The 72,089-nt window shown below is 42.8% G+C and overlaps 1 protein-coding gene across 1 annotated transcript; it reads right to left on the bottom strand.

Annotated features, from left to right (window-relative positions):
- Nucleotides 1-19,855: 19,855 nt before the first annotated feature.
- Nucleotides 19,856-20,785, bottom strand: LOC134934128 (olfactory receptor 1500-like). The gene has a single exon (XM_063929630.1). It carries the CDS (start codon nucleotides 20,783-20,785, stop codon nucleotides 19,856-19,858), a length of 930 nt encoding a protein of 309 aa, XP_063785700.1.
- Nucleotides 20,786-72,089: the final 51,304 nt, after the last annotated feature.

Consider the following 72,089-nt stretch of genomic DNA (forward strand, 5'->3'; position numbering starts at 1 on the left):
CCAAGAAAACACGGTAATGTACCATTTCATATCCTGATACAACATCAGTCGCACACAGAATATAGGCACACAGAGTCTGCTTGTGTATACTATTGCATCGTTTTGTGAATAAGAAGATTTTTAATGGAAAAAGTTACAGACAAAGGCACTCAGCACTGCAGAGTCACATCACAGCACTTTTTTGTGTGCTGTACCTTACTGCACTCACATAAACATAAACAGTGTGACAAAGCAGTGTGAGTTGTCATTTGCAAAAATAGTAAGACGTTTTTTTTAAAAAGTGTAAAAATGTAAAAAATTGTTGTTGTTTTTGTTAAACTGTGCTGTACCCCACTGGACTTTGTTCAAATAAATATAAGCAGCGTGACTCCATGCAGTGTGAGTTGTTATTTGCAAAAAAGTAAATATAAATTCACATAACATAAGCAAGTTAAAAGAGAGACACAGCGCTTCCTTGAGGAAAGAATATACTACACAATAGAAGTGAAGATGAATTTATATATTTATTTATACAGTACTAGTTTGCATAAAAACACACATATAGGTATATAAAAACATAAATTAGATTGTGTATCATAAATTGATTGCACACATGTGGCAAAAAGGTTATAAAAAATTGTAAAAATATATGTAGAGCATGAAAAAGTGGCAAAAAAGTATAGTCACCCCTTGGTTAGGATTCCACATCCACAGTATAGTGATAAATTGAGAGTGTTATGTTCCTTATTTTGACCTTGATAGATGGTTTCCAATAAGGAGCTGTCAGTGAAGGGACTATACTTTTTTGCCACTTTTTCATGTTCTACATATATTTTTACAATTTTTAATAACCCCTTTGCCATATCTGTGCAATCAAATTATGATACACAATCTAATTTATGTTTTTATATATGTGTCTTTTTACGCAAACTAGTAAAATAAATATATAAAGTCATCTTCACTTCTATGGTGTAGTATATGCTTTCCTCAAGGAAGTGCTGTGTCTTTCTTTTAAGTTGTATCTATGTATTTATTGGACTGACTATCCTTATTATTTACACAGCTGCTTGGCGAACTGAGCCTTATATAGTGCGGGCCATCTAGAAATAATTGTTTATTTCCTTTTTACATAATATAAGCAATGTGACTCTGCATGCTGTATCTCACTAAATTCACATAAATAAAAGTAATGTGACTCTGCAGGCCACAACCCACTTCAGTCATATAATTATAATCAATAAATATGAGTCAATCATGATCAGTTGATAGAAGAGCAGGATCAGCAATGCTGCCAGCCATGATAAGTAGTACTGCAACATCTAGTCCAACAAACAAGGTGGTCCATGGGGCAAAAAGTTTAGGAAAGAGCACCTGAAATCAAAATCTTTGACATTATTAAAAAAGTGTGGAGATGTCACATTAGTAACCAAAAAATCAGTGCCCAAAAAAGAACAGTAAAGGCTGAAAAACAAACTGTGTTCACATCTAGGCACCTCTTCAATATTATGTAATTTGCAGCAAGTTTAATAAATGTATTTTACAAAAATGATAATAATTTGTTGTTATCAACATTCTCATCATCAACCCCCTCATTAGTGATCAGGGGTAGTCCTTCCAAAAAATTGGATTGTGTGGGCCCAAACAAACTAAGCACTTCAGCCACAAAAGTGGCAGTTCCTGTCACTGAAAAGCTTGGTTTACTAAACTGTTCAAGTACTACATAAAAGTGGGAGAGAAGGACTTTAGACAATTCCATCTTTCACCACTTTTCTTTTCACAATGGGCTGTATTTTTTTGGGTGGGGGGGCATTGGGGACGTTCTTTGCAAAAAAAAACATATTTTGATAGACAACACAGAGTGTTCAAGTTCTGGCTCTCCACTAGAGATGTGCGGTGGGCACTTTTAGTGTTTAGTGTTTTGGTTTTGGTTCTAATTCCCTGCTCATGTTTCGGTTTTGGATTAGTTTTTGCCAAAACCACCCTTTCGTGTTTTGGTTTTGGATCTGGATGATTTTTGAAAAAAACATAATAACAGCTAAAATCACACAATTCGGGGGTAATTTTTCTCCTACGGTATTATTAACCTCAAAAACATCCATTTTCACTCATTTCCAGTCTATTCTGAACACTTCACAATATTGTTTTTAGGCCAAAAGGTTGCACCGAGGTGGTTGTATGACTAAGCTAAGCGACACAAGTGTGCTTCACAAACACCTGGCCCATATAGTAGTGGCAAAGCAGTTGCAGACAGGATGGCACTTAAAAATACTAGGCCTCAAACAGCACATGATGTAAAGAAGAAAAAGAGGTGCAAGATAGAATTGTCCTTGGGAACTCCCACCCACCCTTAAGTTGTATAAACAAGACATACACACTTTAACAAACCAATCATTTCAGTGACAGGGTCTGCCACATGACTGTGGCTGAAATTACTATTTTGTTTGGGCCCCCACCAAAAAAGAAGCAATCAATATCTCCTTGCACAAACTGGCTATACAGAGGCAAGATGTCGACCTCATCCTTATCCTTCGATTCCCCACCCCTTTCACTGTGTACATCCTCATCTTCACAGAGTATTAATTTGTCCCCACTGGAATCCACCATCACAGGTACCTGTGTACTTTCTGGTGGCAATTGCTGGTCAAGGTCTTCACGGAGGAATTTATAATTCATTTTGATGAAAATTTTCTTCTCCACATTTTGTGGAAGTAACCTCCTATGCTGGTCGCTGGCAAGGTTACCGGCTGCACTAAACACTCTTTCGGAGTACACACTGGAGGGGGGGCAACTTAGGCAAAATAAAGCCAGTTTGTGCAAGGGCATCCAAATTGCCTATTTTTCCTGCCAGTATATGTACGGACTGTCTGACATGCCTACTTGGATGCTGTCACTCATCTAATCCTCCACCATTCTTTCAATGGTGACAGAATCATATGCAGTGACAGTAGATGACATGTCAGTAATCGTTGGCAGGTCCTTCCAGTCCAGACCAGATGTCAGCTCTCGCTCCTGACTGCCCTGCATTACTGCCAGCAAGTTGGCTAGGACATCTTATCCTTTTCCTTGCAGCCCTAGTAGTGGGAGAAAATGAAGGAGCAACTGTTGACGTGTCACGTTCCACTTGAGTTGACAATTTTCTCACCAGCAGGTCTTTAAACCTCTGCAGACTTGTGTCTGCCAGAAAGAGAGATACAACGTAGGCTTTAAACCTAGGATCGAACACGGTGCCCAAAATGTAGTGCTCTGATTTCAACAGATTGACCACCCTTGAATCCTGTCAAAGTAAATGAAGGGCTCCATCCACAAGTCCCACATACTTTGCGGAATCGCTCTGTCTTAGCTCATCCTTCAATTTCTCCAGCTGCTTCTGCAAAATCCTGATGAGGGGAATGACCTGACTAAAGCTGGAAGTGTTTGAACTGACTTCACGTGTGGCAAGTTTGAAGGGTTGGAGAGCCTTGCACAAGACGGAAATCAATCTCCACTGCACTTGAGTCAGGTGCATTCCCCCTCCTTTGCCTATGTTGTAGGTGGATATATAGGATTGAATGGCCTTTTGCTGCTCCTCCTTCCTCTGAAGCATATAGAATTTTCAATTTCACCTCGTTACCACCTCTTGCTTCAGGTGATGGCAAGACAGGTCCAGGAGTGTTTGATGGTGCTCCAGTCTTTGGCACACGGTGGCTGAATGCCGAAAGTGGCACGCAATTTTTCAGGCCACGGACAGCATCTCCTGCATGCCCCTCTCATTTTAAAAAAAATTCTGCACCACCAAAATAATTGTATGTGCAAAACAGGGGACGTGCTGGAATTTGCCCAGATGTAATGCACGCACAATATTGGTGGTGTTGTCCAATATCACAAAATCCCAGGAAAGTCTAATTGGGGTAAGCCAGTGTGCAATTATGTCCCTCAGTTTCCCTAAGAGGTTGTCAGCGTGTGCCTCTTACATAAAGCAGTGATACATAGTGTAGCCTGCCTAGGAATGAATACAAAAACAAAGAAGTAGTACACAAGCGCCTCTAGATAAACAAGCAATAACACCCTCAAGAAGATTTCCCCCTAGATTAACACACTATATCCGGACATAAAGTCTCCAATATTCGGCAATATTTCTGTTCCTCCACAATAAGGTTTGCTCCTCAAACTGACCTCCACCCAGTGTGGGATACACATCAAAAGGTATCTTTAGTTGTTCTTCCAGATTACTTCCCAATATGTCAACTGTCCCTTGTAATTGACACTCCCCTCTGGTCCATTCCCTATGTTCCTTGAACAGTTTCTTTATCACCACCCCGGTCTCATCCGGATTCCTAGTAATGATCTCAATAAATATTGCAGTGGGTGCAGTAACTCAAAGGTGTGGGAAGGAATTTTGCAAGCAAAAACTCTCACATCAAAGTGATGTTTATATTCCATAATTTAAAAAATTATATGCAGATGACGGGTACGGCGATGGGTACCAGGCTGGCACCCAGTTATGTGAATTTGTTCATGGTGTATTGGGAGGGACAACAAGGGTTCCAGCCTGGTATCCTGGAATCGTTACATAGATGATATACTGTTCATCTGGAGTGGTGACCGCACTTCACTTGATGTTTTCTGTAAATATCTGAATAACAATCAGTCTAATATTAAGTTGACTTTTAATGTCAGCGAGGTAGAGGTCAATTTTCTGGATCTCAGAATATATATCGAGAATAATAAAATTAAAACCAGTAATTACATCAAAATAACCGACTGTAACTCATTCATCGACTATACCAGTAACCACCATAGGAACTGGCTGAGGAGTATTCCAATTAGCCAGTTCCAAAGAATAAGGAGAAATTGTACAGATGTAGCGATGTATTGGGAACAAGCGGTAAAATTGGAAGCACAGTTTAAAGAAAAAGGTTATGAAGGGGAAATAGTTCAAGCAGCAGTGGTAAACAGTGGTCGGAATAATCGAATAGATATGCTCAAAGAGGGACCAGATAAGGAAAAAACAAACATGATCGATGACGTTGGGTCCACAGAACTGAATCCGACACAGGAAATAAAAATTAAAATGGGTGATGAAATAGCCAAACACCCAGCAATAGATAACCAGGTGCTATAACGTAGAGGGTTACATATGGCCAGGTATCGATCATAAGATATGACTGTGAGGTGGTGACATTCTGAACACCCTGTAGAATAATAAATATAAGCCTGTGTTATACACCCTGTGATGGAGAGGGTGGCTCCTTCTAACCATATGACACGTAGCATATTAGGCATAATAACAGTCAGGTACACAATTTCATTGAGTGAAAATTGCAGGAGGAAGAAGTCCATGGGAGAATGGAGTTGTGGTCTGGTTGACACCAGGACGATGATCATAGAATTTAGTATGAGCGTCATAATGTAAACAGTCAGTATCAGTAGAAATAAAATGATGGCTTTGGAACCCTTAATTTGTGGAAATCCCAAAAGTAAAAATTCTTCAACCACTGTGTAGTTAACATTACTCATTGTGATTTTTTTTAAATAAACAGTTAAGTTACCATGAATTTATTTTACAATATATACTGTATGCTGCGCTATATAAGAAACTGTTGAGAAAATCCTTTACTGTTGAATCCAAGTGTATCAGGCTTGCTTGCATCTGTGTGGATGGAAAGTAAACAGTCATAAACATTGCATGATCATTGTATACATAATGTAAATCTCCCCTATATATCTGCAACGGATTGGGGCAATTCACGATCCCCCAATGCATGGGTTGTGAAATAGGGAAAAATCAAAATGGCAATCCCGACTAATTTGGTGATAAGTAAATGTGAGATTTTTAACATGCAGAATTTCCCTGATTCCCTGAAGGATCAATAATCATTGGTGGCCACGATCCGCATTTTTGGTGCATAAGCTAAAAGGATCAGATTGGGAACATGGCCATTTGATGTATAGGGTACTTAAGGAGCAGCATCTTCAAACCAGAATTGCATTAGAATTTACAAGGAATCTTTAGAAAAATCATTGGAAAACTCCATCCTCCTTTCTCTTCAGCATTACCCTGATGAATTAAAAATATAGCTTTGTTTTATTTTTTTTGTCCAAAAACAGTGCTTGTTTCCTTCTTCTTTATGTAGACTTTTTGTTAGATCTCTATACTTTTCCTTATATTGTCCAGATTACATATACAAATGATATTACGCTAGTGCAGGCGGCTCAGAATTATGGGGGGCATTCCGAGTTGATCGCTAGCTGAAAATGTTTGCTGTGCAGCGATGATGCAAAAAAACGGCACTTCTGCGCATGCGTATGCGGCGCAATGCACACGCGCAACGTACTTTCAAACGACTATGCAGTTTAACACAAGGTCTAGCAAAGCTTTTCAGTTGCACTACTGACCGCAGAGTGATTGACAGGAAGTGGGCATTTCTGGGTGTCAACTGACCATTTTCAGGGAGTGTTCAGAAAAAGGCAGGCGTGCCAGGAAAAACGCAGGCATGGCTGGGTGAATGCAAGGCATGTTTGTGACGTCGAAACAGGAACTGAACAGTCTGAAGTGATCGCAAGCGCTGAGTAGGTCTGAAGCTACTCTGAAACTGCACAATGTTTTTTTGTAGCCGCTTTGCGATCCTTGTGTTCGCACTTTTGATAAGCTAAAATACACTCCCAGTGGGTGGCGGCATAGCACTTGCACGGCTGCTAAAAACACCTAGCGAGCGAACAACTTGACCCCCAATATTTGCACTGCTCAGTGGTAATGTTGCGCATGACTTTCTAAAAAGATGCTGAGAATGCTATGTTACACCGGCCATACATGTTCATGAGCTAGTAATAATCAATAAGATCCTTTCCATCATATAAATAAGTGCTACTATGAATCTTCACAAAGAACATGAGAATAACAAACAATTCAACATAAAAATCATATACTACATTCTAATATTGAGTGATTTTCAAAACAGTTCATGCAAAATGGTGACAGTAACCGATACGTAGTTTAAGTAAATTTTGTCCTTATTTAGAGGTGGTCTGAGTTCACTGCTGCATCTTCTGTCTATCCAAGATGCAGCATTGGATCAACATTGTGACATCTCGCTGATCATCAGATACAGTATCTTAACAACCCTAAGGTCGCGTAGTATGCCCACCAAAACTGGCTGCCGGAGCCAGTCAGTCTGCTTCCAAGGACACAGCTGCTAGCTTCAGCATGCCCTAAAAACACCTCTGACATGCCACCATTTTTGTAGCAAGAAAAAAGGGATGGTCAGTGCACAGGTATAGCAGATATCTTGAAAATGGATTTTAATCTTATAACTGGTAAGTATATAATGAATTTGCTGATTAAATAATGTATCTGACCTTTAATGTGTGAACGTAGGGATATCTCCTATTGTTCCGGTGGTCTCCCCTAGAGTCAAGGGTAACTATGTTATGGCAAGAGAAAGTAGACAGACAGTAGTGCAGAAAGGGAAATGATAGATTAAATATACCTTATGCTCAAATGCAATGGCTGCGCAGTAGAGAAACCCCTGTGTGCACACAGTGGGTCTCCTGATCCAACACGTGTTTCACCCAGCAGGCTTGCTCAAGGTGTCCTTGAACAAGCCTACTGGGTGAAACACGTGTTGGATCAGGACAGCCACTGTGTGCACACAGGAATTTCTGTCCTGTACAGCCATTGCATTTGAGTATAGGGTGTGCTGTATTTCATCTACAGTATCATCTCCCTTTCTTCACTACTCACTGTTGCACAGATAGTGAGAAAGTGTCTCATCAAGGGAATTATTACACCATAGCTTTCAGATAACTGGCTTTAAAATCTACAAGGATTGTATTTAGAGGCTAATGTGGGTCATTCAATGCAGTCTGGCACATGCCTTAAATAGTTAATCTATTATATAAGAAAGGAAACTATATATATAAGAAAGGAAAGTTTATCCTTATACTACAGTACGTTACTGTGTCTCAGCCTGATAGACACATAGCATGTTATTTATGCAATTGCAAGACATTCTATATATACATATGCTCCTTAAACCTTTCTTACAGACCACCTGTACTTTCTGTACTGTCATTGGCTTCCATTGTCTGGATCCAACAGCAGATACAGGAAATCTAACACAGGCATTGATCCCAAAAACTCTCATTGATTATTTACTGCCGACGGGCACATAATTAAAAGCAGATTTTTGACCCTATTACATGCAAGTTCTTTTCTAATCTCTTTTATACTTTACTCCTGGCAACAAACATTTATTCAAGATTAAGGGATGATATACATGCACTAGATAATCGCTATACTTTATGCCCAGTACTCAGATGAATATTATTGATGGTGGTGAGGTGATTGTCATCCAGTCTGGTTTCATGCATTATTCTTGATATATGAGAAATGTGTGATATGAGTAAAACATATTATTCTTCATATATGTCGCATATTATACAGAAGTTGATACTGCTCTGGGTGGACAACACAGACAGGTAGTGCTGTTACTACTGTGTTACATACCTCTTCCAGTATACCTGTTGGTTCATGACACAGTGGTTAAGATCTGCCTTTAATTTATATTGCATATGAAAAAGACTGTTTTTTTAAAAGTGATTCTGGCAATCTCATAATTTATGTATTTGTTGAATACAAACCAGTTTTTTAGAGCAAAGACAATACTGCTGAAATTAGTAGCTATATTTTGCTTATGATCTATACAATAATAGTTGCACATGCTGTATCGTATTTGATTTCACAGGGATTAACATGTAACCTCTTGCCCTAATATCTTCTAAACCATCTATTTGCTCATTTCCCCATACTAGCCCACGTACTCATAAGCGATGTATATGTTTGTTTGATATCTATGGTGACACGTGTTGACAGACAGACTGTCCCAGTAATACATTTTGAATTTATGTTTATGTTTTTTTAGATAGACTCACAATAAAAGTTATGTTTTAACTATAATCATTTCTATAAACTTTCTCTTGCCATAACATACACCTCCATTTTTACATACACATCCCTTTACCACCTCCAAACACCTGCAGTCTGTCAATATGGCTGTGGCGGACCCCGTACTGTGACAGGACTGCTGACTTAAGCAGTCATCTAAAGGTGAAAAAATGGTGAGATAAATTTGATGAATTTGTAATGAAAACAGTGGATGACAATGTTATTATTATTATTATTATTATTATTATTATTTTTTTGTAGGGGCTTCATATCAGGTCTTGGTCCTACAAAAAGGTTATTCTGAACATTTGTAGATAATATATATAAATAGACTGAACTAATTCTGTAACACCAGACTCATTAAAAATAAGTTTGAAGTAAGAAATGAATGTGGCCAGGAAGACCAACTAAGACCCCTTTTATATCACTGGGCCACCGTTGAGTGGTCTGTTGAATGTCAATAACAGTTCGATGGTTATTCAACTACTGTGTGACTATATAATGTTGAAAGCATTTTCCTTACCATGAAAAATAAATGGATACATTTTAACTTGAGACACAGGAACAATCCTATAGTCATTTATGGGTGTTGTTGAGATTTTTTTTTTAAAGGATCAGATCTTCACAGGTAGCCATACATCTGGTCTCATTGATGTAGAGTCTTTATTATCATCCAGGCATTTACTTTGCATTCGAGCTCCACAAATGTCTGTCACACGCCAGAGGCGGCATTCACCGCGCTTACCCCTGCGTGCCTGCTGGTCTGTGTTGCAGGCTCAGCCTTCAGGGGTCCACAGGCTCCGGCGTCTGGCTGGAGTGCCACCATGACACCCGGCATCACATGTGCGGGGAGCAGGTGACATCATCAGACTGTTCCGCCTATCCAGCGGAGGCGGGAGATTCAAAGTCAGACGCCGGGCAGAGCCTCGGCGCTTGAGTATCGTCTTTTCCCCTGAAGTGGATACCAGTGCTCTTGTTCCCGGCGAGTCTCTCTGCAGTTGTTTTTCAGTGTCTCCGGCATTTCCAGGAGCCAGTTGCTGCATCTTTTCCAGCGTTCCCAGTGGCTGGTGTGTTCCTCTGCGGTCCAGTCACCAGTGCTTCTTGGAGTCAGCGTGGGCTGCGGGCTAAACACCGCTCTCAAGTTCTTCAAGTCATCAGTGTCTTTAAACACCGCTGTCAAGTTCTTCAAGTCATCAGTGTCTTTAAACACCGCTCTCAAGTTCTACAAGTCATCAGTGTCTATAAACACCGCTCTCAAGTTCTACAAATCATCAGTGTCTTTAAACACCGTTCACAAGTTCTTCAAATCATCGTTGTCTTCAAAAACATCGCTCACACGTTCTTCAGTCACCAGTATCTTTTAACATCGCTCACAAGCTCTCCAATCATCAGCATCTTTAAAACATCGTTATCAGTGTCTTTCACCATCGCTCACAAGTACTTCATTTATTAGCATCTTGAACATTGCTTACAAGTTCTTCTATAGGCCTGGACATTCCCCCATAAGTTGACATTGTGTTGCTCCCTTCCTGCAATAAAGTTCTTCAATATTTTCACCAAGCCTTACTATCAGAGTCCTGTATGAGGAAGACCTATATCAGGCCATCCCTGTTCCGACCCAACTGTGGTTCCTCTTCCCTACCATCGGAAGAACCCCCGAGTTAACAACACCCCCAACCTAGGTCAGTGACAATGTCATTTTAAACAGTTATAAATATTCAGTAGATTCCAGCTGCGGCAGAAGATTTATGGATATTAAGGGTAAATCTTGTGTGCTAATGCATAAGAGACTATTATTTCTAAATGTAAATGGTTCACAGCATTATCCGGGCTTTTTATATTTTACTGTTTGCCATGGGATTTACATGTTGTGTCACATAAGTGAGACGTTCAGGGACAATTATTTGCTTTCCGCACTGAGAAGGAAGAATTTATTGTTTGTGTCTGTTCATTATATTTAATCTCTTTATTCATCTAAATCTCCATAACTTGCAGTAACCTTTTTTTCTCTGTTTATATTATATTTTTGAGATTTGCAGCCAGAACAGACTATTGCACTGTTACTGTGTTGCCGTTGGCGACATATTTCTGATGATACCTTCAGAATGGTGGCGCCAATTACAGGAGAAAGCAAAATCTAATTTATCAAAAAAACTCTACTGTAGAACCTTTGTTGAAAGGCATCGATCCACATTGCATTGTCATAGCAAGATTACATCCATGATCACAACATTTGGTAGGCCAATGATTGGCTACTCAATTTGGTGATAACATTTCATCTTCTTATGATCTACACAGCAATCTTCTGAATAGAGATCCACTAGATAGCGGATAAAGTGGGAAATCATAATGATCAGAAAGACCAAATGTGAATCCTTTGAAAGTCATGGATAACTTTTGGGAAGTCACTCTTTGGGTTATTCAACAACAGCACGCCTATAAAATATTTCTAACATTTTCCTTACCAGATAAAATAGTTTTTGGATGAAGTTTGACTTAGACTAATAACACCGATCAACACTAATTTTATTACCAATCATATTAGAGTCATTTTGGAGTAAATTTGTGGTGATGATTCCACATATGACACCAATTTTGCTAGATTAGCTCTATTTTTTGAGATACACAAATGAGAAAAATGAAAGGCAATAAAAACCACTCACATCCCAATTGTTACCTGACAGTGGGCAATCATTTATATACAGATGAGGAATACTCTAGAATGATTGTCTAATTAACACCTACTGTAGAATACAGTATACACATGTCTCACCGTCTAGAAGGGTGGTATTCAGTATGCTGGCTGTTGGGATCTGTTGCCAGTGCATACCGATACCTATTCTCCCTCTTGGGGGTTCACGACCCCCCTGGAGGGAGAATAAATAGCATGGTGCGCATATTGACCACCATGCCAGCAGCATGGCGAGCATAGCGAGCCCGCAAGGGGCTAATTTGCACTCACCCCGCTGTTGGCATGCTGGCGGTCAGGATATAGGCGCTGGGAATCAGACCGCCAAAAAAATATACTACACCCATCTAGAATGTTGTTGTAGATTTCCATATGCAAGCGGTATGACTAAGGAACCTGTAAATTGAGGGGATCCATTACCTCAAGAACTAGAGACAATTTGAAAAAAATAAATTCAATTTTGAATTCTGCAACCGCAATATACTTTAAGAGGGTAATTCAGACCTGATCGTTCACTAGCGGTTTTTACAGCGCTGCGTTCAGGTCACAACTGCGCATGCATATGCACCTCAATGCGCAGGTGCGTCGCACAGGTACAAAGCGGATCGTTGCTGTGCGATGGATTTTATGAAGAATCCGTTCGCACAGTTGATCGCAAGGAGATTGACAAGAAGAGGGCATTTGTGGGTGTCAACTGACCATTTTCAGGAAGTGGTTGGAAAAATGCAGGCGTGTCCATGCGTTTCAGGGCGGGTGTCTGACATCAATTCCGACCCAAACAGTCTGAAGTGATCGCAGCGGCTGAGCAAGTGCTGGGCAACTCAGAAACTGCACAAAGTTTCTTTGTACCGCTCAGCTACATATGCGTTCGCACACTTGCAAAGCAAAAATGCACTCCCCTATGGGTGGCAACTATCTGCTCGCAGCGCTGCAAAAAAAACCTAGCGAGCGATCAGGTCTGAATTAGGCTCTAAATTTGTTCAAATACCCTTGGCAAGTAAACAATTGTATTGTTGTTGTTGTTGGGCTGTGAATCCTACATTCATTTATTGGAGACCTTTGCAAATAATCCATGTGGCAATACTTCATGTCCAACTGATGAATGGTCTTTATAATGATCAGAAACAGTTTATTAGGTCTGAAGGGTTCCACGGTTGTCATTGTAAACTATTATGTTTTTAGAAATGTTAGTTTCCTGAATGAAAAGGGTAATAATTGTGTAGGCTAAAATATAGAAGGCTTTTAGATTTTCTTGAGCTTTTTATATATATTACTGAAAGTCATACTATTTACCTGTTTTTCATACAAATAAGCAACTAGGGACAATATAAAGTACTGTAGTTTGTTTTACCTGAGATAATTTATTTTTTTGTGTATTAATCATATTTAAAGTACTTATTTTAGCAAGATCTGATTTTCAGAATCCTCTATTTCCGTAGAAGTTCGATTGATAGAAGTTGAGATATTGCAATATAAATAATACTTTTTAAGCCAATAAAATTCTATCAGATTATTTCTGCTAATTATAACGTTTTTGATGCATATACTTATTACTAGAAGTTTTATTAAACGCTGATTTTATTTATAGTTTTTATTATGATTTCATAGGTAGATTATAAAGCTATGATGGAGAAGAAATTTAGCTAATAGTTATAATTACACATTAACTCAATAAAATTTTCAGTCAATTTTTACCACCTCAAAGCTCACAATATTGTTTTCATCCAGTGAAGACCAAGGGGTTGCACCGAGGTTGCTGGATGACTAAGATAAGTGACAGCAGAGGGTGGCACAAACATGTGGCACTTAAACTTCCAACATGTCACTGCAGTGGTAGACAGGGTGGCAGTTTAATCAACTATGAAAATTTTTGTTGTCTGCAAAAGAAGACAGCAATGCTCCAAACACAGCATAATAAAAAGAAAAGAGGTGCAAGATGGAATTGTCCTTGTGCCCTCCCACCAACACTTGTGTTGTATATATTAAACAGGACATGCACAATTTAACAAACCAATCACTTCAGTGACAGAGACTGCCACTTGTGGCTGAAAGGATTGGTTTATTTGGGCCCCCACAAAACAAGTTTTTAATGGTAAGTGGACATTGCTGGCAGTTACCAGACTAAAACTGGCTTTATATAGGCAAGATGACATCATCATAATCTGATTCCTCATCAATCAATGTGTATATCTTCTTCTTCACACTATATTAAATTGTCCCTGCTAGAATCAATCACTACAGGTGACTCTGCATTTTGTGGATGTAATTGTCGGTAAAGGTCTTCCTCATGGAATTGGTAATTTATTTTAATGAATACCATCTTTTCCCCATTTTGGAGAAGTGACCTCATATGCTGATTGCTGACAAGGTTCCTGGCTGTGCTGAAAACTCTTTCTGAGTAGTACACACTGGAGGGTGGACAACATAAGTAAAAAAAAGATTGTGCAAGGGTCCCCAAATTGCCTCTTTTTCCTTCCAGTAGTGAATCGGACTGTCTGACAGGGTGATACTCGATATGCCGGCTGTCGATATCCCGGCGATCAGCATACCGGTGCCGAAATCCCGACAGCCGGTATACCAACAACTTTTCTCCCTCGTGGGGTGTCCACAACACCCCTGGAGAGAGAATAAATAGCATAGCGTGTGTAGCGCGCCACCGTGCCCGCAGCATGGTGAGCATAGCGAGCCCGCAAGGGGCTCTTTTGCGCACCCCCCCTGCCGGCATTCAAGTGGCCGGGATTCCGGCGCCGGTATGCTGGCCGCTAGCATCCAGACCGCTGGTCTTTCAAAGTAGACCTGTCTGACATGCCTATTTGGATGCTATTACTAAAATAATCCTCCACCATTCTTTGAATGATGACCATATCAGATGGATTCATGGTAGACACATCACTAATTGTAGGCAGTTCTTCTATGCCTGACCAAATGTCATATGGTTTTGCTGACTGATCTGCATCACCACCAGTGGGTCTCTTAGTATAATTGAGTTTTTTCCTGGCAGCAGTAGTTGACGGAGAAACTGAAGGAGGAGATGTTGCAATGTCACGTGCTGCTTGAGCTGACAATTTGTTCACCAACAGCTCTTTGCATCTCTTCAGATTTGTGTAAATTGGAAAGAAAGATACAACATATGACTTAAACCTAGGCTCAAGTATGGTTGCAAAATATAGTGATCAGATTTCAAGAGCTTGACGACCATTGGTTCCTGGCAAAGTGAATTAAGGACTTGATCTACAAGTCTAAAATGCTTAGCATTCTCACTTAATTTCAGTTCCCCCTTCAGTTTCTCCAGCTGCTTTTTTAAGAGTCAAATAAGAGGAATTACCTGTCTCAAGCTGACAATGTCTGAACTAACTTAACCTGTGGCAACTGCACAGGGTTTGAGAACTTTGCACAACATCTAATGTGTTCTCCATTGTGCTTGAGTAAGGTACATTCTCCATCCTTTCCCTATGTCATAGGTCGTTGTGTAGCCTTGTATGGACTTTTGATGCTCCTCCATAAAGGGTAGGATTCCACCTAGTTAAAGCCTCTTGCTTCAGCTGATGGCAGGGCAAATTCAACAGTACTTGCATGTGCTGTAATCTTCGACATGCATTTGATGAATGTCAAAAAAGTCCTGAAATTTTTCCGGGCCACCGATAGCATCTCCTGCACACCCCTATCAGTTTTTAAAAACATTTGCACCACCAAATTGATTATGTGAGCAAAACAAGGGATGTGTTGGAATTTAACCAGTTGTAATGCTCTCACAATATTGGTGGCATTGTCCGAAATCACACATCCCCAATAAGGTTCAAGCAGGGTAAGCCATTTTGCAATGATTTCCCTGAGTTTTTCTAAGAGGTTATCAGTGGTGTGCCACTTAATGAAATCAGTGATACACAGAATTGCCTGCCTCTGAGTGACCTGGTATTTGTTAGATGCTGCTACTGTTGGTGCTGCTGAAGGCTATACATCTACCCAGTGGGCGGTCACAGTGATGTAATTTGTAGTTTTCCCTGTTCTGCATACAGATGGGTCCATGTTTATCTTGACCTTTAATAGGATTGACTGAGACTGGGCAGTCAGATTTAATCCCCTGCTGTAATGACTTAATCCCCTGCTGTATTGTTCTCTGTATTGTATTGCAGCTGAGAACAATAGATGAAGGGTTTATGCTAATAAACCATGGTGCACCTAGGCGCAGCAAACTAGCCAAGATAACTGTGGACCCATCTGTATCTGTAGTTAAGTGGACAGTGGGTACAATGGCATTTTTGGAGGATACTAAATAAGTTTTTCTAAGCAACCTGGTTCATACTCGGAATTGATTTTGTAGTGAAGTGGATTCTACAGTGGATGGGATTTGGTAGCGGGGACACAGGATCTCAATTAAATGTCTAAAACCATCTGCATTAATAGTGAATACTGGATGCACATCTAATACCAGTATACCTGTTATGGCGTCAGTAATCCGCTATACTACTGTGTGACTGCTTTCATACTTTCTCACCCTTACATAGGATTGTTTAACAGCCAATTGTTTTGTTAACTTACAACTACTAGTCTTCCTGGTCCCCTTCTGGGATGAAGAATCACTCACAGCAGCAGCAGCAATAGGCATAGCACTCAAAGATCCTTCTGTGGAAGCCTTGATAGGAGAGGAGTCAGACATGCAGGTGCTTTGATCTAACAGAGAGAAGGGAGTTAGGTGATGCTGGACTGGTTGTTGTCATGTTTTTAGCCAAAGTTTCTGAATTTTCAAAAACCTTTTGATGAATGCGCTGCAAGTGACATAAAAGGGAGGAGGTTCCTAGATGGTTAAGTTCCCTAACTCTACTTACAATGGCTTTACAAAGGGTACTGATGGCTTGACACTAGTTGTCTGGATTTGATAGAAATGTCTTTTGCCCAGGTTTGATAATGAGCTTTTTCAAATCATTGGCAACAACTGTTTCAACTGGTGCCTGATTTACACAAACAACATCCTCATCAACATTAGAGAGGGTACACAAATGGTGGTAGGAGCTTTATCTTGGAGTACAGTATTGGAAAGGTCAGGCTCATACCTGATACCTGTGGACTCCCTTAGGGGTAAATTTACTAAAGCTTCTAAAAATAAAAAGTGGGGATGTTGTCCATAGCAACCAATCAGATAACGTTTATCATTTCCCTATTGCCTCCCAGAAAATGATAGACATAATCTGATTGGTTACTATTGGCAAAATCACCACTTTTAAATTTTAGAAGCTTTAGTAATCCCTTAGACTCTCCTCAGGGATTTGTGATGGTTCTGAGCACACAGTTGGTTCCTGTGCCTTTACGAGTTTCATTTTTCTGACATTTCTACAGAGAGAATCGGCTTAGATCATCATAAGAGGCAGAACCATCAGTAAAAGATAAAGGCCAAGGCCTCAGCCTTTTCTTGCCGCTTCATGTGGCAAATGGCATATTGCCAATGTTATGTTTCTCTGCAGCTAACTTTAGTTTTGTTGGGTTATTTCTTTACTACTGTAAAATGACATTGCTTCTTTGATTATACATGCCCTGACTTAAGCCCTCTATGCCCATGAGTACCAGAGTTAGTAGGTGACGTTGACAGACTTGTATTGTCATGAGTGATGTCAGCACCTGCAGCCCTAGTATGTGCTTCCTGCTCTCCTCTCAATTGTTTGTCCTCCATATATATCAACAAACACAAATGAAGTGGGATACAGAACACACCACAATTTGTACATTCCCTGGCATCATCCACTGCCTGCCTCTGTCACCCATTCCCAGGCATCACTCACTGCTTCTCACTGTCCCTCTGCCCCCCTGTCATTTTCCGGCTTTTTTTATTGGAAAATTTCTGCCTGAAACATACCCGGGCTGTGGTGACAGGAGAGTACTGCACTGGGAGCTGGGATGCCTGTGCTGTGTAGTCACCTCCCTCAGCCCCCACAAAGTACCTGCCCTGGCTCTCCTCCATGCTGATATCCCCAGTAAGACCTTATTCAAAATGTGCCGCAGTAAGTCAGTCAGTTACTCCAGCAGCACCCGGCCACCACTGCAGCCATGCATGGAGTACTATGATAGGGATCCAGAGGGTAGCAGCTTGATAAACTGCAGCAGGGACACCATCCCGAATGTGGCCTTGCCACCACATGTACTGCCTCCATGTCACTCACTGTCTCCATTTCACCCTCTGCCTATCTCTGTCACCCCTGCCTCTCTCTTTCACCCATTGCTTATGTCACCCACTTCCTATGTCACATACTGCCTCCATGTCACCCTCTGCCTCACCCTTTCACCCCTGCCTCCCACTGTCACCCACTGCCTATGTCACCCATTGCCTGCATGACACCCATGGCCTCCATGTCACACACTGCCTCCATGTCACTCTCTGCCTCTACCTTTCACTCCTCCCTCACCCACTGCCTCCATTTCAACCACTGCTTATCCCTGTCACTCTTTTCTATCTCTGTCACCCCTAGCTCTCTCTGTCACCCACTGCCTATGTCACCCACTGCCTATGTGACACACTGCCTCCATGTCACCCTCTGCCTCTCCCTGTCACCCCTGCCTCCCTCTGTCACCTACTGCTTTTGTCTCCCATTGTCTTCATGTCACTCATGGCCTCAATGTCATCCTCTGCAGCTCCCATTTGCCCTTCCCTCACCCACTGTCTCCATTTCAACCAATGCCTTTCCCTGTCACCGTTTGTCTCTCTCTGTCACCACTGCATCTCTCTGTCAAAAACTGCGTCTGTCAAACACAGCCTCCATGTCACCCACTATCTCTCTGTCACCAACTGCCTCTACCATCACCCACTGCCTCTCACTGTCAAACTCTGGCTCCCCCTATCAATATTGCATCTCCTTATCACCCACTATCTACCCTTATCACCCTTTCATGTTTCTCACTGCATCTTCCCCTCACCCACTACCTCTCTATCTCCCACTATCTCTCCTAGTTCCCACTCTCTCCTGTTACTTACTGCCCTTCCCCATGATCCTCTTGGTTTCCAACTGCCTCTCCCTGGCATCACTCACCTTCTGCCCCTTTCACCCATTCCCTGGTATCATCCACTGCCTCCTCCTGTCACCCATTCCCTGGCATCACTCACTGCCTCTCACTGTCATACTTTGCCTCTCCATCTCCCACTTTCTCGCCCCATGATCCACTGCCTCACCCTCTGCCTCTTCGCCACTATCTCCCCATCACCCTCTCTCTCCTCTAAACCCTCTGCTTCTCCTAGGCAACGCCCTCTCCCCATCATACTTTGCTTCTTCTTGTCACCCACTGCCTCTCCACATCACCCACTCCCTTTCACCCACTGCCTCTCCCTATTATTCTCTATGGCACCAACTGCCTTCCCATGGTGTCACCCACTTCCTCCATCTATCATCCATTGCCTTGTGTTACCCACTGTCTCTCACTGTCACCTACAACCTCTCCATCTCCAAGTATCTCTCTCCATCACTATGTACTCCACCCTCTGCCTCTTGCCTTCATCACTATCTCTTCTTCACCCTCTACTTCTCCAAGGAATCACCCTCTCCCCATCATACTGATACGGCACTCTTATTGATGCAATACCCCTTGGTGTGAACCAATGCCCGCTTTCACAGGAGCATTCACACAAATATCAATTCCCTCCTTTCCCTATCATGGTGCCCCCATCATTTTGTTTTGTATCCACCCCTGCTGTCCAGTGTCCATCCATTCCAGTGCTGAGCTGACCTCTCTGTCCAGTGTCCATCCACTCCAGTCCCCTCAGGCTCTTTAGTGTTTAGTGCAGACAGTTAGCAGGTCATTGTTTATTATTTATTATAGTGCAGGAATGTAGTCACATCTATTCATTTTGTCACACTGGTGCTGCACCATTACACTGCAGGCCATACTCCATTGCATTTACAGAAACTGTGACTTCACCATGTGATGTGACATTTGTGAACAAAAGTAAAGACAAGGTATAAAAAAATACTTTTTTGTATACATTTTGTGTGCTGTATACCACCTTGTTCACATAAACATATGCTGTGTGACGACACAATGTGAGTTGCCATCGGTGAAAAAAGCAACAACATTTTTTTTAAAGTTACAAAAACTTAAAAAAATGAGTTGTGTTTGTACAACTTGTGTGTGCTGTACCCTACTGGACTTTGTTCCCATAAATAGTGTGACTCCCTGCATTGTGAGTTGACATTCGTGCACTTTGTGCTAATAACTTCACTTATACAAAGCTGCAATTAAAGGTTACTTTTTAAAACATATATAAATTGGGGGGGGGGGGAAGGTCACTTAATACTAAGTAAATTTTCCATGATGGCTCTCATCTCTTGATTCCTCAAGCTGTATATGATAGGGTTAAACAGAGGTGTTACCACAATGTACAAAAAAGCCGTCAACTTGTTTATGGTCAAGGAATGCCTGTCAGCTGGAACCAAATAAATAGTGATCAAGGTTCCATAGTACAAGGTCACAACGGTGAGGTGGGAGCTGCATGTGGAGAAAGTCTTCTTTCTACCAGTTGTAGAGGAGATGCTGAGAATTGTTGTGAATACACAGATGTAACTGATTACTACTAAGAGAAATGGGATGACTATTACAGGGATAGAAAGGATTAGAATCTCTAACTGTAGGGCATACGTGTAAGAACATGACAGCTCAACAAAGGGACCAAGGTCACAGAAGAAATGATCAATGACATTGGGTCCACAGAACTGAATCCGACACAGGAAATAAAGATTGACTTGGTTGATGAGACAGCCAAATGCCCAGCAATAGATGACCAGGGAACTTTGTAGTCTGATGGTCATGATGGTGGTATAACGTAGAGGGTTACATATGGCTAGGTATCGGTCATAAGACATGACTGTGAGGAGGTGACTTTCTGAACACCCTACAGCACAATAGATATAAGCCTGAGTTATACACCCTTTGATAGAGATGGTGGCTCCTTCCAGCCATATGACACGTAGCATATTAGGGATAATAACAGTCAGAAACACAATTTCATTGAGCGAAAATTGCTGGAGGAAGAAGTACATGGGAGAATGGAGTTGTGGTCTGGTTGAAACCTGGATGATGATCATAGAATTTAGTATTAGCATCATAATGTAAACAGTCAGTATCAGCAGAAAGAAAATGATGGCTTTGGAACTCTTAACTTGTGGAAATCCCAAAAGTAAAAATTCTTCAACCCCTGTGTAGTTAACATTACTCATTGTGAGTTCTTTTTAAATAAACAGTTATGATTTTATTTAGTTACTATGAATTTATATGACAATATATATGCTGTGCGCTATATAAGAAACTGTTAATAACATAAAAAAATATGAATATCCAAATGCCATATTTAAAAATTTTAATATTTGACTAAATCCTTTGCTGTTGAATCCAAGTATATAAGTCTTTCTTGTACAGTATCTGTGTGGATGGAAAGTAAACAGTCACAAACCCTGCATGATCCTTGTAATCATAATGTAAAGGTCCCCCGTATATCTGCAATGGATTGGGGCAATTCACTGATCCCCCGATGCCTTGGTTGGGGAAAATTCAAATTGACAATCCTGACTAATTTGGTGATAAGCAAATGGGAGGATTTTAACAAGCAGAGTTTTCCTGATTACCTGATTGATCAATGATCATTGACGCCACCAACCCACATTTTTGGTGGACATGCAAAAAGGATCAGATTGTGGACACTGCAGACTTATGTATGTTGTCCTTAAGGGGCAGCATCTTCAAACCAGAAGTGTACTAGAATGTACAAGGAATCTTTAGGAGATTCACTGGAAAAGTCCACCCTCCATGTCTTCAGCAATAAACTGTTTAATGAAAAATATAGTTTTATTTTTTGTCCAAAAACAGTGCTTGGTTCATTCTTATTTATGTAGACTTTTTGTTAGATTTTGATACATTTTCTTCCATTGCTAATGATGATTTAATCTACAAATGATGTGTAGAACTGCACAACTGACAATGTGCATATGCAGGTTGCTCAGACTTAATTCAGACCTGATCGCAAAATCTTTCTCTAATGGGCAAAACCATGTGCACTGCAGGTGGGGCAGATGTAACATGTGCAGAGCGAGTTAGATTTGGGTGGGTTATATTGTTTCTGTGCAGGGTAAATACTGGCTGCTTTATTTTTGCACTGCAATTTAGATTTCAGTTTGAACACACCCCATCCAAATCTAACTCTCTCTGCACATGTTACATCTGTCCCAGCTGCAGCGCACATGGTTTTGTACATTAGAGAAAAAGTTTGCTGTTGTGATCAGGTCTGAATAAGGCCATATATTTACACAGCTTAGCAGTCTTCTTGTACATGACTTTCTAAACAGATGCTGAGAATGTTATGTTACACCGACCATCCTTGTACATGTTCTAGTAAAAAACATTAATATTGTTTCTATCATATAAAGTAGAGTGCTGCTTTAAATCTTCACAAAGAAAATGAGAATAACTAACAACATTATAAAAACATATATTACATTCTAATTTTGATTGATCTTCGAAACAGTTCGTGCAAACTGGTGACCGTAAGCGATAAGTAGTTTAAGTAACTTTTGTCCTGATTCGGTGGATTCACTCTGGGTCGCTGCTTCATCTTCTGTAGCAGCAAATATAAGAATTTATGCAAATGACACAGGAGCCATCGTTTGTAAACAAGATGCTTCCGAAGAGTCAGCATTGGATCAACATCGTGACCATCTCGCTGATCATCACACATCTTTGCAACCCTAAGATTGCTTAGAATTCCCACCACAACTAAGCTGCCAAAGCCAGTCAGTCTGCTTCAGAGGACACAGCCGCTAGCTTTGGTATGCCCTAAAAATACCTCTGACATACCTCCAGTTTTGTAGTAAGAAAAGGGGGATGGTCTGTGCACAGGTATATCCATTATCTTGAAAACTGATTTTAATCTTATAACTGGTAAGTATATAATTAATGTCCTGATTAAATAATGTATCTGATCTTTAATGCATGGATGTATGGGTACCTACTATTGTTCCGGTGGTCTCCCCTAGAGTCAAGGGTAACTGTATGTTATGGCAAGAGAAAGTAGACAGACAGTAGTGCAGAAAGGGAAATTATAGATGAAATATACCTTATGCTCAAATACAATGGCTGTGCAGCAGAGAAACTTCTGTGTGCACACAGTGAGTGTGCACACTCATCGGAGTGTGATTGACAGGAAGTGGGTGTTTCTGGGCGAAAACTGACCGTTTTCTGGGAGTGTGCAGAAAAACGCAGGCATGCCAGGATAAAACGCGGGAGTGTCTGGAGAAATGGGGGAGTGGCTGGTCGAACGCTGGGTGTGTTTATGACGTCAAACCAGGAAAAAAACAGGCTGAGCTGATTGCAGTGTAGGAGTAGGTCTTGAGCTACTCTGAAACTGCTAAGAAATTTCTATTTGCAATTCTGTTATTCTTACGTTCGGAATTCTGCAAAGCTAAGATACAATCCCAGAGGGCGTAGGCCTAGCGTGTGCAATGCTGCTAAGATCTGCTAGCGAGGGAACAACTCGGAATGACCCCCCGTGTCTCAACCTTACAGAAACACAACATGTTCTTTATGCAATTGCAAGACATTATATATATATATAAGAGATGAACGGGTTCGGTTCATCGAGCTCCGAACCCCCCCGAACTTCACATATTTTACAGGGGTCCGAGGCAGCCTCGGATCTTCCCACCATGCTCGGTTAACCCGAACGGGGCCGAGCGTCATCATCCTGCTGTCGGATTCTCGCAAGATTCGTATTACATATAACGAGCCACGAGTCGCCGACATTTTCACCTGTGCATTGGAGATTGAACAGAGAGGACGTGGCTACGTTCTTTCCCTGAAAAGCTCCATATCTGTGCTCAGTGTGCTGCAAATATCTGTGCTCAGTGTGCTGCATTGTGGGGACCACCAGTATATTATATTAGTACAGTACAGTAGGCCATTGCTGTATCTTGCAGCTCCGTGTCAGACTCAGTTCTAGACAGTATCCTGTTCAGTGCTCAATATCTGCTGCATTGTTGTCTGACCAGCATATACTATATATATATATATATATATATATATATATATATATAGTAGTACAGTGCAGCATTTTAGTGACCACCAAAATATAGTTGTACAGTACAGTAGGCCATTGCTGTATCTTGCAGCTCCATGTCACTTCAAATATCCATATCTGTGCTGCATTGTTGTGAGGAGTATATATAATAGTACAGTGCAGCATTTTGGTGACCAACAGTATATAGTTGTACAGTACAGTAGGCCATTGCTGTATCTTGCAGCTCCATGTGACTTCAAGTATCCATATCTGTGCTGCATTGTTGTGAGCAGTATATAGTAGTATAGTGCAGTATTTTGGTGACCAAGAGTATATAGTTGTACAGTACAGTAGGCCATTGCTGTATCTTGCCGCTCCATGTCACTTCAAGTATCCATATCTGTGCTGCATTGTTGTGAGCAGTATATAGTAGTACAGTACAGTAGGCCATTGCTATTGATATAATAATATTACTAGCATATAATTGCACACACTAAAAATGGAGAACAAAAATATGAATGGTAAAATAGGGAAAGATTAAGATCCACTTCCACCTAGTGTTGAAGCTGCTGCCACTAGTCATGGCAGAGACGTTTCAATGCCATCAACATCGTCTGCCAAGGCCGATGCCCAATGTCATAGTAGAGAGCATGTAAAATCGAAAAAACAAAAGTTAATTTAAATGATCCAAAAATCTAAATTAAAAGCGTCTGAGGAGAAGCATAAACTTGCCAGTATGCCATTTACAACACGGAGTGACAAGGAACGGCTGAGGCCCTGGCCTATGTTCATGGCTAGTGGTTCAGCTTCACATGAGGATGGAAGCACTCATCCTCCACCTAGAAAAATGAAAAGAGTTAAGCTGGCAAAAGAACAGCAAAGAACTGTGCGTTCTTCTCAATAACAAATCCCCAAGGAGAGTCCAATTTTGTCGGTTGCGATGCCTGACCTTCCCAACACTGGGCAGGAAGAGGTGGCGCCTTCCACCATTTGCACGCCCCCTGCAAGTGCTAGAAGGAGCACCCACAGTCCAGTTCCTGATTGTCAAATTGAAGATGTCACTGTTGAAGTACACCAGGATGAGGATATGGGTGTTGCTGACGCTGAGGAGGAAATTGACAAGGAGGATTCTGATAATGAGGTGGTTTGTTTAAGTCAGGCACCCGGGGAGACACCTGTTGTCCGTGGGATGAATATGGCCATTGACATGCCTGGTCAAATTACAAAAAAAAATCACCTCTTCGGTGTGGAATTATTTTAACACAAATGCGGACAACAGGTGTCAAGCCGTGTGTTGCCTTTGTCAAGCTGTAATAAGTAGGGTTAGGACGTTAACCACCTAGGAACATCCTCCCTTATACGTCACCTGCAGCGCATTCATCATAAGTCAGTGACAAGTTCAAAAACTTTGGGCGACAGTGGAAGCAGTCCACTGACAACTAAATACCTTGGGGTAAATGTACTAAGATGGGAGTTCTATTTAAGATGGGATGTTGCCCATAGCAACCAATCAGATTCCACTTCTCATTTATCTAGCACCTTCTTGAACATAATACCTGGAATCTGATTGGTTGCTATGGGCAACATCTCATCTTAAATAGAACTCCCATTTTAGTAAATTTACCCCCTTCTTCCTCTTGTACCCAAGCTCCTGCAAACCACCCCACCAACTCCCTCAATGTTAATTTCCTCCTTAGACAGTAACGCCAATAGTCCTTTAGGCCATGTCACTGGCAACTCTGATGAGTCCTCTCCTGACTGAGATTCCTCAGATGGATTCTTGAGTGTGACGCCTACTGCTGCTGGTGCTGCTGTTGTTGTTGCTGGGAGTTGATCATCATCCCAGAGGGGAAGTCGGAAGACCACTTGTACTACTTCCAGTAAGCAATTGACTGTCCAACAGTCCTTTGCGAGGAAGATTAAATATCAGAGCAGTCATCCTGCTGCAAAGCGGATAACTGAGGCCTTGGCAGCTGTGTTGGTGTTAGACATGCGTTCGGTATCCGGCGTTAGTTCATAGGGACTTAGAGAATTTCTTGAGGTAGTGTGTCCCCGGTACTAAATACCATCTAGGTTCCAATTCTCTAGGCAGGCGATACCGAGAATGTGCACAGATGTCAGAAAAAAAGTCACCAGTGTCCTAAAAAATGCAGTTGTACCCAATGTCCACTTAAACATGGACATGTGGACAAGTGGATCAGGGAAGACTCAGGACTATATGACTGTGACAGCACACTGGGTAGCCCGCAGCAAGAACAGCAGCGGCGGAACCAGTAGCAGCATCTTGCAAATGCCAACTCATTCCTAGGCAGGCTACGCTTTGTATCACCACTTTCCATAAGAGGCACACAGCTGAACACCTCTTACGGAAACTGAGGAACATCATCGCAGAATGGCTTACCCCAATTGGACTCTCCTGGGGATTTGTGACATCAGACCACGCCACCAATATTGTGCGTGCATTACATGTAGGCAAATTCCAGCACATCCCATGTTTTGCACATACAATAAATTTGGTGGTGCAGAATTTTTTAAAAAATGACGGGCGTGCAAGAGATGCTGTGGGTGGTCCGAAGAATTACGGGCCACTTTCGGCATTCAGCCACCGCGTGTCAAAGACTGAAGCACCAGCAAACACTCCTGAACCCTCCTCTCCATCAGCTGAAGCAAGAGGTGGTAACGAGGTGGAATTCAACCCTCTATATGCTTCAGAGGATGGAGGAGAAGCAAAAGGCCATTCAAGCCTATACATCTGCCTACGATATAGGCAAAGGAGGGGGAATACACCTGACTCAAGCACAGTGGAGAATGATTTCAACGTTGTACAAGGTTCTGCAAAGTTCTGCAACCCTTTGAACTTGCCACACGTGAAGTCAGTTCAGACACTGCCAGCCTGAGTCAGGTCATTCCCCTCATCAGGCTTTTGCAGAAACAGCTGGAGAGATTGAAGGAGGAACTTAAACGGAGTGATTCTGCTAGGCATGTGGGACTTGTGGATGGAGCCCTTAATTCGCTTAACCAGGATTCACGGGTGGTCAAACTGTTGAAATCAGAGCACTGCATTTTGGCCACCGTGATCGATCCTAGGTTTAAAGCCTACATTGTATCTCTCTTTCCGGCAGACACAAGTCTGCAGAGGTTCAAAGACCTGCTGGTGAGTAAATTGTCAACTCAAGCGGAACGTGACCTGTCAACAGCTCCTCCTTCACATTCTCCCGCAACTGGGGCTGCGAGGAAAAGGATAAGAATTCCGAGCCCACCCGCAGGCAGTGATGCAGGGCAGTCAGGAGCGAGTGCTGACATCTGGTCCAGCCTGAAGGTCCTGATAACGATTACTGACATGTCATCTACTGCCACTGCATATGATTCTGTCACCATTGAAAGAATGGTGGAGGATTATATGAGTGACAGCATCCACGTAGGCACACCAGACAGTCCGTATATATACTTACAGGAAAAAGAGGCAATTTGGAGGCCCTTGCACAAACTGGCTTTATTTTACTTGAGTTGCCCCCCCTCCAGTGTGTACTCCGAAAGAGTGTTTAATGCAGCCAGTCACCTTGTCAGCAATCGGCGTACGAGGTTACTTTCACAAAATGTGGAGAAGATGATGTTCATCAAAATTAATTATAATCAATTCCTCCATGGAGACATTCACCAGCAATTGCCTCCAGAAAGTACACAGGGACGTGAGATAGTGGATTTCAGTGGGGACGAATTAATACTCTATGAGGAGGGGGATGTACACAGTGAAAGAGGTGAGGAATCGGAGGATGATGATGAGGTGGACATCTTGCCTCTGTGGAGCCAGTTTGAGTAGTGATAGATTGTTTTTTTTTTTGTGGTGGGGCCCCAATCCAACCTGTCATTTCAGCCACAGTCGTGTTGCAGACCCTGTGGCTGAAATGATGGGTTTGTTAAAGTGTGCATGTCCTGTTTACACAAAATAAGGGTGTGTGGAAGAGCCCAAGGTCAATTCCATCTTGCACCTCTTTATTATTTTTTTTATCTTTGCATCATGTTATGTTTGGGGCCAATTTTTTTAAGTGCTATCTTGTCTAACACTGCAGTGCCACTCCTAGATAGGCCATGTGTTTGTGCCACCCACTTGGGTCACTTAGCTTAGTCATCCAGAAACCTCGGTGCAACTTTTAGGACTAAAAATAATATTGTGAGGTGTGAGGTGTTCAGAATAGACTGGAAATGAGTGGAAATTATGGTTATTAAGGTTAATAATACTATAGGATCAAAATTACCCCAAAATTCTATGATCTAAGCTGTTTTTGAGCGGTTTTTGAAAAAAACATCCGAATCCAAAACACACCCGAATCCGACAAAAAATTTTAAGGGAGGTTTTGCCAAAACGCGTCTGAATCCAAAACACGGCCGCGGAACCAAATCCAAAACCAAAACACAAAACCCGAAAAATTTCCGGTGCACATCTCTAATATATACAGTATATATATATATATATATATACACACACACACACACACATCATTAACCTTACTTCTAGACCATCTGTACTTTTTGTACTCTCCATTTTCTGGAGCTGATAGCAGATACAGGAAACCTAACACAAGCATTGAGCCCCAAAACTCTCATTGGTTATTCACTGCCGACGGGCACATAATGAAAAGCAGATTTTTTTTTTATCAAATTACATGCAGGTGCTTTTCAAATCTCTTCTATACTTTACTCCAGGTAACAAATATTTATTCATGATCAAGGAAATATATACATCACCACATAATCACTATAACGTATGACCAGTACTCAGATCAACACTTTGTTGATACATGGGAAATGTATGTTGTAATATGAATAAAACATATTATTTTGTGATAAATGTTGCATATAATACAGAAGTTACACTGAGCAAACCCTGAGAAGAACTGCTGTTACTACTGTGTTACATACCTCTTCCAGTATACCTGTTGTTTTATGACACAGTGGGTAAGATCTAGCATAAATTTATATTGCATACTGTTTGAAAAAAACATAAACAAAAGTGATTATGGCAATCTCATATGATTTATAGTGGGGCAAAAAAGTATTTGGACAGCCACTGATTGTGCAAGTTTACCCACTTAAAAAGATGAGAGAGGTCTGTAATTTCCATCATAGACTTCAACTGTGAGAGACAGAATCTGGAGATCACATTGTATGATTGTTACACTATTTATTTGTATATTCTTGCGGAAAATAAATATTTGGACAATCAAAAAGTTTAGCTAATACTTTGTAATATAACCTCAGTTGGCAATTACAGAGGTCAAACGTTTCCTGTAGTTCTTGACCAGGTTTGTACACACTGTAGCAGGTATTTTGGCCCACTCGTCAATGCAGATCTTCTCTAGATCTGTCATGTTTTGGGGCTGTCGTGGGCAATACGGCCTTTCAACTCCCTCCACAGATTTTCTATTGGGTTTTGGTCTTGAGACTGGCTAGGCCACTCCAGATCCTTGAAATGCTTCTTACAGAGCCACTCCTTAGTTGTCCGGGTGGTGTGTTTTGGGTCATTGTCATGCTGGAAGACCCAGCCACGTTCCATCTTCAATGCTCTTACTGAGGGAAGGAGGTTTTTGCCAAAAATCTCATGATAAATGGCCCCATTCATCCTCTCCTTAATATGGATCATTCGTCCTGTCCCCTTTGCAGAAAAGAAGCCCCAAATATGTTTCCACCCCCATGCTTCACAGTGGGTATGGTGTTCTTGGGATGCCATACATCATTCTTCTCCCTCCAAACACGGCGAGTGGAGTTTATCCCAAAAAGTTTGATTTTGCTCTCACCTGACCACATTACATTCTTCTAATCCTCCTCTGGAACAGGGTCACTGGCAAACTTTAGATGGACCTGGATATATGCTGGCTTAAGCAGGGGGACCTTTCTGGCACTGCAGGATTTCAATCCATGACGACGTAGTGTGTTACTAATGGTTACCTTTATGACTGTGGTTCCAGCTCTCTTGAGGTCATTCACCAGGTCCACCCATGTAGTTCTGGGCTGAATCCTCACCATTCTCAAGATCATTGATACCCCACGAGGTGAGATCTTGCATGGAGCCCCAGGTCGAGGGAGATTGTCAGTGATCTTGTATTTCTTCCGTTTTTCAATAATTGCACCAACAGTTGATCTCTTCTCACCAAACTGTTTGCCTATTGTCGAATCTATTTTATGGAAATTTTCAAACAAATATTGGACAATTCAAATTAATGCAATAGATGAGCCACAAAAAGCATATAGAAAGTCCAGTAATAAACCAGAGGACTAGAGAGTATTGTACATTCATATCTCACAATAGTCAAGGAAAGAAGGTCTTCCCTAAATACCCTTCAGTCAGAGTATAATGTACCAGTTATAACAATGTACAAGAAAAAGAAGGTTAATTGACAGATGACGAAATGTTGCAACCAATTGTGGACACTCGTGAGAACATAGCTAAACTAAACAAACATCAATAAACATTGGGGGGGACATCACACACATAGAAGGGAAGTGGGGATGGGAAAGAGGTGGAAAGGGAAAATAAATCATCCTAAGTCTGGTGTTCTATCCTGACAGTTTAGTGTTGTCAGGTGAAATTTAAGTAAATACAATTTCAAACTATGACGAAGGTCCTGCGTCATTAGAAAGTCTCCTAAGTAAGTTCCATGAAGTGTTTTCAAATAATTGAAGAATATGATTCTGCGAATGCTCGTCTAATATATTAATAAAATATTCCCATTTATGGTAAAAATTTTCAACTCCATGTTCAATATTAGGCATAGTAGTGCGTCTATCGTAATATAATATTTGTAACAATTTGTGTTTGACTTCTGCTATGGAGGGGGCGGAGTGTTGGGTCCAATTGATAAGAATGATCTTTTTTGCAACCGTGACAATTGTGATTAGTAAACAGAGTTTTTCTTTCTTGTTTGGGCCTAAGTCCCAGTTTTTGAAATTTCCACATAGACATGCTAGAGGGTCAGGGATTATGGTGGTAGAGAACATGGAGTTGATCAGATAGATCAGCTTATTCCAGAATTTTTTATTTTACCACATTCCCACATGCAATGAATAAATGTGGCATGAGATATGGAGCATTTTATGCAGGCTCCGGATTCAAGGGTCGTCATGTATCTCCTTTGGGCAGGGGAGATATATGCTCTATGTATCATTCTAATATGGACTTCCTGTAAATAAGATGATTGCAAAAATTTTAGAGAAGTTTCATATTGAGAATGTAGGTCTGATACTAGGTTGATACCCAGGACGTCTATGGACCACTTCTGTAGTGAAGATTCCCAATGGGATGAGGCTGAAATGGAAGCTAGGGGTTCATACAATAAACTAATTTTGTATGGTACACAGGAGATAAGTTTGAGAAGCGAAGCAAATGTTGACATCGCATTATCTGTGGTCGAAGGAGTGGGAAGGGACTGAACATAATGACGTGTTTGGAGATACATATAAAAATGATGAGATGGGATAGAATATCTGGATTGGAGATCGGTGAACAATAATAAGTTGCCACCAGGGTCAAATACTGTTGCTATCGAGGCCAAGCCCTTTTCCTTCCACTGAAGAAAAGAGACATTAGACAAAGAAGGGGGGAAAGCAGGGTTCCCCCACAGTGACGTGTATGGGGAATAGCTAGGATTAGTGTGAAATTTCCTATTTATTATAATCCAGGATCGATATGTGTCCATAAATAAGGGATTACTTTTAATGGCAGTCGGAACATCAGACAATTTGGAGTGCAACAGGGCATTTGGAGAATAGGGAGAGAATAAGGCAGAATCTAGATGACTATCTGTGTAAGAACTAGTGTCGAGTAACCAGTCACTAATATAACGAAAGACTATAGCATTCGAATATAAAGTTAAATCAGGGAAGCCGAGGCCTCCATGCTTACGGGGAAGTCGTAATTTGGAGTAGGCTATTTGAGGACATTTCCCTTGCCACAGAAAGCGGGAGAAGTAAGAATTCAAAAGTTGTACATCTTTATTGAGAAGTCTAATTGGCAGCATTTGCATTACATAAAAGATTTTTGGAAATAAAACACTTTTAATGGCCGCTAATCTGCCTAGGTCCGATAAATCTGCTGATATATGTATATCCAGATTCTTAATAGAGGACTGAGAAATATGAAAGGACTGAAGAATAGGAAGTAATTGAAAAAACGAGGGTGGGCCATGAATAGGGAGAATCACTGATTTATCTAGGTTGACCTTATAGCCAGAAACGGATCCAAAAGAGGAAATGAGGTTTAGGACAGCTGGGAGAGAGGTAGTTGGATTGGAAAGAAAGAGAACCATGTCGTCTGCGTATAATGAAATGTTCAGTTGTTTAGACTGGATAGTAACGCCCTCCACTGACGTTGAGTTACGTATTGCAATCGCCAGTGGTTCTATGGCTATAGCAAATAAAAGGGGGGATAGAGGGCAACCTTGTCGTGTTCCGCGGGAAATAGAAAAGGAAGACGAAAGAGAGCCATTGCAGGAAATATGTGACTGGGGGGAATGGTATAATGTTTGTAGAATGGATATGAAAATGGGGGGGAAGCCAAACAAACGCAAAGTGGAGAAAAGATAGTTCCAATTTACTAAATCAAATGCCTTTTCTGCATCAAAAGAAACAAGCATCTTAGGGGGAGCAGAATTAATAGAAATCGAGTGATGAATCATTGCCAAGATTTTACGGACATTCACAACTGAATGCCTACCTAAGATAAATCCCGTCTGGTCCGGATGTATAATTTGGGGTAAATATAGTTTCAGTCTGTCAGCTAGAATCTTATTAAACAATTTGTAATCAAAGTTTAGTAAGGAACCTGGTAGGGATAGATCCTTACACGGTTTAGGGAGTAATTTAATGATTGCCGAATTAAAATAAAGAGGTAAGATTGAGTACTGATTATGTTATTATAGAACGCCACCAAATTTTCCCCAAACCTAGGTAGTAAAATCTTATATAATTCTGCTGTTAAGCCATCCGGGCCAGGGGCTTTTAGGGGTTTGGAATATCGAATTGCTTTTGTGACTTCGTCAATGGAGATAGGAGCCTCTAATATATGTAAAAATTCCTCAGGGAACTGTGGAAGGGAGGGAAACGTCCAAGAATGAGAAGAGTCATTAGTAAGTAAGGGAGGATTTTCATGATGAGGGGCAGAGTATATTTTTTCGTAAAAAGATTTCATAACATCAGTGATCTGGTCACTCGAGTTTGTTAAGGAGCCATCTTCACGACGGAGGGGGTGAACTAGCATTTGCGGCTGCGAGCCTCTTAGCAGATTGGAAAGAAGGCGTCCTGTCTTGTTACCAAATTTATGGAATTTGTAGTTAGTAGTGAAGAGGACTCACAATCCAAATTAGAATGCTTAAAAACCATCCATGCGGCCTCTATTTTCTGGTGAAAAGTTACGGATTGAGACAGGTAATTAGGACATTTCCAGAGCCTAAAAGTGCCTTTATCTATTGTGGTCTGCAGTGTAATCCAGACTAGTGCATGGTCCGATAAACCTATAGGTTCAATGGTAGCATCATGTATTGTGGGAAATAAGGAGGTAGCTAATAAAATATAATCAATGCGAGAAAGAGTTTGATGTGCCGCCGACAGGCACGTATAGTCCCTGTCGGTCGGATGCATTGCACGCCAAACATCCACCAAGCAGAGTTGTTCAGGGCTGGGATCCCCAATTTTGGGAGGCAGGAGGGAGACTTTTGTGGGGTGGATTTGTCTAGTATAGGAAAGGAGATAAGATTAAAATCCCCTAATAAAATGAGGGGGCTTGAGCTATAAGGTAATAATTTGGCCAGTAAGTTGGAAAATAAGGATTTCCTATAGACATTCGGAGCATAGATCGTACATAAAACATATGGGGACTTATTGAGTAAAATTTCTACAATCAGATAACGACCTTCAGGATTAATCACTAAAGCATAGATAGAGATGGGTAAGGATTTTTTGACTAGAATGACTACTCCACGTGATTTGGAATTGAATGAAGCAGCTGCTAATAATTTCCAACCCAATATCTGCAACTTCAGTGATTCAGAATTAGTTAAATGTGTCTCCTGAAGGCAAACAATGTCTAGTTTCATCTTGGAGATATAAGTAAGTATCTTACGTCTTTTAGCTGGGGAGTTGATCCCTCCCACATTCCACGTACCTATTCGTACTGACATTTACATGATGGGGGTGTTAAACAAGGACCAGAATGGAACATCCTGACTCAACCTGGCAATCAAAAAGAGAGAGGGAAGGGGGGAGGGGAAAAGAACAGGAGGAAAAAGACAAACAGACAGACAGGGGAAAAATGACGGATGACATATGCAAAACAGAACAAATAATTCCAACATCCTTAGAAGAAGGATAGGTGATATATAAGTAAACCAATAAAGTACAATGCGCTTGAAAAGCCTTAGTAAGCATATTATAACATAGATGAATTGTGCAGGCCTCAAACATAGCTAGGAGATAACATCAATAGTTGTTAAACCTAAGCTTTAACACCCGAACATGTATAAAGATACCAATATAAGCCTAATCATGCTCAGAGAGCAAGAGCCATGAGGAAGAGTAGTGGAGTAATCTATCCTGAACACTGTGTAGATTAGTGAGCGGTAGAAGGCGGGTCAGTAATGTTCGCGTGAGATGAAGCACTACCAGCTTCAGCCAAAAAGGCTTCGGCATCAGCGGGGGTATTGAAATCTTTGTAAGACGTTCCATCGAATAGTTGAAGTCTGGCCGGATACATCAAAGCGAATTTTCGGTGATCAGCAACCAAACGGGAGCAAATGGGAGAGAAGGCTTTTCGTGCTCGAGATAGTTCAACTGAAAAGTCTTGAAAGAGATATAGCCTTGCTGATTCCCATAAAATAGGGTTCTTGTTGTGGGAGGCCGACCACAATGTCTGTTTATGTAAGTAGTTGAGACAGCGAAAAAGGACTACCCGTGGGCGGTTAGCAGAAGAGGACTGATGACCCACTCTGTGAACTCTTTCTATGACAAGGTCACGACATTCAGCTTCAACCCCCAAAATGGTCGGTAGGGTAGAATGCACAAAGTGGGCCAATGCTGGACCCTTAACTGATTCTGAAAGACCCACAAGGCGAATGTTATTTCTTCTTGACCGATAATCCAGGTCGTCTATCTTATTCCAGAGATGATAGTTGTCCTTCTCCAATTTGGGAACTACATGAGTAAGATGTGAAACGTCCTGAAACAAGGTACCGACCCTGTGTTACGTTTCTTCAACACGAGTGAGTCGGTTTAATTGCGAGGTGATATCCGTTACTGCTTTTGATGATAATAATGGCCCCATGGTCGCCTTGATTGCCTCCACCACATCATTGTAGGTAACATATGAGTCTGGAGGAGCTACTGACTTTTTGGCAGCTGGAGACATAGCCATGGTGTCTGCGTCAGAAGTTATATTTGCATCAGCTCTACGTTTCTCCTGGCGTTGTTGAAGAGGCTGCGTGGATGCAGAGGATGAAAGGTATTTTTCCATATAAGCAGTAGCTTGGCCCAAAGAGGCAGGTGTCGGAGTTGTAGTGACGCTGTTTAATTGATTAAGTTGAGGCCTGCGAGGAAGGCAATCAGCGCATTACAGAAGCACAGTTACATATCAAAACTTGTGGATGATTTTTCCTGTGAATGCATCCCTGGCAGAGCAAATAGAAATCTCAATTCGTATTGTAGCGAAGGACTGTGGTCTAACCAGCAGTATCGCAGGTTCCTCCACAATGTACTGAAAATCACAGGGACTGCATTTGGGATATTCAGATTTATAGATATAGAAATCACAGGAAATGTGGGGGAGGAGTGGATGATGATAAAATCCACAGGTAGCAACAGACCGGGTGCACAGGGGTACTGCTGATATAGTTATAAGGATTATAGAAATATATGAAACTGAGGTGTAAGTCCAGCCAGTGATATATGTTCTTATAATTCCAATGTGAGGTTTTCAATATCCAGCAACACTGCCAAGGAGAGATATCAGCACCAGGAGGGAGAGTGATAAAGGGTATGTGATAGAGTTAGTCAGGAATGATGTTAGAATGCTGGAGAGAGCTTGACAGCTAGATGTAAAATGTAAATTGGCTGCCGCAGCAGCAATGGCCAGAATGATGGTTCCACTGCTCTATATTACTCTCACCTCCCTTGTTGTGATGCAGGGCTAACTGCCCTGTGTTTCAGTGTAGTCTGCTGGGCCCCTGGAGGGGAGACAGGAGCTGTGAGGCTGCTGGATGGACTGGCAGTGGCGCCCGCGGTCCCGTTTCCCCGCGATCTCCGGCGTGGAGCTCATTCGCCGGTTAGCTGCGGAAATCGAGCCCCCGGCATGACTGGGGGCGAAGGCCGCAACCCGCAGAGACCTCTAGTAGCGTCTCCCGGCTCTGCAGCACTTCGCCAAGCTGACCGCCAGTGGCAGGAGGTAGAGGGGTCAGAGCAGGGAACACTCTCACAAGGCTGCAGCATATACAACATGCACTTTTAAAAGATGTGTGGTGGGAGCTTTTCAGAAATGCTGCTGTCCTCCAACCCGGTCAGGCCACGCCCCCTCTCTAATCTTTTTAAGTGGGTCAACTTGCACAATCGGTGGCTGTCCAAATACTTTTTTGCCCCACTTTTATGTATTTTTCTATAGAAACTAGTTTTTTTTTAGCAAAGACAGTAATGCTTAAATACAGTAGGTAGCTATTTTTTTGCTTATGATAGATACAAAAATAACGGCACATGCTGTATCGTACTTGATTTCACAGGGATTAACCTGTAAATTCTTGTCACTGGCGTATTTATTATGGGTGCAGTGTGTGAGGTGTGGGCCATCAGAGACCAGGGGGGCCCACACTGCACACCCTGCATCCATTTTTCATACTTACCCTCCGGAGTTCCGCGGAACAGCCGCAGCACTGCCAAAATCACTGGGAAATAGTGCTGCTACTCCATTTTCCTGGAGATTTGCGCATGCGCTGTAGATTCTGGGACAGCAACAGGGTCTCCTAGGGACCCTTGTGCCCAGAGCAAAGTGCTGCCACTGGCTAGAAAGTAGGGGGCACAGAAAGAGCTGCACATGGGCCTCTTCCTTTATAGAAATGCCTGTTGCTCTTGCCCTAATATCTTCTGATCCGTATATGTGCTCATTACACCATACTAGCGGAATGTACTCATAAGCTATGTATATGTTTGGTTGATATTTATTGTGATGTGTTGGCAGGCTATCACAGTAATTCATTTCAAATTACGTTTAATACTTGTTTTATACTATTTCTCTAATGTGTGCTAGTTTTTTAGAGAGATTCACAATAAAACGTATTAACTAAAAGCCTGTCCCCCACAAAAGACTCTACTTTCTTTTGCCATAACATACACCTCCATTTTTACAATCACATCTCGTTACCACCTCCAAACACCTGCACTGACATCGCACTGTGACAGAACCTTTGACTTCCAGTAAGCAGTCATCTAAAGGTTAGAAATGATGAGATAAATCTGGTGAATTGTAATGAGATCAGTGGAGGACACTGTGATTTTTTTGCAGGAGCTTCATATCAACTCTTGGTCCCACAAAGAAGTTATTCAGAACGTTTGTAGATAAACACCAGACCACATAGACCACATTACTTTATCAGAGTAGGGTTATGTTCATAGCATTTGATATATCTGTAACTGGCTTCACAATCTACAGATAATATATGTAAATAGACTGAACTAATTCTTGAATAGCAGACTCACCAGAAATAAGGTCAAAGTAAGAAATGACTGAGGCCAGGAAGACCAACTAAGACCCCTCTTAAATCACTGGGACGCGGTTGGGTTGTCTGTTGAATGCCAATATCAGTCCGATGGATATTCTTCTACCGTGTGACTATATAATGTTGAAAGCATTTTCCTTACCATGAAAAACCAATGGACACATTTTAGCTTGAGACACAGGAACAATCCTAGAGACATTTATGGGTGTTGTTGAGATAAGTTTTTTAAAGGATCAGATCTTCACAGGCAGCCATACATCTGGTCTCACTGATGTGGAGTCTTTATTATCATCAAGGCAATTTCTTTGCATTCAAACTCCACAAATGTCATTTTAAGCTGTAATGAATTGTCAGTAGATTCCATCTGCGGCAGAAGGTTCCTGGTTATTTAGGATAAAGCTGGTGTACTGAAGCATAGGAGAATATTATTTATAAATGTAAAAGGTTTATGGCATTCTCCGGGCTTTTTATATATTACTGTTTGCCATGGGATTTACATGTTGTGACACATAAGTGAGACGTTCAGGGACAATTATTTGTTTTCCCAACTGGGAAGGAAGATGTTATTGTTTGTGGCTGGTTTCATTATAATTAATTCATTTATTCATCTAAATCTTCATAGCTTGCAGTAACCCTTTATCTCTTTAGATTCTGCTTTTGAGATTTGCACCCAGAACAGACTATTGCACAGTTACCATGTTGCCGGTGGCGCCATTGTTCTGACAATTGTCTTCAGAAAGATGGCACCAACACAGGAGATTGTGAAGGCTCACTTTAAAAGAAAAAACTCTTTTGCAGAATCCTTGTTGAAAGGTATCCAACCACATTACATTTTTAAGAGTTAGGTTTATGTTCATGATCACAGAATTTTTAAATGTACATTTTTGATTGGCTACTCAATCTGGTGAGAACATGTCATCTTCTCATCATCTATGTAGCAATCTTCTGAATGTCAGATAGAGGGTAAGATGGTAAGATTAGTATGATCAGAAAGACCAAACGTGACCCCTTTGGAAGTCATGGATAGCCTTCGGGATGTCTCTCTTCAGGTTATTCAACAATAGCATGACTTTAAAATATTTCTAACATTTTCCTTGCTGGAAAAATGAAGTTTGACTTGGGCCTAATCACACTGATCAACACTCGTTTTATTGGGATATAGTCCTTAGGTCGACCTCACTTAGGTCGACAGTCATTAGGTTGACCAATATTGGGCATTAGGTCGACATGACAAAGGTGGAGACATGAAAAGTTCGACATGAGCTTTTAACTTTTTTCATTTTGAAAAAAATGTCATACTTTACCATCCACGTGGACTACGATTGGGAAAAGTAACCTTTGCCGAGCACAGCGGCAGTGGATTGATTCACCTTGCTCGAATCATGGCGAGCCAAGCGAGGGGACACTGTGCACTAATTGGGGTTCCCGGTCACTATACAAAGAAAATGACAGAAAAAAAAAACCCTCATGTTGACCTTTTCCCACGTTGACCTTTTCCAGGGTCGACCTAGTGCCTGTCGACTAATAGTGGTTGACCTAATGAGTTTGGACCTAAATAGGGTCGACCCAACGATTCCATTCCCATTTTATTACAAATCACATTTAAGCGATGTTGTGGTAACTTTGTGACGCTGATTTTGAGTATGACATCCATTTTGATAGATTGACTCTAATTTTTGAGATACATGAACCAGAAACAAGAAAAACTCACCACTCTCCTGACAGTGGCCAGAGAAGGAATACTTTGGAAGGAATACGGAGAAGGGATTCTCTAGAATGATTGTGGAATAAACACCTACAATACGTGAATGTCATGGTACAGCATTAACCTGTTTTCTTCCATCATATAAAGAAGCAAACTAGGGACAATATAGTTTTGTTTCACCTGCAAGAATTATTATTTTTTTTTTTTTTTTGTGTATTTATTATAGCAAGCAGTGATTCAGGCTCCATTTCACACAGGACAGCTGGAGAGCTGTGTGCTCTGACCATCTGTGCTGACTCCACTCCAGTGCTGAGCTGAACTATCTGTCCACTCCAGGCTGTGCTGACCTACAGTATCTGTCAATCCAGTCCAGTGCTGCTGAGCTGACATATCTGTCCAGTGCCCATCCACTCCAGTGCTGCCTCTCTCTGTCACCAACTACCTACTGTATGTCACCCACTGCCTCCATGTCACCCTCTGACTCCATGTCACCCCCTATCTCTCTGTCACCCCTGCCTCTCTCTGTCTCCCCTGACTCTTACTGTCATCCTTTGCCTCTCCCTATCACCCACTGCCTTTCACCATAACCTTTTCCTGTCACTCTCTGCCTCTTCCCCTCACCTCTACCTCTGCAATAATCTCTCCCCATTACCTCTTGCTCCTGTTACCCACTACCATGCCCCATGATCCTCTACATTACTCACTGCATCCCCCAGACATCACCAACTTCCACCCCTGTCGCACATTCCCTGGCATCATCCACTGCCTTCCACTGTCACCCATTCCCTAGCATCACCCACTGCCTCTCACCGTCACCCTCTATGTCTATGCCTCCCACTAGCTCTCCCTGTCACTCACTAACTCACCCTCTTCATCTCTATCTCCCTATCACCCTCTCTCTCTCTTGTATGTCTCACTGTCACCCTCTCCCTGTCACTTATTGCCTCTCTGCATCACCTTCTCCATGTTATGAACTGCCTTTCCCCATCACCCTTTCCTGTCACCCACTGCCTCTCCATATCCTACTATCTATCACTGTCACCTCTCTCCCTGTTACCCACTGCCTCTTCCATTATCCTTTACATCACCCATTGCCTTTCCTGTTGTCACCCCCTTCCCCTCATCACTAATTCCCTGGCATCACCCACTGCCTCCCTCTTTCACCCATTCCCTGGCATCACTCACTGCCTCTTACTGTCACCCACTATCTCTCCTTCTCCCACTGTCTCTCCCTGTCACCTACTGCCTCACTCTCTGCCTCTCCCCTGCACCATTATCTCCCCATCACTCTCTGTCTCTCCAATGCATCACCATCTCCACATTATACTGAAATGGAATTCCCTGGGAAGCCATGCCCCCTGTTGTGAGATAATGCCCATTTTCCAGTGCTCATCCACTCCAGTGCTGCTGAGCTGACAGATTTTCCCACATACATATAGCCTTCTGTCACATTAAACATCCCTTCTAGTCAGGGCCGGATTAAGGCTGGCGGGGGCCACAGGCAACAAACATGTGGGGGCCCTTTCCACTAAAAATTGCGGCCAAAGAAACCCCCTGTGCGTGGGCGAGTTGGCAGGCGGGCACTCGCACACTCAACTCACATACATACACACTCACTCACACAATGACTCACACACACATACTCACCCACATACGGAGCAGCAGCTTTCCAGCAGTGCACGCTGGTGGCTCAGTCAGTGTCTCGCTGGGTAGTGAAGTGAAATCCCGCGAGACACTGACTGAGCTGCCGGCATGCATTACTGAGACACACGTTAGGGGCCCCCACAGACTGCGGTTTAAATCGGAGCAGTCTCTGTCAGCAGCTGCCGAGGAGCACAGTATCCACTCCTTGATGGCTGCTGAGAGAGACTGCTCCAATTTATAAAGCAGTATTTTGGCGGCCCTAATGTGTGGGGGGCCTGGAAAGACCGCCCTTGTCACCCCTAGTATAATCCGGCTCTGCTTCTAGTCATGCCATGCTAGAGTGCTATCATCCTAGAAAACACTGTAATGTACCATTTCATATCCTGATACAACATCAGTCACACACAGAATATAGGCAACGTTTAATGGAAAAAGTTGCAGACAAAGACACTCAGCACTGCAGAGTCACATCACGGCACTTTGTTGTGTGCTGTACCTTACTGCACTCACATAAACATAAGCAGTGTGACAAAGCAGTGTGAGTTGCCATTTGCAAAAATAGTAAGACGTTTTTAAAAAAAGTTTAAAAATGTAAAAAATTGTTGTTTTTGTTAAACTGTGCTGTACCCCACTGTACTTTGTTCAAATAAATATAAGCAGCGTGACTCCATGCAGTGTGAGTTGTTATTTGCGAAAAAGTAAATATAAATTGCTCTTTTGTTTATACAACATCTGTGCACTGTACCCTACTGAGGCTGTGCACATAAATATAAGTACTGTGACTCCGCTGGCCAAGCCCCACTGCATTCACATAATATAAGCAAGTTAAAAGAGAGACACAGCGCTTCCTTGAGGAAAGAATACACTACACAATAGAAGTGAAGATGAATTTATATATTTATTTATTTATACAGTACATATATAGGCATATAAAAACATAAACTAGATTGTGTATCATAAATTGATGCACACATGTGGCAAAATGTTTATAAAAAATTGTAAAAATATATGTAGAGCATGAAAAAGTGGCAACAAAGTATAGTCACTCCTTGGTTAGGATTCCACATCCACAGTATAGTGATAAATTGAGAGTGTTCTGTTCCTTATTTTGACCTTGATAGATGGTTTCCAATAAGGAGCTGTCAGTGAAGGGACTATACTTTTTTGTCACTTTTTCATGTTTTACATATATTTTTACAATTTTTAATAACCCTTTTTCCACGTGTGCAATCAATTTATGATACACAATCTCATTTATGTTTTTATATATGTGTCTTTTTACGCAAACTAGTAAAAATAAATATATAGTCATCTTCACTTCTATGATGTAGTATATTCTTTCCTCAAGGAAGTGATGTGTCTTTCTTTTAAGTTGTATCTATGTATTTATCGGACTGACAATCCTTATTATTTACACACTTTAACAAACCAATCATTTCAGTGACAGGGTCTACCACATGACTGTGGCTGAAATTACTATTTTGTTTGGGCCCTCACCAAAAAAGAAGCAATCTCTCCTTGCTCAAACTGGCTCTCCAGAGGCAAGATGTCGACCTCATCCATATCCTTCGATTCCCCACCTCTTTCACTGTGTACATCCTCATCTTCACAGAGTATTTATTTGTCCCCACTGGAATCCACCATTACAGGTCCCTGTGTACTTTCTGGTGGCAATTGCTGGTCAAGGTCTTCCCGGAGGAATTTATAATTCAATTTGATGAACATCATCTTCTCCACATTTTCTGGAAGTAACCTCGTACGCTGATTGCTGACAAGGTGACCGGCTGCACTATACAATCTTTCGGAGTACACACTGGAGGGGGGGCAACTTAGGCAAAATAAAGCCAGTTTGTGCAAGGGCATCCTAATTGCCTCTTTTTCTTGCCAGTATATGTACGGACTGTCTGACATGCCTACTTGGATGCTGTCGCTCATCTAATCCTCCACCATTCTTTCAATGGTGACAGAATCATATGCAGTAACAGTAAATGACATGTCAGTAATCGTTGGCAGGTTCTTCAGCACAGACCAGATGTCAGCACTCGCTCCTGACCGCCCTACATCACCGCCAGCAAGTGAGCTAGGACATGTTATCCTTTTCCTCGCAGCCCTAGTAGGGGGAGAAAATGAAGAAGCAACTGTTGACGGGTCACATTCCGCTTGACTTGACAATTTTCTCACCAGCAGGTCTTTAAACCTCTGCAGACTTGTGTCTGCCAGAAAGAGAGATACAATGTAGGCTTTAAACTTAGGATCGAACACGGTGGCCAAAATGTAGTGCTCTGATTTCAACAGATTGACCACCCTTGAATCCTGGCAAAGCAATGAAGTGCTCCATCCACAAGTCCCACATACTTTGCGGAATCGCTCTATCTTAACTCATCCTTCAATTTCTCCAGCTGCTTCTGCAAAAGCCTGATGAGGGGAATGACCTGACTAGAGCTGGAAGTGTTTGAACTGACTTCACGTGTGGCAAGTTTGAAGGGTTGGAGATCCTTGCACAAGATGGAAATCAATCTCCACTGCACTTGAGTCAGGTGCATTCCCCCTCCTTTGCCTATGTTGTAGGTGGATGTGTAGGCTTGAATGGCCTTTTGCTGCTCCTTCTTCCTCTGAAGCATATATAATTTTCAATTTCACCTTGTTACCACCTCTTTCTTCAGGTGATGGCAAGATAGGTTCAGGAGTGTGTGATGGTGCTCCAGTCTTCGGCACACAGTGGCTGAATGCCGAAAGTGGCCCGCAATTTTTCGGGCCACCGACAGCATCTCCTGCATGCCCCTCTCATTTTTCAAAAAATTCTGCACCACCAAATTAATTGTATGTGCAAAACATGGGACGTGCTGGAATTTTCCCAGATTTAATGCACGCAAAATATTGGTGGTGTTGTCTGATATCACAAAATCCCAGGAGAGTCTAATAGGGGTAAGCCATTGTGCAATTATGTCCCTCAGTTTACATAAGAGGTTGTCAGCATGTGCCTCTTACGGAAAGCGGTGATACATAGCGTAGCCTGCCTAGGAATGAATACAAAAACAAAGAAGTAGTCCACAAGTGCCTCTAGATAAGCAAGCAATAACACCCTCCAGAAGATTTCCTCCTAGATTAAAACAGTATATCCGGACATAAAGTCGCCAATATTCGGCAATATTTCTGTTCCTCCACAATAAGGTTCGCACCTCAAACTGACCTCCACCCAGTGTGGGATACACATCAAAAGGTATCTTTAGTTGTTCTTCCAGATTACCTCCCAATATGTCAACTGGACACCATCCCGTCCCTTGTAATTGTCACCCCCCTCTGGTCTGTTCCCTATGTTCCTTGAACGGTTTCTTTATCACCACCCCGGTCTCATCCGGATTCCTATTAAGAATTCAAGTGGTTCCTGAGGGGATATAGCAGAACAAACTTAACATATTGGAGGTTTTTATAATTGTGTTTTAAAATTTAAGTTTTGACATTTTTAAATTATGGAATAAAAACATCACTTTGATGTGAGATATTTTGTTTGCAAAATTCCTTCCCGCACCTTTGAGTTACTGCACCCACTGCAATATTTATTGAAATCGCTACTAGGAATCCGGATGAGACAGGGGTGGTGATAAAGAAATAATTCAAGGTACATAGGGAATGGACCAGAGGTGAGTGTCAATTACAAGGGACAGGATGGTGTCCAGTTGACATATTGGGAAGTAATCTGGAAGAACAACTAAAGATACCTTTTGATGTGTCTCCCACACTGGGTGGAGGTCAGTTTGAGGTGCGAACCTTATTGTGGAGGAACAGAAATATTGCTGAATATTGGCGACTTTATGTCCGGATATAGTGTTTTAATCTAGGAGGAATCTTCTGGAGGGTGTTATTGCTTGTTTATCTAGAGGCGCTTTTGGGCTACTTTGTTTTTGTATTTGTGTATGTTTCTAAAATTGGTTCTCTTGAGAGTAAAGTACAGAGCGGCCACTAGGGCGCAGGACACACTTCTCTTTCTTTTTACTTGCCTAGGAATGAGTTGCCATTTGCGAGATGATGCTACTGGTGCCACTGCTGTTGTTGCTGCGGTAGGCTATACCGCTACCCAGTGGGATGTCACAGTCATATCTGCCCTGTTCCACTTGTCCACCTTTCCATGGTTAAGTGGACAGTGGGTACAACTGCATTTTTTAGGACACTGAGGACACTTTTTCGCCTGCCTAGTAAAGTGGATCCTAGATGGGCTTTGATACCAGGGACACAGTACCACAAACAATTCTCTAAGTCCAACTGAACTAATGGTGAATACTGGACGTCTAACACCAACATTGCTGTCAAGGCCTCAGTTATCCCCTTTGCAAAAGGATGACTGCTGTCAAATTTCATCTTCCTCACAAAGGACTGTTGGACAGTCAATTGCTTAGCTGAAGTAATACAAGTGGTCTTCTGACTTCCCTTCTGAGATGACGATAGACTCTCAGCAGCAACAACAGCAGCAACAGCAAGCGTACCACTCAAGGATCCTCCAGAGGAATCATGGTTAGGAGAGGACTCCTCAGTCTTGCCAGTGACATAGTCTGCAGGACTACTGACGTTCCTGACTGAGGAGGAAGTTGACGTTGAGGGAGATGGTGGTGTGGCTTGCAGGAGCTTGAGTTCAAGAGGAAGACGGGATTTAGGTGTCAGTGAACTGTTTACACTCTTATCCAAAGTTTCACAACTTGACAATGACTTATGATGAATGCGCAGCATGGTTTACAGCTCTGACCATGGGACTCTCGATAGTCAGAAAAATCTATACCATGTGATATGGGTCATGTGATCGGATTCCCCCTGACAGTTAGTAAAAATTGCTTTTTAAACACTTTATCCACCTCGTTTTTTAGGTAGATTGATACCATTGATAGTTGTTTGCCTTGCTGCTACTACAGATGTACATATAGGATTATTTTGTGATTATGAATATAATAAAATGTTAACAGGTGTTTCTGATATGGATAATTGATATCCTTATATAAGAGCCATACGAGCCCAGTATAAGCACCTTTGATAAAGCTGCCAAGACGCCAGCGAAACGCGTTAGGAGACCAGTCTTTACCTTGACAACTTAAAGCCACCTTCAGGACACCTTGACAGCCGTTGTCCTTCTGGACATATTTCATCCATGGACGTGGAAAATTAATATAGGGAGAACCACCATACATCTGTGTCGGAACGGAGACAAGCCTCTGGACCCTCGCTAGGTAGGATACCCGGCTAATCCACAAAAGTATTGGTAACTATACCATAAGATTGGACACGTCTGCAAATCAGTATCAAGGATCCTGTTGATATTGTGACCGGTCACAGGGACTTTATTAATATAAATAGGTGTACTTGACTTACATCAATTGTCGTTGGCTAGAGACTGGCTATAAGAGGCTTTTAAATATATGGTTTTATATGTACAAAACTATTTATGATTACATGTTGAGTATCATTAAATAAATGTGATTCATTTTATGAAAAAACACCTGTGTTTAGACAACTTGTTAGCGCTATCTTATCTTTTTTCTTTGTGGTATTATCAGTCTTATGAGAGATTGACTGTCTCTCACCATGGTAGCAGCTTAGAGAACCAGCACAAGTCTCAGCGCCAGAACTTGTATTAAGCAATTAATACTAATTTCTTCACCTTTGGAATAATAACCCTGACCCTATTGGTGGACTGGAACCGCAACTAAAACTGCTGAATCTACGAGAGACTGAATCGCGGTTTGTAGTACTGCTTTTTTTTTTTGGACATACTGTAGGTAGACATGTCTTGAAAAACTGCACTGGTGGAAGACAATCAAACTCTATCTTGTAACCTTTGAACACTAAATTGCGGATCCACCCCTCTGTGGATGTATGAGACCACCCCAGGTGAAACGATTGAAGGTGTGCTCCCACAATTGGGGACACGAGATGGGCTGACAATCGGTCATGCCACCAGTTTGTCAGTGGTCTTAGTGTCTTGATGACGGCTAGTGGTTTGTTGAAACCCACGTCCCCTACCACGTCTACTCTGAACGGTTGTTCCTCTAGCCTGGCCTCGAAAGGGCTGAGGTCTAAAAGATTTGAACGCTGGACCAGCGTATTTCCATTTAGGTACCTGTGTAGGCAATGGATGGAAAATCGACTTCCCTCCAGTGGCCTGAGAAATCCATTTGTCCAGTTCAGGACCAAACAACATCTCCCCAGCGTAAGGTAATGCTTTTATACCACGTTTAGACTCTCCCTCTGCCTGCCAAGCATGAAGCCAAAGTGCATGTCGAGTTGCTACTAAAGAAGCTGAAATGCGATAGCCAACTCGCCCGACACCATAGAAGCTGTACCTAAGTACTCAGCTGATTCACAAATGTGATCCGCCAGAAGAATAAGCTGATCCAAAGGAACATCTTGCTGTAGGCCTAACTTGAGCTATGTTGCCCAAGCAACTACCACTTTATTAACCCAAACACCCACCAGAGCAGGTCTAAGCAATACTCCTATTGCTGTATACATAGATTTTAGCATAGCTTCCAGTGTGCGCTCCGACGGGTCTCTAAGCGTTGTAGCCAAAGGAACTGGAATTGTTAACTTTTTAGAAAATTTAGACACTGAAGAATCCACAGTCGGTGGGTTCTCCCATCTGGCTGTTATATAATTATGGAAATGGGTAAGTAGACAGGAACCACCTAGGTACAGAAAACTGTTTATCTGGATTCTGCCAGGCCTCAGTTAACTGCCTTTTAATGGACTCAGAATATGGAAAACACACCGGAGTTCTCTGTTTCTTAGCAAACAATTCTTCGTCATTTGAAAGAGGTTCTTCAGATTCTGTAAAATTTAGAACCTGACGTACTGCCCTGATGAGATTATCAATGGCCGGGCTATCAGAAACTTCACTGTCTGACTCTGGCTCCTCTCCAATTTCCTCTTGTTCCTGAGTAATCAAGTCTGACATATCTTCAGAAAACAATACAGGCGAAAGTGGGAAGTTATAAGATAAATGATAATTATCTTTCGGCCTAGAGCTAGTCCTGGACATTTGTAACCTCTGCAAAGTCCTGGACTTTCCCTGAACCCCTTCTGGTAATTCAGGCTGTAAAACTCTAGCCTCAGATCTAATAGCCTCTTGTTCCTGTCGCACAGCAGCTAACTTGGACTGTAAACCCGTCATAACCTCCGTTAGCATAGCCCAAGGAGGATTAGGATTAGCAATCATGGTTGTAACAGCAAGACACTCTGTACAAGTGGTAGAGCCCTCAGGTAACACATTTTTACAGACCGCGCAGCTAAGCTGTTTTTTAGTTTTAGCCTTAGCTTTGCTCATTATGCGACAGACATTTTAGACACATGGCAATTTTACCCGCCTCTGTAAAAAAATATGTAAAGAAAATAAATAAATGTTATAAGTATAAATCTATGTACAGAACCCTACTTCACAGGAAGTGTGTAGTAGTTGCTCCTAAAAAACAAACAATCAAAAAACCAGGAGGTAAGAAAACGTTCTCTTACCCTGAAAATACATAGATCTATAGTGATATTAGTATTTATATATAGCAATCCAATTCAGCCGGCACTCCACGCTTCACTGCAACCGGTCCCGGTGCTCGCATATAGAAATCAATACTCCTCCAGCAATAACGCGGCACTCCAAGGGACTCTTCTTATACAAAGTTTAATTGCGGTTAAAACATCAACATGTTTCGAAGCCGCAGCTTCTTCTTCAGGACTCACCGACAAACACATAACACATATACAAACACACATTTAAATACCTGCTGGTCACCATGTCCTTCCCCGCCCGTATCGCTCACAGCTGCAGCCGCCGAGTGTCCTCACGTACCTCACTTCCGGGTAAACGCCAGCTGATGTTGCCAGGCAACACCTTGCTTGCGCTCCAGCATCAGAGATCCTTCCGGCATCGAACGGCGCTGCCAGTGAACGGGGCTAAAAGGATACACACCGATGACACAGTATAACATAACATATTAAAAAACAGCACTTGTTAATCATCACATCAAACAATTAGACTTATTCACCCGCATAAAGATCAAGCGGTATGAGAGCGAACATCAAAGCATTCTGGAGGATGTGGCCAACGCAAGTTGGCTGGTTAAACTACAACAGCAATGCGACCAGTATAAAAAGAATTTAATTAAATTCAAGAAAAATAAAAAATATACTGTGGACGCAGACTACGAGGAAAACAGGGTATACAGATGGCTGACGGGCGGGGGCCCCGGAGCAGGTGGTAATGCCATAGAGAGACGTCGCAGACCGTGGCATCAGCGACGCCCACAAAATCAGCATCGGAACACAGTGCCCCAGAATAACAGCGACAGCGAATTTGCAGTATCCGATATTGAGGAGGCGTCTTCATCTGAGATGGCCCCTTTAGAGGGGGGATCGGCCACCCAAAGGGGTGGAGGAAGACCACCCGTAGGGGTGGGCAAAACCAAAGAGGCAAGGGAAGTCCGAAGGAACCCCTCCCGGAAAAAAGTCTAATTTTCAATTTGTCTAAAAGAGAACTTAATGTAACGGAATTACAAGTACTTCAAAAAGGTCTTTCCTTTGTACCCACTAACTCCCACGATGATTTCAGGTGGAAACTCGATCACCATAGATTTTCAAGAAACCTGAGGCTGAAAGAGTACTTCCAGCATCAGCCCTCGTTGGTAGAACCCTCAGTACTTGATACCTTCCTTAAAGGCAAATCAAGATCTAAATTTGATCCTGTGTCCATGAATCCATCATTAAAAACGTTTGACCGTTTACTACAGGAATCAGTTACAAAATTCACTGCGGCGCCAGGTAAAATCAGGAAGAATCTTTCAAGAGAGGAATCTATGGCATTAAAAAATCTCAGCACATATGATGATATTATCATTAGGCCCGCCGATAAAGGCGGGGCCATCGTGGTGCAGGACATTCACGAGTATCGTTTAGAAATTAATCGTCAACTGAACGAGGAGGGAGTGTACAGTCAATTACCGGGGAATCCGACTGCGAAATTCCAGATAGAACTCCGGAACATTTTGAGGTTGGCAGTCCAAGACAGTATGATCACTGCTAAAATCAGTAAAGTTCTGGAGGTAGATCATCCGAGAGTCCCGGTACTGTACACTCTACCTAAACTCCACAAAGATAGGATGACCCCGCCAGGTCGTCCAATTATATCAGCTCATGGATCCCTGTATCACCCGACGTCGCAGTTGTTGGACCATCTCCTGCAACCTTTATTGCTACTAAAGGACACTTTCTTGAAGGATACGACTGAATTCCTGAAACTGCTACGGAACATTACTGTGGTCCCCAAAGGCACGCTGATGTGTTGCCTGGATGTATGCAGCTTGTATACATCAATACCCCATGAAGGCGGGTTGGCTGCTATGAGTAATTTCTTAACTGAGTTCCTTGACCCAAATGTATTTGATCATGGTTTATTTTTGAAGCTGCTAGAATTAACCTTGCAGAGAAATTACTTTCTATATGATGGGCATTATTACTTGCAGCGACGGGGGTGTGCGATGGGGTCACCCGTGGCCCCATCGTACGCCAACGTATACATGTTTGAGCAAGAGGACAAGTTGCTTTTGAAGCATCCGATGGCATCTGGATGTATTCAATTATACACCAGATACATCGACGATATTTTCTTATTATGGTCTGGTGGCAGAGATAAGTTTGTGGCTATCATGGATGAGATAAATGGGAGTACTTCGGCCATTAAATTTACATATGTGTGTAGCGAAGAACAGACACAATTTTTAGATGTACAGGTGACAATCCAGGAGGGGATTATTGAAACGGAAATATTCAGCAAAGATGTAGATAGGAATACTTTTCTTCTGGCCTCCAGCCACCACCCGTTACCACTTAAGAAGGGTTTACAGCTGTCTCAAATGATGCGGGTGGCGAGAATCACCAGTAATAAAGCAAAAGTTTCTGTCTCTATTGATAAATTGATCACTAAATTTATCGCCAGAGGTTATGATCCTAGAATACTGCACGATAATAAATTACAAGTATTGAGCATGTCCCAGTCAAGATTAATGCAGTCCTGTAGTATTAAGCCAGGCAAATTTTTACCCTGGGCCAGTAGTTTTTCCACAGCTAGTCCAGTAATTAAACATGCCACTAAGGCTTTGTGGCCAATTGTAGCTACGGATAGGGATTTGCCATGCTTTAGTGATGTACGCCCGTTGGCAGCATTTAGGAGAGGTCGGAATCTCAAAGATAGACTGATGATCACAGACATTACAGGGAGAGGCATCCCTCGGATGCCCAATGTATATGTGAAACCAGCTGGTTGTTACAGCTGTCATAATTGCACGACCTGTAGATTTATGATAACATGCAAAACCTTCAATCATCCACATTCCCAAAAAAGTTACGATATCCGACATGTACTTACCTGTACGTCATCGTTTGTGGTGTATGTGATCACATGCCCTTGTGGCTTGTATTATGTAGGTCAGACCTCACGCAAATTCCGTGAGAGGATGGCCTTACATAGGTCGGCGATCCATCTATCTTTGGGGGGAAAAACTAATGATCAACCGGTGGCCCGCCATTTCAAAATGATGGGCCACTCTTTAACTGATTTGAAATACTTTTTAATTGATCATGTACCGGATTCTCCAAGGGGAGGAGATCGTATTAAATCCTTAATTGTTACAGAGGCAAGGTGGATTTTTCGCCTCGATACAATTATTCCAAAAGGATTAAATGATAAAATTAATTGGAACACTCTCCTATAACTAGGCCCTAGGGGGATAACTGTGAAGAAGGGTGGAATAAACAGTGGTACACCTTAGTAGTGGTAGATATGCAGGAAGGGTATTCAAGTAATAATGGTGTGGGTATTCACTAAACCTTGTGGGGGTAGAAGCTTTCTAGAGGAGAATAAGTCTAATTGTTTGATGTGATGATTAACAAGTGCTGTTTTTTAATATGTTATGTTATACTGTGTCATCGGTGTGTATCCTTTTAGCCCCGTTCACTGGCAGCGCCGTTCGATGCCGGAAGGATCTCTGATGCTGGAGCGCAAGCAAGGTGTTGCCTGGCAACATCAGCTGGCATTTACCCGGAAGTGAGGTACGTGAGGACACTCGGCGGCTGCAGCTGTGAGCGATACGGGCGGGGAAGGACATGGTGACCAGCAGGTATTTAAATGTGTGTTTGTATATGTGTTATATGTTTGTCGGTGAGTCCTGAAGAAGAAGCTGCGGCTTCGAAACATGTTGATGTTTTAACCGCAATTAAACTTTGTATAAGAAGAGTCCCTTGGAGTGCCGCGTTATTGCTGGAGGAGTATTTATATATACATATAACACCAAACTACTCAGAAATAAAAAACGACCCAGGCAGCTGCCTGACCTCCACTGTGTATGCGGGTCTCCCATTCTCCTCCTGTATGTCAGACCGCAGCAGCCGTGATTCTGCTCTGGTCAGGATATGCACTCTCTCTCTTTCTCCTGTGTTCCAAGATGCTGCGGGTCTCTCTGTGGCCCCGGAGCTATGCTGGCAGCGAAAGAATAGTGGTAGAAGAGAGAGAGTGCTGCCATCTGCGCGACCGCTGACAGTGAGGAGAGGGGCTCTTACATGTGGTGCGTCTATTAATACTAGAGATGAGCGCCGGAAATTTTTCGGGTTTTGTGTTTTGGTTTTGGGTTCGGTTCCGCGGCCGTGTTTTGGGTTCGACCGCGTTTTGGCAAAACCTCACCGAATTTTTTTGTCGGATTCGGGTGTGTTTTGGATTCGGGTGTTTTTTTAAAAAAACCCTAAAAAACAGCTTAAATCATTGAATTTGGGGGTAATTTTGATCCCAAAGTATTATTAACCTCAAAAAACATAATTTACACTCATTTTCAGCCTATTCTGAACACATCACACCTCACAATATTATTTTTAGTCCTAAAATTTGCACCGAGGTCGCTGTGTGAGTAAGATAAGCGACCCTAGTGGCCGACACAAACACCGGGCCCATCTAGGAGTGGCACTGCAGTGTCACGCAGGATGGCCCTTCCAAAAAACCCTCCCCAAACAGCACATGACGCAAAGAAAAAAAGAGGCGCAATGAGGTAGCTGACTGTGTGAGTAAGATTAGCGACCCTAGTGGCCGACACAAACACCGGGCACATCTAGGAGTGGCACTGCAGTGTCACGCAGGATGTCCCTTCCAAAAAACCCTCCCCAAACAGCACATGACGCAAAGAAAAAAAGAGGCGCAATGAGGTAGCTGTGTGAGTAAGATTAGCGACCCTAGTGGCCGACACAAACACCGGGCCCATCTAGGAGTGGCACTGCAGTGTCACGCAGGATGTCCCTTCCAAAAAACCCTCCCCAATCAGCACATGATGCAAAGAAAAAGAAAAGAAAAAAGAGGTGCAAGATGGAATTATCCTTGGGCCCTCCCACCCACCCTTATGTTGTATAAACAAAACAGGACATGCACACTTTAACCAACCCATCATTTCAGTGACAGGGTCTGCCACACGACTGTGACTGATATGACGGGTTGGTTTGGACCCCCCCCAAAAAAGAAGCAATTAATCTCTCCTTGCACAAACTGGCTCTACAGAGGCAAGATGTCCACCTCATCTTCACCCTCCGATATATCACCGTGTACATCCCCCTCCTCACAGATTATCAATTCGTCCCCACTGGAATCCACCATCTCAGCTCCCTGTGTACTTTGTGGAGGCAATTGCTGCTGGTCAATGTCTCCGCGGAGGAATTGATTATAATTCATTTTAATGAACATCATCTTCTCCACATTTTCTGGATGTAACCTCGTACGCCGATTGCTGACAAGGTGAGCGGCGGCACTAAACACTCTTTCGGAGTACACACTTGTGGGAGGGCAACTTAGGTAGAATAAAGCCAGTTTGTGCAAGGGCCTCCAAATTGCCTCTTTTTCCTGCCAGTATAAGTACGGACTGTCTGACGTGCCTACTTGGATGCGGTCACTCATATAATCCTCCACCATTCTTTCAATGGGGGGAGAATCATATGCAGTGACAGTAGACGACATGTCCGTAATCGTTGTCAGGTCCTTCAGTCCGGACCAGATGTCAGCATCAGCAGTCGCTCCAGACTGCCCTGCATCACCGCCAGCGGGTGGGCTCGGAATTCTGAGCCTTTTCCTCGCACCCCCAGTTGCGGGAGAATGTGAAGGAGGAGATGTTGACAGGTCGCGTTCCGCTTGACTTGACAATTTTGTCACCAGCAGGTCTTTCAACCCCAGCAGACCTGTGTCTGCCGGAAAGAGAGATCCAAGGTAGGCTTTAAATCTAGGATCGAGCACGGTGGCCAAAATGTAGTGCTCTGATTTCAACAGATTGACCACCCGTGAATCCTTGTTAAGCGAATTAAGGGCTGCATCCACAAGTCCCACATGCCTAGCGGAATCGCTCCGTGTTAGCTCCTTCTTCAATGCCTCCAGCTTCTTCTGCAAAAGCCTGATGAGGGGAATGACCTGACTCAGGCTGGCAGTGTCTGAACTGACTTCACGTGTGGCAAGTTCAAAGGGCATCAGAACCTTGCACAACGTTGAAATCATTCTCCACTGCACTTGAGACAGGTGCATTCCATCTCCTATATCGTGCTCAATTGTATAGGCTTGAATGGCCTTTTGCTGCTCCTCCAACCTCTGAAGCATATAGAGGGTTGAATTCCACCTCGTTACCACTTCTTGCTTCAGATGATGGCAGGGCAGGTTCAGTAGTTTTTGGTGGTGCTCCAGTCTTCTGTACGTGGTGCCTGTACGCCGAAAGTGTCCCGCAATTTTTCTGGCCACCGACAGCATCTCTTGCACGCCCCTGTCGTTTTTTAAAAAATTCTGCACCACCAAATTCAAGGTATGTGCAAAACATGGGACGTGCTGGAATTTGCCCATATTTAATGCACACACAATATTGCTGGCGTTGTCCGATGCCACAAATCCACAGGAGAGTCCAATTGGGGTAAGCCATTCCGCGATGATCTTCCTCAGTTGCCGTAAGAGGTTTTCAGCTGTGTGCGTATTCTGGAAAGCGGTGATACAAAGCGTAGCCTGCCTAGGAAAGAGTTGGCGTTTGCGAGATGCTGCTACTGGTGCCGCCGCTGCTGTTCTTGCGGCGGGAGTCCATACATCTACCCAGTGAGCTGTCACAGTCATATAGTCCTGACCCTGCCCTGCTCCACTTGTCCACATGTCCGTGGTTAAGTGGACATTGGGTACAACTGCATTTTTTAGGACACTGGTGAGTCTTTTTCTGACGTCCGTGTACATTCTCGGTATCGCCTGCCTAGAGAAGTGGAACCTAGATGGTATTTGGTAACGGGGGCACACTGCCTCAATAAATTGTCTAGTTCCCTGTGAACTAACGGCGGATACCGGACGCACGTCTAACACCAACATAGTTGTCAAGGACTCAGTTATCCGCTTTGCAGTAGGATGACTGCTGTGATATTTCATCTTCCTCGCAAAGGACTGTTGAACAGTCAATTGCTTACTGGAAGTAGTACAAGTGGGCTTACGACTTCCCCTCTGGGATGACCATCGACTCCCAGCGGCAACAACAGCAGCGCCAGCAGCAGTAGGCGTTACACGCAAGGATGCATCGGAGGAATCCCAGGCAGGAAAGGACTCGTCAGACTTGCCAGTGACATGGCCTGCAGGACTATTGGCATTCCTGGGGAAGGAGGAAATTGACACTGAGGGAGTTGGTGGGGTGGTTTGCGTGAGCTTGGTTACAAGAGGAAGGGATTTACTGGTCAGTGGACTGCTTCCGCTGTCACCCAAAGTTTTTGAACTTGTCACTGACTTATTATGAATGCGCTGCAGGTGACGTATAAGGGAGGATGTTCCGAGGTGGTTAACGTCCTTACCCCTACTTATTACAGCTTGACAAAGGGAACACACGGCTTGACACCTGTTGTCCGCATTTCTGGTGAAATACCTCCACACCGAAGAGCTGATTTTTTTGGTATTTTCACCTGGCATGTCAACGGCCATATTCCTCCCACGGACAACAGGTGTCTCCCCGGGTGCCTGACTTAAACAAACCACCTCACCATCAGAATCCTCCTGGTCAATTTCCTCCCCAGCGCCAGCAACACCCATATCCTCCTCATCCTGGTGTACTTCAACACTGACATCTTCAATCTGACTATCAGGAACTGGACTGCGGGTGCTCCTTCCAGCACTTGCAGGGGGCATGCAAATAGTGGAAGGCGCATGCTCTTCACGTCCAGTGTTGGGAAGGTCAGGCATCGCAAACGACACAATTGGACTCTCCTTGTGGATTTGGGATTTCAAAGAACGCACAGTTCTTTGCGGTGCTTTTGCCAGCTTGAGTCTTTTCAGTTTTCTAGCGAGAGGCTGAGTGCTTCCATCCTCATGTGAAGCTGAACCACTAGCCATGAACATAGGCCAGGGCCTCAGCCGTTCCTTGCCACTCCGTGTGGTAAATGGCATATTGGCAAGTTTACGCTTCTCCTCCGACAATTTTATTTTAGGTTTTGGAGTCCTTTTTTTTCTGATATTTGGTGTTTTGGATTTGACATGCTCTGTACTATGACATTGGGCATCGGCCTTGGCAGACGACGTTGCTGGCATTTCATCGTCTCGGCCATGACTAGTGGCAGCAGCTTCAGCACGAGGTGGAAGTGGATCTTGATCTTTCCCTAATTTTGGAACCTCAACTTTTTTGTTCTCCATATTTTATAGGCAGAACTAAAAGGCACCTCAGGTAAACAATGGAGATGGATGGATTGGATACTAGTATACAATTATGGACGGACTGCCACGGTTAGGTGGTATAAAAAAACCACGGTTAGGTGGTATATATTATAATAATAATACAATTATGGATGGACGGACTGCCTGCCGACTGCCGACACAGAGGTAGCCACAGCCGTGAACTACCGCACTGTACACTGGTTGATAAAGAGATAGTAGTATACTCGTAACAACTAGTATGACACTATGACGACGGTATAAAGAATGAAAAAAAAACCACGGTTAGGTGGTATATATTATAATAATAATACAATTATGGATGGACGGACTGCCTGCCGACTGCCGACACAGAGGTAGCCACAGCCGTGAACTACCGCACTGTACACTGGTTGATAAAGAGATAGTAGTATACTCGTAACAACTAGTATGACACTATGACGACGGTATAAAGAATGAAAAAAAAACCACGGTTAGGTGGTATATATTATAATAATAATACAATTATGGATGGACGGACTGCCTGCCGACTGCCGACACAGAGGTAGCCACAGCCGTGAACTACCGCACTGTACACTGGTTGATAAAGAGATAGTAGTATACTCGTAACAACTAGTATGACACTATGACGACGGTATAAAGAATGAAAAAAAAACCACGGTTAGGTGGTATATATTATAATAATAATACAATTATGGATGGACGGACTGCCTGCCGACTGCCGACACAGAGGTAGCCACAGCCGTGAACTACCGCACTGTACACTGGTTGATAAAGAGATAGTAGTATACTCGTAACAACTAGTATGACACTATGACGGTATAAAGAATGAAAAAAAAACCACGGTTAGGTGGTATATATTATAATAATAATACAATTATGGATGGACGGACTGCCTGCCGACTGCCGACACAGAGGTAGCCACAGCCGTGAACTACCGCACTGTACACTGGTTGATAAAGAGATAGTAGTATACTCGTAACAATTAGGATGACACTATGACGGTATAAAGAATGAAAAAAAAACCACGGTTAGGTGGTAGGTATATAATAATAAATAATACAATTCTGGTCGGACGGACTGCCTGCCGTGTGCCGACACAGAGGTAGCCACAGCCGTGAACTACCGCACTGTACACTGGTTGATAAAGAGATAGTAGTATACTCGTAACAATTAGGATGACACTATGACGGTATAAAGAATGAAAAAAAAACCACGGTTAGGTGGTAGGTATATAATAATAAATAATACAATTCTGGTCGGACGGACTGCCTGCCGTGTGCCGACACAGAGGTAGCCACAGCCGTGAACTACCGCACTGTACACTGGTTGATAAAGAGATAGTAGTATACTCGTAACAATTAGGATGACACTATGACGGTATAAAGAATGAAAAAAAAACCACGGTTAGGTGGTAGGTATATAATAATAAATAATACAATTCTGGTCGGACGGACTGCCTGCCGTGTGCCGACACAGAGGTAGCCACAGCCGTGAACTACCGCACTGTACACTGGTTGATAAAGAGATAGTAGTATACTCGTAACAATTAGGATGACACTATGACGGTATAAAGAATGAAAAAAAAACCACGGTTAGGTGGTAGGTATATAATAATAAATAATACAATTCTGGTCGGACGGACTGCCTGCCGTGTGCCGACACAGAGGTAGCCACAGCCGTGAACTACCGCACTGTACACTGGTTGATAAAGAGATAGTAGTATACTCGTAACAATTAGGATGACACTATGACGGTATAAAGAATGAAAAAAAAACCACGGTTAGGTGGTAGGTATATAATAATAAATAATACAATTCTGGTCGGACGGACTGCCTGCCGTGTGCCGACACAGAGGTAGCCACAGCCGTGAACTACCGCACTGTACACTGGTTGATAAAGAGATAGTAGTATACTCGTAACAATTAGGATGACACTATGACGGTATAAAGAATGAAAAAAAAACCACGGTTAGGTGGTAGGTATATAATAATAAATAATACAATTCTGGTCGGACGGACTGCCTGCCGTGTGCCGACACAGAGGTAGCCACAGCCGTGAACTACCGCACTGTACACTGGTTGATAAAGAGATAGTAGTATACTCGTAACAATTAGGATGACACTATGACGGTATAAAGAATGAAAAAAAAACCACGGTTAGGTGGTAGGTATATAATAATAAATAATACAATTCTGGTCGGACGGACTGCCTGCCGTGTGCCGACACAGAGGTAGCCACAGCCGTGAACTACCGCACTGTACACTGGTTGATAAAGAGATAGTAGTATACTCGTAACAATTAGGATGACACTATGACGGTATAAAGAATGAAAAAAAAACCACGGTTAGGTGGTAGGTATATAATAATAAATAATACAATTCTGGTCGGACGGACTGCCTGCCGTGTGCCGACACAGAGGTAGCCACAGCCGTGAACTACCGCACTGTACTGTGTCTGCTGCTAATATAGACTGGTTGATATTTAAAGAGATATTAGTAGTATACAACAATACTATACTGGTGGTCAGGCACTGGTCACCACTCCTGCAGCAAAAGTGTGCACTGTTAATTAATATAATTGTACTCCTGGCTCCTGCTAACAACCTGCAGTGCTCCCCAGTCTCCCCCACAATTAATTATAAGCTTTTAATTTATACATTGATGACTGTGCAGCACACTGGGCTGAGCTGAGTGCACACAGACTGAGTCACACTGTGTGACTGACTGTGCTGTGTATCGTTTTTTTTTTCAGGCAGAGAACGGATATAGCAGAGAGAAGTGAACGGATATATTATATTAAATAAAAGTTAACTAGCAACTGCACTGGTCACTGACTGTGGTAAACTAACTCTGTCTGCGACTCTGCACAATCTCTCTCTATCTAATCTATCTATCTCTATTCTAATGGAGAGGACGCCAGACACGTCCTCTCCCTATCAATCTCAATGCACGAGTGAAAATGGCGGCGACGCGCGGCTCCTTATATAGAATCCGAGTCTCGCGATAGAATCCGAGCCTCGCGAGAATCCGACAGCGTCATGATGACGTTCGGGCGCGCTCGGGTTAACCGAGCAAGGCGGGAAGATCCGAGTCGCTCGGACCCGTGGAAAAAAAAGTGAAGTTCGTGCGGGTTCGGATTCAAAGAAACCGAACCCGCTCATCTCTAATTAATACCAGCGCTTATACTAAGTATACATACAACTGTGGGCAGCAGCATGAGCTGACCGCCCCCTCAGTGATATAAAAGTAAATGAGCAGCGGCCAAATAAACTGCCTTACCGCTCCATACCTGATTCACGTGGAGCTCAAGATGGGGTTTCTTCTTCAAACTCTGTCTAACTCCTCGGCAGAAGCATCCGCACCCAGTGAAGTCTATGATGGGGCTTTTCTTAATAAGCACCATCGAGCTTTTCCTACAGCCCAGCTGCACCTTGTGGAGGCTATGACAGGGCTTTTGCAATAAGACCTGTCCAGCTCCTTCTACAGCCTTAGGCTGCAATCAGCTTCCTTCTGAATGTGATCTATGGCAGTGCTCTTCCATCTGAGCCCTGACAAGCCACCAGCTGCAATGCAACAACTAACATCCCAGACCCAAACTTTTGAATAAGCCAAGAAGGAATGTATTAAAAAATTAAAAAAAATTAAAAAAAAAAATATATATATATATCTGTGGAACCCTTCCACATGTGCTTCTATCCCTTGCCAATGAGCACAAAAAAACACTGGGGGATAGTGGGCCGGGAGGGGTTATAAGGGCTACTAATTTAAATAATTAATTGTGCATATACCTGCTAACGCCCATTCATATCCCAAGAGTAACTCCAGTGACCCCTAGTGGATGAAAAAGAAAGTACTGTAGTTTGTTTTACCTGAGATCGTTTTTGTTTTGTTTTGTTTGTGTATTAATCATAATTAAAGTACTTATTTTAGCAAGATCTGATTTTCAGAATCCTCTATTTCTGTAGAAGTTTGATTGATAGGAGTTGAGATATTGCAATATAAATAATACTTTTTAAGCCAATAAAATTCTATCAGATTATTTCTGCTAATTATAACGTTTTTGATGCATATACTTATTACTAGAAGTTTTATTAAATGCTAATTTTAATTAGAGTTTTTATTATAATTTCATAGGTAGATTAAAAAGCTATGATGGAGAAGAAATGGAGCTAATAGTTATAATTACAGATTAACTCAATAACATTTTCAGTCAATTTTGACCACCTCAAAGCTCACAATATTGTTTTCATCCAGTGTAGACCAAGGGGTTGCACCGAGGTTGCTGGATGACTAAGATAAGCGACAACAGTGGGCAGCACAAACATGTGGCACTTAAACTTCCAACATGTCACTGCAGTGGTAGACAGGGTGGCAGTTTAATCAACTATGAAAATGTTTGTTGTCTGCAAAAGACGACAGTCAGCAATGCTCCAAACACAGCATAATGCAAAGAAAAGAGGTGCAAGATGGAATTGTCCTTGGGCCCTCCCACCAACCCTTGTGTTGTATATATTAAACAGGACATGCATAGCTTAACAAACCAATCACTTCAGTGACAGAGACTGCCTCTTGTGGCTGAAAGGATTGGTTTGTTTGGGCCCCCACAAAACAAGTTTTTAATGGGAAGTGGACATTGCTGGCAGTGACCAGACTTAAACTGGCTTTACATAGGCAAGATGACATCATCATCTGATTCCTCATCAATCAATGTGTATATCTTCTTCTTCACACTATATTAAATTGTCCCTGCTAGAATCAACCACTACAGGTGACTCTGCATTTTGTGGATGTAATTGTCGGTAAAGGTCTTCCTCATGGAATTGGTAATTCATTTTAATGAATACCATCTTTTCCACATTTTGGAGAAGTAACCTCATATGCCAATTGCTGACAAGGTTCCTGGCTGTGCTGAAAACTCTTTCTGAGTACTACACACTGGAGGGTGGGCAACATAAGTAAAAAATGTTTGTGCAAGGGTCCCCAAATTGCCTCTTTTTCCTTCCAGTAGTGTCTGACAGGGTGAAACTCGATATGCCAGCTGTCAATATCCCAGCACTCAGCATAGCAGCGCCGGAATCCCAACAGCCGGTATACCGACAACTTTTCTCCCTCTTGGGGTGTCCATAAAACCCATGGAGGGAGAATAAATGACATAGCGCGCGTAGCGCACCAGCAAGCCCGCAATGGGCTATTTTGTGCTTGCCCCCCTGCCGGCATTCAAGTGGTCGGGATCCCGGTGCCGGTATACTGGCCGCCGACATCCAGACCACTGGTCTTTCATAGTAGACCTGTCTGACATGCCTATTTGGATGCTATCACTAAAATAATCCTCCCCCATTCTTTGAATGATGACCATATCAAATGCAGTCATGGTAGACACATCACTAATTGTAGGCAGTTCTTCTATGCTCGACCAGATGTCATATGGTTTTGCTGACTGATCTGCATCACCACCAGTGGGCCTCTTAGGAAAATTGAGTTTTTTCCTGGCAGCAGCCGTTGACGGAGAAACTAAAGGAGTAGATGTTGCAGTGTCACGTGCTGCTTGAGCTGACAATTTGTTCACCAACAGCTCTTTGCATCTCTTCAGATTTGTGTAAATTGGAAAGAAAGATACAACATATGACTTAAACCTAGGCTCAAATATGGTTGCAAAATATAGTAATCTGATTTCCAGAGAATGACAACCATTGGTTCCTGGCAAAGTGAATGAAGGACTTGATCTACAAGTACGAAATGCTTAGCATTCTCGCTTCATTTCAGTTCCCCCTTCAGTTTCTACAGCTGCTTTTTTAAGAGTCAAATAAGAGGAATTACATGACTCAAGCTGACAATGTCTGAACTAACTTAGCCTGTGGCAACTTCACAGGGTTTGAGAACCTTGCACAACATCTAATGTGTTCTCCACTGTGCTTGAGTAAGGTACATTCTCCATCCTTTCCCTATGTGATAGGTCATTGTGTAGCCTTGGATGGACTTTTGATGCTCCTCCATAAAGGGTAGGATTCCACCTAGTTACTGCCTCTTGCTTCAGCTGATGGCAGAGCAAATTCAACAGTACTTGCATGTGCTGTAATCTTCGACATGCATTTGATGAATGTCAAAAATGTCCTGAAATTTTTCCGGGCCACAGGTAGCATCTCCTGCACACCCCTATCAGTTTTTAAAAACATTTGCATGACCAAATTGATTGTGTGAGCAAAACAAGGGATGTGTTGGAATTTAACCAGCTGTAATGCTCTCACAATATTGGTGGCATTGTCCGAAATCACACATCCCCAGGGTAAGCCATTTTGCAATTATTTCCCTGAGTTTTTCTAAGAGGTTGTCAGTATTATGCCTCTTAGTGAAACCGGTGATACACAGAGTAGCCTGCCTCTGAATGAGATATTTGTGAGATGCTGCAACTGTTGGTGCTGCTGAATGCTATACATCTACCCAGTGGGCGGTCACAGTGATGTGATTTGTAGTTTTCCCTGTTCTGCATACAGATGGGTCCATGTTTATCTTGACCTTTAATAGGATTGACTGAGACTGGGCAGTCAGATTTAATCCCCTGCTGTAATGTTCTCTGTATTGTATTGCAGCTGAGAACAATAGATGAAGGGTTTATGTAAATCAACCATGGGGTGCCTAGGCGCAGAAAACTAGTCAAGATAACCGTGGACCCATCTGTATCTGTAGTTAAGTGGACAGTGGGTACAATGGCATTTTGGAGGATACTAAATAAGTTTTTCTGAGCATCCTGGTACATACTAGGAATTGATTTTCTAGTGAAGTGGATTCTACAGTGGATGGGATATGGTAGCGGGGGACACAGGATCTCAATTAAATGTCTAAAACCATCTGCATTAATAGTGAATACTGGATGCACATCTAATACCAGTATACCTGTTATGGCGTCAGTAATCTGCTATGCTACTGGGTGACTGCTTTCATACTTTCTCACCCTTACATAGGATTGTTCAACAGCCAATTGTTTTGTTTAACTATTGCAAGTAGTTCCTGGTTCCCTTCTGGGATGAAGAATCACTCACAGCAGCAACAACAACAACAACAACAACAACAACAACAACAGGCGTAGCACTCAAAGATCCTTCTGTGGAAGCCCAGATAGGATAGTATTCAGACATGCTTATGAAAGTGGATGCAGTACTACTTCCAATCATGATTGAGGATATTGACATTGAAGGTGTTGGTGGTGGAGATTGCAGGCGCTTGGATCTAACAGAGAAAAGGGAGCTAGGTGATGCTGGACTGGTTGTTGTTATGTTTTTAGCCAAAGTTTCTAAATTTTGATGAATGCGCTGCAAGTGACGTAAAAGGGAGGAGGTTCCTAGTGACATAACAGGGAGGAGGTTTCTCGATGGTTACGTTCCCTAACTCTACTTACTATGGCTTTACAAAGGGTACAGATGGCTTGACACTAGTTGTCTGGATTTGGTTAGAAATGTCTTTTGCCGAGGCATGATAATGAGCTTTTTCATATCATGGGCAACAACTGTTTCCACTCCTGCTTTTTCCATGGACACCTTTGTCTACGGCACCGCACTGCATTGCACCAACTGATTTCTTTACTCTGGAGCCACCTGCAGTGGTCTCCCTTGCAAAACGGGGAACGTTGCTAGCAAACATTCTATCCATGAGTGAGCGGTAATACCAGTCAGCGCACAGGGACTCCCAGCGCCGGCAGTCCGAACTGCCTTGGAAGCGGTAAGCCGCAACTATTACAGATATCTCCATCAGTATCATCTATAGAGAGCGGCTGATGGAGCCACTACAGTGTTTAATATATTGGATGTCGTGATCAGCAAGTGAGCGGTATAACCAGTCAGCACACGGGGACTCCCAGCGCTGCCGGTCCGAACTGCCTTGGAAGCGGTAAGCCGTAACCACTCCAAATACCCCTTTCAGTATCATCTATAGAGAGCGGATGAAGGAGCTGCCACAGTGTGCAGTTAATAAATCGGAGGCTGTGATCAGCGGTGCACTCGCTATTAAAGTCTATATAAAAAAACTTTCAAAACCTGAAAGAATTCTAGTTGTCTATGAAAGGATTTAGTTCCTTAATAATTGTCATCTGAAATATCCTCTGGAACACGGAGCTATTACCTTTTGAAGAAAGTATTATTGGTTATAACCTCTAAATATCATTGGATGTATTTCAGTGTTTGCCATAAGGAGAACTTTATTATCTAAATTGATATATACTATTGTGTCCAGTTTCTTGGAATCAATTGTGGACTTTAGTTTGGAGGATCCCTTTAATTTATTTAAGTTTTTATTGATATATGTTCATATGTGCAATATAAGCTGCTACTATTAATTGTTTTATAAACCCAGTCGGTGTGGGTTTTTTAAATAAAAAATGAAAAACAAATACTCAACTGTTTAAGTCTGTTTGCGCTCTCTACGTTCGTTTTTTATTGTGTTTCCACTGGTGCCTGATGTACAAAAACAACATCCTCATCAACATTAGAGAGGGCACACAAATGGTGGTAGGAGCCTTATCTTGGAGTACAGTATTGGAAAGGTTAGGCTCATACCTGATACCTGTGGACACCCTTAGGGGTAAATTTACTAAAGCTTCTAAAAATAAAAAGTGGTGTTGTTGCCCATAGCAACCAATCAGATAATGTTTATCATTTCCCTATTGCCTCCCAGATAATTATAGACATAATCTGATTGGTTACTATTGGCAAAATCACCACTTTTAAATTTTAGAAGCTTTAGTAAATATACCCCTTAGACTCTCCTCAGAGATTTGTGATGTTTCTGAGCACACAGTTGGTTCCTGTGCCTTTACGAGTTTCATTTTTCTGACATTTCTACAGAGAGAATCGGCTTAGATCATCATAAGAGGCAGAACCATCAGTAAAAGATAAAGGCCTTAGCCTTTTCTTGCCACTTCATGTGGTAAATGGCATATTGCCAATGTTATGTTTCTCTGCAGCAAACTTTAGTTTTGTTGGGTTATTTCTTTACTACTGTAAAATGACATTGCTTCTTTGATTTTACTTGCCCTGACTTAAGCCCTCTATGCCCATGAGTACCAGAGTTAGTAGATGACATTGACAGACTTGTATTGTCATGACTGGTGGCAGCACCTGCAGCACTAGTATGTGCTTCCTGCTCTCCTCTCAATTGGTTGTCCTCCATACATATCAACAAACACAAATGAAGAGGGGTACAGAACACACCACAATTTGTACATTCCCTGGTATCATCCACTGCCTGCCTCTGTCACCCATTCCCAGGCATCACTCACTGCCTTTCACTGTCACCTTCTGCCCCCTGTCATTTTCAGGCTTTTTTTGTTGGAAAATTGCTGCCTGCAACATACCCGGGCTGCGGTGACAGGAGAGTACTGCACTGGGAGCAGGGATGCCTGTGCTGTGGAGTTACCTCTATCAGCCTCCCCGAAGTACCTGCCCTGGCTCTCCTCCATGCTGACATCCCCAGTAAGACCTTTTCCAAAATGTGCCGCAGTGAGTCAGTCCTCAGCAACTTACTCCAGCAGCACCCGGCCACCACTGCAGCCATGCATGGAGTACTATGATAGGGATCCAGAGGGTAACAGCTTGATAAACTGCAGCAGGGACACCATCCCGACAGTGGCCTGGCCACCACATGTACTGCCTCCATGTCACTCACTGTCTCCATATCACCCTCTGCCTATCTCTGTCACCCCTGCCTCTCTCTTTCACCAATTGCCTATGTCACCCACTGCCTATGTCACATACTGCCTCCAAGTCACCCTCTGCCTCACCCTGTCACCCCTGCCTCCCACTGTCACACACTGCCTATGTCACCCATTTCCTGCATGTCACCCATGGCCTCCATGTCACACACTGCCTCCATGTCACTCTCTGCCTCTACCTTTCACTCCTCCCTCACCCATTGCCTCCATTTCAACCACTGCTTATCCCTGTCACCCTTTTCTATCTCTGTCACCCCTAGCTCTCTCTGTCACCCACTGCCTCTGTCATCCACTGCCTCAATGTCATTCACTGTCTCCATGTCACTCTATGCCTATCCCTTTCACCCCTGCCTCCCACTGTCACACACTGCCTATGTCACCCATTGCCTGCATGTCACCCATTGCCTCCATGTCACACACTGCCTCCATGTCACTCTCTGCCTCTACCTTTCACTCCTCCCTCACCCATTGCCTCCATTTCAACCACTGCTTATCCCTGTCACCCTTTTTCTATCTCTGTCACGACTGCCTCTCTCTGTCAAATACTGCCTCTGTCACCCACTGCCTCAATGTCACTCACTGTCTCCATGTCACCCTATGCCTATCCCTTTCACCCCTGCCTCTCTCTGTCACCCACTGCCTATGTGACACACTGCCTCCATGTCACCCTCTGCCTCTCCCTGTCACCCTTGCCTCCCTCTGTCACCACTGCCTATGTCTCCCATTGTCTTCATGTCACTCATGGTCTCAATGTCATCCTCTGCATCTCCCATTCGCCCTTCCCTCACCAACTGCCTCCATTTCCCTGTCACCCTTTGTCTCTCTCTCTGTCAGCACTGCCTCTCTCTGTCAAAAACTGCCTTTGTAAAACACTGCCTCCATGTCACCCACTATCTCTCTGTCACCCACTGCCTCTACCATCACCCACTGCCTCTCACTGTCAAACTCTGGCTCCCCCTATCAATATTGCATCTCCCTGTCACCCACTATCTTTCCCCGTCACCCTTTCATGTTACTCACTGCCTCTTCCCCTCACCCACTACCTCTCTATCTCCCACTATCTCTCCTAGTTCCCACTCTCTCCTGTTACTTACTGCCATTCCCCATGATCCTCTTGGTTTCCAAATGCCTCTCACTGGCATCACCCACCTTCTCCCCCTTTCACCCATTCCCTGGCATCATCCACTTCCTCCTCCCATCACCCATTCCCTGGCATCACTCACTGCCTCTCACTGTCATACTTTGCCTCTCCATCTCCCACTTTCTCTCCACATGATCCACTGCCTCACCCTCTTCCTTTGCACCACTATCTCCCCATCACCCTCTCTCTCCTCTAAACCCTCTGCTTTTCTTAGGCATCACCCTCTCCCCATCATACTCTGCTTCTCCCTGTCACCCACTGCCTCTCCACATCATCCACTCCCTATAACCCACTGCCTCTCCCTATTATCCTCTATGGCACCAACTGCCTTCACATGGTGTCACCCACTTCCTCCATCTATCATCCTTTGCCTAGTGTCACCCACTACCTCTCACTGTCACCCACTGCCTCTCCATCTCCAACTATCTCTCTCCATCACTCCCTACTTCACCATCTGCCTCTTGCCTGCATCACTATCTCTTCTTCACCCTCTACTTCTCCAAGAAATCACCCTCTCCCCGTCATACTGATATGGCACTCTTATTGAGGCAATGCCCCTTGGTGTGAACCAATGCCCGTTTTCACAGGAGCATGCACACAAATAACAATTCCCTTCTTCCCCTATCGAGGTGTCCCCTGTAATTTTGTTTTGTATCCACCCCTGCTGTCCAGTGTCCATCCATTCCAGTGCTGAGCTGACCTCTCTGTCCAGTGTCCATCCACTCCAGTACCCTCAGGCTCTTTAGTGTTTAGTGCAGACAGTTAGCAAGTCATGGTTTATTATTTATTATAGTGCAGGAATGTAGTTACATCTACTGTTTTTGTCACACTTGTGCTGCACCGTTACTCTGCAGGCCATACCCCATTGCATTTACAGAAACTGTGACTTCACCATGTGATGTGACATTTGTGAACAAAAGTAAAGACAAGGGCCAGTATTTACTAAAAATCCGAGTTTGGCCGATTTGTGTTTTTTTTTCTAAGTCCCAATCCGGGAATTTACTAAGCACCAATCTCGGCAGTGTCTGGTCTATTCGTAATGGTTTGAATGACAGCCTTCCAAAATACGAATGAATAGACCATCGGTAAACGCGGCTGTTATTTCATAGAATACGGCCATTCACTATTCATTCGTATTTGGGTGTTAGTTTCTGAGTGCTCAAGTGCGGGTCTGTTTTTTTTCGAATCGTTAAAAAAAGCAGCAAAAAAATAGACCTGTTTTTTCCCGTCGAGTTTGGATAACCATGCACGGATCAGTGAGATCTGTGCATGGTTATCTATGGGAAAGGGTCTGTTTAGTGTTAAATCAGTAATAAAAATTGCGTGAGGTCCCCCCTCCTAAGCAAAACCAGCCTCGGGCTCTTTGAGCCGGTCCTGGTTTAAAAAATATGGGGAAAAAAATGACAGGGGTTCCCCCATATTTAATCAACCAGCACCGGGCTCTGCGCCTGGTCCTGGTTCCAAAAATACGGGGGACAAAAAGCGTAGGGGTCCCCCGTATTTCTGAAACCAGCACCGGGCTCCACTAGCTGGGGAGATAATGCCACAGCCGGGGGACACTTTGATATCGGTCCCTGCGGCCGTGCCATTAAAACCCCAACTAGTCACCCCTGGCCGGGCTACCCTGGAGGAGTGGGGACCTCTTCAATCAAGGGGTCCCCCCCTCCATCCACCCAAGGGCCAGGGGTGAAGCCTGAGGCTGTCCCCCCATCCAAGGGCGGCGGATGGGGGGCTGATAGCCAAGTGTGAAAGTGTGAATATTGTTTTAAGTAGCAGTACTACAAGTCCCAGCAAGCCTCCCCCGCAAGCTGGTACTTGGAGAACCACAAGTACCAGCATGCGGTGGTAAACCGGGCCCGCTGGTACCTGTAGTACTACTACTAAAAAAATACCCCAATAAAAACAGGACACACACCGTGACAGTACAACTTTATTTATTTATATATATATATATATATATATATATAAAGTTATTTATTACAGCACGTACCCTACTGGACTTTGTTCCCATAAATATAAGCAGTGTGACTCCCTACAGTGTGAGTTAACATTTGCGCACTTTGTGCTATTAACTTCACTTATACAAAGCTGCAATTAAAGGTTACTTTTTAAAACATATATAATTTGGGGGGAAATGGTCACTTAATACTAAGTAAATTCCCCATTATGGCTCTCATCTCTTGATTCCTCAAGCTGTATATGATTGGGTTAAACAGAGGTGTTACCACAATGTACAAAAAAGCGATCAACTTGTTTATGGTCAAGGAATGCCTGTCAGCTGGAACCAAATAAATAGTGATCAAGGTTCCATAGTACAAGGTCACAACAGAGAGGTGGGAGCTGCATGTGGAGAAAGTTTTCTTCCTACCAGTCGAAGAGGAGATGCCGAGAATTGTTGTGAATACACAGATGTAACTGATTACTACTAAGAGAAATGGGATGACTATTACAGGGAAAGAAAAAATTAGAATCTCTAACTGTAGGGCATAAGTGTAAGAACATGACAGCTCAACAAAGGGAACAAGGTCACAGAAAAAATGATCAATGACGTTGGGTCCACAGAACTGAATCCGACACAGGAAATAAAGATTAACTTGGTTGATGAGACAGCCAAACGCCCAGCAATAGATGACCAGGGAATGTTGTAGTCTGATGTTCATGATGGTGCTATACCGTAGAGGGTTACATATGGCCAGGTATCGGTCATAAGACATGACTGTGAGGAGGTGACATTCTGAGCACCCTGTAGAACAATAAATATAAGCCTGTGTTATACACCCTGTGATGGAGATGGTGGCTCCTTCCAGCCATATGACACGTAGCATATTAGGGATAATAACAGTCAGGAACACAATTTCATTGAGTGAAAATTGCTGGAGGAAGAAGTACATGGGAGAATGAAGTTGTGGTCTGGTTGACACCAAGACGATGATCATAGAATTTAGTATGAGCGTCATAATGTAAATAGTCAGTATCAGTAGAAAGAAAATGATGGCTTTGGAACCATTCATTTGTGGAAATCCCAAAAGTAAAAATTCTTCAACCACTGTGTAGTTAACGTTACTCATTGTGAGTTCTTTTGAAGATAAACAATTCCGATTTTATTTAGTAACTATGAATTTATTTGACAATATATATGCTGTGCGCTATATAAGAAACTGTTAATAACATAAAAAAATATGAATATCAAAATGCCATATTTAAAAATTTAAAAATTTGACTCAATCCTTTACTGTTGAATCCAAGTATAGAAGGCTTTCTTGTACAGTATCTGTGTGGATGGAAAGTAAACAGACACAAACCCTGCATGATCCTTGTAATCATAATGTAAAGGTCCCCCGTATATCTGCAATGGATTGGGGCAATTCACTGATCCCCCGATGCCTGGGTTGGGGAATAGGAAAAATTCAAATTGACAATCCTGACTAATTTGGTGATAAGCAAATGGGAGATTTTTAACAAGTAGAATTTTCCTGATTACCTGATTGATCAATGATCATTGACGCCACCAATCCACATTTTTGGTGGATACGCAAAAAGGATCAGATTGTGGACACGGCAGCCTTAGGTATGGTGTCCTTAAGGAGCAGCATCTTCAAACCAGAAGTGTACTAGAATGTACAAGGAATCTTTAGGAGATTCACTGGAAAAGTCAACCCTCCTTTGTCTTCAGCAATACGCTGTTTAATTAAAAATATAGTTTTATTTTTTGTCCAAAAACAGTGCTTGGTTCATTCTTCTTTATGTAGACTTTTTGTTAGATGTTCATACATTTTCTTCCATTGCTAATGATGTTCATTGCTAATGATGATTTAATCTACAAATTATGTACTCCATGTAGAACTGCACAACTGACATCGGCCCTCATTCCGAGTTGTTCGCTCATTAGCTGCTTTTAGCATCATTGCACACGCTAAGCCGCCGCCCTCTGGGAGTGAATCTTAGCTTTGCAGAATTGCGAACGAAAGATTCGCAAAATAGCGAAAAGAAATTTCTTTGCAGTTTCTGAGTAGCTCGAGACTTACTCCTCCTGTGCGATCAGTTCAGTGCTTGTCGTTCCTGGTTTGACGTCACAAACACACCCAACATTCGCCCAGACACTCCCCTGTTTCTCCAGCCACTCCCGCGTTTTTCCCTGACACGCCTGCGTTTTTCCACACACTCCCATAAAACGGCCAATTTCCGCCCAGAAACACCCACTTCCTGTCAATCACATTACGATCAGCAGAATGATGAAAAAAACTTGTAATGCCGTGAGTAAAATACCAAACTTTTTAGCAAATTTACTTGGCGCAGCCGCAGTGCGAACATTGCGCATGCGCAGTTTGCGACAAATCGCTCCGAAGCAAAGTAAAATAACGAGCGAACAACTCGGAATGAGGGCCAATGTGCATATGCAGGTTTCTCAGGCCTAATTCAGACCTGATCGCAAAATCAAAATCTTACTCTAATGGTCAAAACCATGTGCACTGCAGGGGAGGCAGATGTAACATGTGCAGAGAGCGTTAGATTTGGGTGGGTTATATTGTTTCTGTGCAGGGTAAATGCTGGCTGCTTTATTTTTACACTGCAATTTAGATTTCAGTTTGAACACACCCCACCCAAATCTAACTCTCTCTGCACATGTTATATCTGCCCCACCTGCAGTACACATGGTTTTGCCCATTAGAGAAAAAGTTTGCTGTTGTGATCAGTAGAGATGTGCACTTGAAATTTTTCGGGTTTTGTGTTTCGGTTTTGGGTTCGGTTCCGCGGCCGTGTTTTGGGTTCGACCGCGTTTTGGCAAAACCTCACCGAATTTTTTTTGTCGGATTCGGGTGTGTTTTGGATTCG

Source organism: Pseudophryne corroboree, chromosome 6, assembly GCF_028390025.1.
Source record: "Pseudophryne corroboree isolate aPseCor3 chromosome 6, aPseCor3.hap2, whole genome shotgun sequence".
Classification (NCBI taxonomy): Eukaryota; Metazoa; Chordata; class Amphibia; order Anura; family Myobatrachidae; genus Pseudophryne; species Pseudophryne corroboree.

What these genes read in the sequence shown, in the direction of transcription:
- LOC134934128 (XM_063929630.1), bottom strand. Translation starts at nt 20,785, where the DNA reads ATGAGTAATGTTAACTACACAGGGGTTGAAGAATTTTTACTTTTGGGA.